This window comes from Nicotiana sylvestris, chromosome 3 (genome assembly GCF_000393655.2).
Source record: "Nicotiana sylvestris chromosome 3, ASM39365v2, whole genome shotgun sequence".
In the NCBI taxonomy this organism is placed as follows: domain Eukaryota; kingdom Viridiplantae; phylum Streptophyta; class Magnoliopsida; order Solanales; family Solanaceae; genus Nicotiana; species Nicotiana sylvestris.
Genome location: NC_091059.1, coordinates 160,744,453 through 160,805,400, shown reverse-complemented (window position 1 = coordinate 160,805,400; position 60,948 = coordinate 160,744,453). Strand labels below are relative to the sequence as shown.

At 39.3% G+C, this 60,948-nt stretch overlaps 3 protein-coding genes across 3 annotated transcripts; 1 reads left to right on the top strand and 2 right to left on the bottom strand.

Moving 5' to 3' along the window:
• Nucleotides 1-4,050: 4,050 nt before the first annotated feature.
• LOC138888256 (uncharacterized) lies at nucleotides 4,051-5,169 on the bottom strand. The gene is made up of 2 exons (XM_070170084.1): nucleotides 4,853-5,169; nucleotides 4,051-4,777 (listed from the first exon to the last, which is right to left on the bottom strand). Exons 1-2 carry the CDS (start codon nucleotides 5,167-5,169, stop codon nucleotides 4,051-4,053), a joined length of 1,044 nt encoding a protein of 347 aa, XP_070026185.1.
• Nucleotides 5,170-5,172: 3 nt separating this feature from the next.
• LOC138888255 (uncharacterized) lies at nucleotides 5,173-5,616 on the bottom strand. Its single transcript, XM_070170083.1, has 2 exons — nucleotides 5,556-5,616; nucleotides 5,173-5,495 (listed from the first exon to the last, which is right to left on the bottom strand). The coding sequence occupies exons 1-2, from the start codon at nucleotides 5,614-5,616 to the stop codon at nucleotides 5,173-5,175; spliced, it is 384 nt and encodes a 127-aa protein (XP_070026184.1).
• A 10,392-nt stretch (nucleotides 5,617-16,008) lies between these two features.
• On the top strand, nucleotides 16,009-23,127 carry LOC104221340 (sialyltransferase-like protein 2). Its single transcript, XM_009772385.2, has 12 exons — nucleotides 16,009-16,234; nucleotides 16,361-16,434; nucleotides 18,196-18,285; nucleotides 18,558-18,635; nucleotides 18,817-18,917; nucleotides 19,813-20,005; nucleotides 20,084-20,174; nucleotides 20,248-20,312; nucleotides 21,112-21,266; nucleotides 21,383-21,464; nucleotides 22,183-22,292; nucleotides 22,430-23,127. Exons 1-12 carry the CDS (start codon nucleotides 16,147-16,149, stop codon nucleotides 22,641-22,643), a joined length of 1,341 nt encoding a protein of 446 aa, XP_009770687.1. The 5' UTR covers nucleotides 16,009-16,146; the 3' UTR covers nucleotides 22,644-23,127.
• Nucleotides 23,128-60,948: the final 37,821 nt, after the last annotated feature.

Genomic DNA, 60,948 nt, shown 5'->3' with positions numbered 1-60,948 from the left:
TTTTCAGAAGAGATAGAGTTAGGATTGTGCTGGAACTGGAGCATAACAATCAGAGGCTACTGCTTTCTTGCATTTTGTTTCCTTCCCTGCTTTGCCTGTTACTTGTTTTGGTATTGTCGGGTTGCGAACTGGACTTTTCTGCTTGGGTTTTAAAGATCTGTTGCTGGGTTTTGTGGTTGTTGATTGCTGGTTTCTGTTGCTGTTGTTGCTGTGTATGCTACTGCTTCCACTGATCATCCATCTTCTTCTTTTGTTTTTCTCAATACCAGGTACACCACTGATACACTGCCAATGTGAGTTGAAAGTTGAAACATGAATACAAAAGAGAAGAGTTGAAGTTGTTTATTTTTCATACATAGCATGTATATTGAACATTAGGTTGTGTATAATAGTTTACATCTTCTATCAGGATAGTGAAGGTAGCCCTCATGTATAGCTGAACGTTATGTATGGCAACTTAATATCATGTTGTGTATATAGGCTGGTAGATAAAAAGGGTTGACAGTGTAATAAGTCATATCTTGAACTTTAGCTATGTTTGTGGTTAGCATATCTTCTAACGCATGTTAAGTGTTAAACTATCCATTGTTAGTTAATCTCATTTCCTTTAGTAAGTTGCCTCGTTATAACTTGCAACAATACCTTATGAATAGATAGCACAAGTTTACATTTCAGCCTTATGAATGTCGAGCCCAAGTCGAATGAACTAACCAGGCCTTCATCGGAAAAGCAGTGGCCCAGGTCCAGCCAATACTGTGTATGTTGGTCTTGGGCCCATAATATCCAAACGGCTGCCCATATACGCGTTCATGCTTCGGATTTTGCGAAAAATAGGCGGAACCCAACTATAAACAACTTGTAAGCATGTAACTAAGTTGGGCCATTTTTCTGCTTTCATTATTAGAGACAAACGTAACCGGAAATATAGCCACTATAGGACGAACTTTTTAAAAAATAAATAAAAATGAGGCGCCCCTCGCCAAATAAATCACACATTGCTGGGGCCCTCAATAAATATATAACCATTGACTAGACTTTAGATTTGGCCGTTTAATGCACCTTCACGGCCTCTTCCTAAAATAACAATACGTTAGTCTATTTAGGACGCGCCTTAATAAATCTTACCTTCTTAAATTCGGGTGCACATTTATGTGACCCAAATCCAAACCTCTGCGGAGTCGAAATGTGTCTCTAACCACGGGTACATTGATTGTGACGTAGTTCGAGATGCATTTTCACGACGTTGCAAATTCTTTAAAAGAATAATGAATGAGATGAGCCTCGACAAACAAAGTGCACAATCTGCGGGGCCCTCCATACGTGTTGTTAAAAATCACTTAGACTTCGGGATGAGCCGTTTTAGTAAAATTCCACGGCCTTACCCAAAATAATAATACGCTAGTCGCTTTAGGCGCGCCTTTAATAATTTAATTTTCTTAAACTCGGGAGCACATGTATGTGACCCAAATCCAAATCTCAACGGAGTCAAAGTGTGTCGACGACCACGGGTACATTGATTGTGATGCGGTTTGAGATACATTTTCACAACGTTGCAATTCCTGGTAAAAAGTAATAATAATAATTATGAAAGCGGTAAAAAGATAAAATTTGCACATAAGTTCATATTTGTATAAAATCAGATAATCAAGCCGAATATAACAGTTGAGCGACCGAGCTAGAACCACAGAACTCGGGAATGCCTAACACCTTCTCCCGGGTTAACAGAATTCCTAATCCGGATTTCTGGTACGCAGACTGTAATATGGAGTCATTCTTTTCCTCGATTCGGGATCAAATTGGTGATTTGGGATACCCTAAAATCTCCCAAGTGGCGACTCTGAAATAAATAAACAAATCCCATTTCGATTGTCCTTTAATTGGAAAAAACTCCTACGCCCCTCGCGGGAGCGGAAAAAGGAGGTGTGACACACAGTTAACATCATCATACCCAACAGGATTAAAAACTGTCACCTGAGGGGTAACACAGGACCAGGTCCTGAGCTCCCTTAAGGTATCTCAAACTTCTTTGGGTAGCCTTCAAGTAGGATTCCTAGGGACTTGACTTTGGATTCTATTCTGGAGTGGAGAAAAAAGGGAATAAGAAAAACATTTTTTTTGAGTTTTTAAATACTTATCTAACTCTAGAATAAAAGGGAGTGATTAAATTGTCATATAGATGGGAGTTTTTGTGTTTCCAGTTTGGGACTGAGGTTTGATTGGTAGGGAAAATTGGGAGGTTAATTTGATTTCCCCACACTCTTTATTTTGTTGCTTGTGGAGTGCCATAAGCTGCATTTTCACTCTTTCTTCAGCTTCACTAGTAGTAAGTGAGTACCAGGTTCCTTGTGAGAAGTGGAATATGATGTTGCATTGTCTTTCACCGGGCTCCTTCATCTTACTCATTATATCAGCCTCCCTATTTGAAACCTTAGATATTTCTCAGGGACCAGAGTTGGTTCATCATTTTGATCATCACCATTTCTTCCTTGGTTAAAGGAAGGTGTCTTGTTGAATACCTAGTAAGCACTTCCTTCCACTTAGTGTGCCCTTTTGTTGTAGACTTTGTGGCCTTTGCTTTGTGGAGAGTATCCCAAAAGGATTCCTTCATTCGCCTTTTGCATTGAACTTCCCAAGTCGGTCCTTCCCGTTGTCGAGAATATGGCATTTTCAGTCAAGAAAGTTCTCAAATGAGTTATCTTTGGTTTTCTTCCATTTGGAAGCTCATAGTGGGTTTTGATTCAGGAGAGACCTGATCATACACTTGTTCACGAAGTAGAAAGCAGTATTTACTGCTTTTGCCTAGAAATTTTTGGCGATTCCATTGTCGATGAGCATTGTCCATGCCATGTCTTCCAGTTCTATTCTTTCTTTCAGCAATACATTTTGCTGTGGAGTCCTTGGTGTTGAGAAGTTGTGTGTTATTCCATTTTTGTTACAAGATCATCAAATTTTGGCATTGTCACATTCTGTCCCGTGGTCAGATCTGATGCATACTAGCTTCAATTTTACCATCACTTGGATCTTCTTGACAGAGGCCCTTAAACACTTCAAAAGTCTCATCCTTTGTTCTAAGAACTAGTGCCCAGGTGAATCTTGTATTTGGCAGACCACGAACCAGGTCCTTCTCAAGCATCTCATATCACCAACTTGTAAGGATTCAAAATCAGCAACGTAGATGTTCCTGTTTCCTTTTGGCCACTAAGACCACCTTGCCAGTCACCAGATTGGTAGTTGTGCACTTTTTTTTTACAACAACTCTACTTTGTTCCCTTCAACGCAGATTTGAGAGACATTCAGGAGACTGTACTTCAGGCCATCCACATAGTACACGTTCTCAATTGAGTGACAGAGAGATTTTCCAACTTTTCCAGCACTGAGAATGTACCATTTCCTTTATTAATGGATACATTCCTTTCCTGCAGGGCTTTTAGTGAGAAGAAATCAATGATGCTTCCAGTCACGTGCTTTGAGCATCCACTGTCCTTGGTTCATTGCAGTCTGCTTCCTCTCATTGTTCCCTACACATGCAAATTATAGGTTAGATTTAGGAACCCAAACTAGTTTGGGTCCCTTGTTATGATAAAAGGGATGGATAAGGGCTTTTCTAGTCCATGCAGACAATATTCGTTTCTTGCGACTGATACCTGGTCCCTTGTTAGTAGTCACTTTGTCAGTAAACACTTTATTTTTCTGAATAGATTGAACCCTGGCCTGGCAACTCTTTTTGAAGTCCCATTGTTCCCATAGTGGGTACACAACCAGTTATCAGGAACAATGACGTACTTGCTGTGAGGATTGTAGGGAGTTTTCAGAGATTCCCTGCCTGTTTCCACTGCTATTCAAATACATGGCAGTCCCAACATTTGAGGACCATGTCCATTTCAGAGATTTCTCAAGATCAATTTTGACTTTCTCCAATTCAGCTTGAAGTTGTCGATTTTTCTCAAGTTCACCACATAGACTAGTTTTTACATTATTTAATTCATGTTTAAGCTTGATGTGTGTCTCACTAACTACTTCCTTCCCTTTACCAAGACTCCCAGTCTTATGTTATCTATTGAGTCCCTCAATGGTTTCCTCTAGGTCAGTGATTATCACTAAGAAATCATCCCTCTCTTGCTTAGTAGCAGAAATGTTTTCTTCTAGGGTGTGTTTCTCCTTGCTGAGGCCTTCTATTATTTCCTTCAAGTCAACCACCACAACCATCAGGTCATCTCTCTCATTTTCTATACTAGTTGTCTTTTCATTTAGAGCTTCCTTTTCTTTTGCAAGATTAGCTATGGTCTCATTTAGGTCCACTACACAGACCACCAGATCATCGCTAGATTGTTCGGCTTCTCCCAGTTCTATGGTCAGGATCTCTTTATCATTATCAAGGCTATAATAAGCATCAATTAAAACATTGTCTAATGACCTTAACTTCTTAGAAGAGTAGGATTTTATATTTCTCTGAACATCCCTGAAATTTACCTTATCGTCTTCATCTTCTTCATCCTCATCAGACTGAGCCATCAGCGCGAACAGTGAGTCATACTTCGTTGCTTCAGTTTCCACTGCCATCATGGAACTATTTTTTGCATCTGATTCCCTTTCTAATTTACTGGAGGAGTCTCCCCAAGCAGCAAGATCCTGCTTCATAATGTTGTCAGCAACGCTTTTTCGATTGAATCGTTTATCTGGAACCAGGTTCCTTTTTGCTGCTTTGTCAGGATTTTGTTTGTATTGCTCATGTTTCGTGAGTGGGCAATCTTTGATGAAATGCCCTGGCTTTCCGCACCTGTGATAGAGATCATTGTTCTTTGCTTTACTTGAACTACCCCATCTTTGGTATACCACCATTTCTTCGAACTACCTTTTAAAATCTTTTAGTAAGGTAGGCCATGTCACTATCTTCATCACTTGAGTCACTACTTTCAGCTTTGAGTTCTTTTCCTTCTTTGGCTCTCTCCTTTCACTGTCTTTCTTTATTTTCATCTCATATGTCTTCAGATTACCAATCAACTCATCCATGGTTATAGTTTGTAGGTCTTTAGCTTTAGTGATAGCATTTACCTTACTTTCCCATGAACTAGGTAGAACATTGAGGATTTTCCTTACAAACTTGTTTCTGGGAATAACATCTCCAAGTGAATTAAGCTCATTTATGATAGATATGAATCTGGTGTGCATATCTTATATAGACTCATCATCCTTCATCCTGAAGAGCGCATACTTTGTGGTGAGCATGTCAATCTTGGATTGTTTAACCTGAGTAGTTCCTTTGTGTGTAGTTTGCAATGCTTCCCATATTTCTTTGGCAGTGTCATAAGCTGAGACTCTGTTGTACTTATCGGGTCCTATACCACATACCAAGATTTTCTTAGCGTGATAGTTCTTTTCCACAGCTTTTCTGTCAATATCACTGTACTCCTTTCTGTTTTTCGGCACCATTGGTACGGTTTCTTCAAGCTTCTTCATAGGAACATGTGGACCATCACAAATGATGTCCCACAATTCTGAATCTTAGTTCATTATAAGATCATGCATGCGAGTCTTCCACCAGCCGTAGTACTGACCATTGAATCTAGGAGGTCTGTAGGTTGATTGTCCTTCCTCAAAGTTAGGTGGAGCAGCCATTGAGATCCTTTCCAGGTGTTAACCTTTTAGAAAAAACCCGCTCTGATACCAATCGTTAGTTTGTATGAGTCCACCAAACTGTAGAGTACCTGTTCCTCTATGAGATAATGCTGAGAATGCTAATAAAACTGAAAGTAAAGAAGACGCGGGATTTTTACGTGGAAAAATCCCACATAAGGGGATCAAAAAATCACGACCTACACTTGTAGGCTTTTAACTTCACTAACTTGCAATCTCACTATTAAAAGCCATTTTGCAATAACCCTATTACCAAGACTTCAACTAACTTGTAATGCTCTCACCACAAGCTACTTTATAACTCTCCTAGTTACAAAGGCTTTAAACTTATGACTAATCCTAGTCACAACATAAACTCAGAAGTTTATGGATTTTTGGTTTTTCCTAAGACAAAGCTTCTAAGAAAGTAAAATAGGAAATACAATGAAGAACAAATAACAAGATTACAACTCAACTACGAATATACATAAGCTCATTGTGAAACTGATCCTTAGTGGAGTAGTCTTCTTTTTCTTGACACACCAGTGATTTCAATGTCGGATGAACACTGTTATGCTTGAGAGAATATCACTGAATACACACCAATGTTGTGCCTTGCACCAGGTTGTTTTATCACAAAAGACATCACAACAGATAGTGATGTCAATTCTTGGTACATGTTTTTTCCCAATGAGAAGTGACCGTTGCACTATCACTTCTATGCAGTTGCATTCCAGCTGTATGTTGACTTGTATTTCTGTCAGAGAACCCTAAGGGACCAGGTCCTTGTTGTGTTCCTCTTTATAATTATTGCGGACAGTCATTGACTTGTACTTTTGTCGGAGAACCCTAAGGGACTAGATCACCAGGTCCCTGTTGTGTTCCTCCCTGTGGTTGTTCATTCATTTGCTGATTTTCAGACTGGACATTATTCAGTTGAAATGTATCCCATGTGGGTCAGGTTCTCTATCTGGTTCTTCACAATAAGTTTGTTAGATCATCAAAACATAAGAAGCATAAGACAAAGACATTGAAAACCCATCAGGTGGCATCCCGCTTCTATGCTAGGCGGTCTATTTTTCCCCTCAGCTCATCGGCTGAAGCCTTGACCCCGTCCATCTCAGCCTTGAGCTCGTTGATCAAGGTTATCTTCTCTTGGACTTGCGAGGTTGCGGCATTAGCATCGGTGTTTAGCCTCTCATTATCAATCTCTAGCACTCTCACCTTCTCGACCAGAAGAGCATGTTCCTGTTTCACTTCGAGGCCTCCTTTTGGGCCTTCTCCAGCTCGTCCCGAAGGGCAGGGATCTCGGCTATGTCCTTAAGGACTTCATCCAACTACTCATAAAGAGCTTTGTACATATTTGTTTGCTAGACCTGCTCCTTTAGCTCGAATTCGAGGTGACTCACCTCCATCCTCGACCAGCGAAAGCTTTCATTATTGTTACACCCCATACTTTAATATCAGGCGAGACAAAAATGAGCCGTTCGATTAGAATGAGTCAGGGTTCATCAATATTTAGACCTATCAATTTTTACTTATTTTCTTAATATCAAATTATTTAGTTTGGTGTAAATACCATGTGCGAATAAATATATTTTGTAACAGAGTTAAGCCTATTAGCTCCTGTAAAGAGGGTATTTTTGAGCGCTTTCTTCTTTTTCTTTGTGTGTGTGTGGGGGGGGGGGGAGGTGGCATGTCCTACCAATAAAGTTGAAGAATCTTAACCAATATGTGTCTAGCTTGTTTTATTTCATGGGAGACTTCTCAGCTAATAAATTTATCAAACTAGTAACAATATAGTACTTTAAAAGAATGATTATCGAACTTTACACGTCTCTCTTAAAAAAATCCACAGAATAGCACTCTAGTACTTCCACTCTAATATAGTATAAAAATAAAAAGATTATCGTTTTTAAGTCATAGAAAGAGAGTCTACACTTGTAACCAAATTTAAAAAAAATTCCAGCATCATCTTCACTTAATTTTCCTTTCTTAATATGCGACATTAGGTTTGCTTCTCTATTCAAGACCCCGAAAGTTTAACAACCGTGATACCGCTAGATATTATGTTAGTGTGGTATTTTCTTTTAAGTGAAGTATTTTAGTAAAAGTTTTATAAGTATAATTTTGGATAGTTAACATTTTAATATTTTCGGATATGATAATTATACACATAATATGATAAAGTTTATGAGATTTTCTTTATTGTTATTTTCTCACAAGAAAAGAAGGTTATCTTTTTACCATTTTAAGAATTAAGCGTACGAAAATTTGTACTCTTTATACGAGATTAGAAAAATTATAAGTAAAAAAAATATATGTATTTTTACATGGATGTAATAGTGTATGTATTTATTTTGTATGGTACCACATGACCATGATAGTAAAGTATATTATAGTATGATATATAAAGTGAATTAAAAGTAAATAGTATTTTTAGTAATTTGAGATAATTTTTAATTACGTGGGTAATTGGTTAATTATCGGGTAACAGGTCGTTACCTAATTAATTAATTCAATGTTTAGATAAGCTTGCCCACCCTAAAACGTGGCAGTCCCCTTTCAACTTAAGATGACTCTTAAGCCACATGTATACTTATACTATTAACTACTCATCAATCTTTCATATTGGGAAGTGTAATTTAATTAGTCTTGGAGTAAAGAGGACAACAACAATCCAAAGAGGAAGTACTGTATCAACAAATCATTGAAGGAAACATTAAAGCTATTCACAAAGATGATGGTTTTGAGATCTAGATTTGGGTAATTTTTGGTTTTATCTAAATTAATCCTTATTGCCTAATAATGAATGCATTGACACCCCTAGAAGGTATGATGTGCTCGTCTTGTCCATGTCTAGAGCCCATGGTTGTTCATTTGGAATGAATTTGAGGCTTGCTTTTCCACACACTTCAATGTGTGTTTTTTGTAAAGAAAGAAACAATTTGAAGCTTGAATTTTAGAATCTCAAAATGGGATGACAGTTTGCAAGACTTGCAACAATATTGAGTATGTGTGGTCTTGTTGTCTTCTCACTTTCATATAGAAACCAATCTTGCTCTCTGTTATTTTACCTTATAAAAACCTCCAAATTGATAATACAGCTCCTTAGAGTTTTTTTTGGGAAAGTGATGTAGGTGAACAACTGGAGTGCAAAAGAGAATCAGTTCAGGCATAGATAATTAGTTCGACGAGCCCTCATAGTAAACGAGATTGACATTCAATGAATGATTAGTAAGAATCCACCTTATTCGGAGCACAGCCAAGTCTATGAGTCATCGTATCAGAGTTTTGTTACAGACTTATGGGTAGGTTGGTACCCTATCCTATTTACTGTTAAACAATCTTAGAGTCTTTGTAAACATATGTTTATTTTGTACAGTATGTCAGAGGCCTTGACGTCCCATATGTATTCATATTTTAAGAAAAAAGGTTTACTGATACAATGTTGTCTACTTAAAATTATACATTACGAGTTGTGGCCATGTTGGCTCATGATAGTTACAAAAGGAATGAATGAGTTTCAGAGTGGTTCGCTCGGGCCAGTGCAGCACCGAGTGTCAGCCACATCTCCCAAGGTTGGGGCGTGACAAAGTGGTATCAGAGCGGGTAGTGTCCTAGGGAGTCTACAAAAACGTGCCTAGTTGAGTCTCACTTATGGGTGTGTTGCACGCCACATTTATAATTGAGAGGCTATAGGGCATATAGGAAATGTTGCCCTTCTTTTGTTTCCAGATCGTGCCATAGAGCTAAGTAGTAAGAAGTCAGTATAAAGTTTCCACCGAATTTTGTATGCATCAGAGGTGCTATTATAATAGAGCTTTAAGGTATAGATCCAATTTCAACCTATGTGGAAGAAAAATTATGAAAGAAACAGAAGTTATGATGCGATATTGAAAGGTAAGTACGGTAAAAGTGAAGAAAAATATGAGATACTCAAGTGCAGAAGGTTGTAAATAATCGAGACTTCAGATAGAGGTTAGGTTTAGTTTAGTTTACAGAGGAGACCTTAGCGAAAATTTTGTAAATCTCTAAGAGTTACCATTCGAGGACGAATGTTTCTAAAGGGGGGAAAGATGTTACACCCCGTACTTTAATATCAGGCGAGACAAAAATGAGCCGTTCGATTAGAATGAGTCACTGTTCATCATTATTTAGACCTATCAATTTTTACTTGTTTTCTTAATATCAAATTATTTAGTTTGGTGTAAATATCATGTGCAAATAAATATATTTTGTAATGGAGTTAAGCCTATTAGCTCCTGTAAAGATGGTATTTTTGAGCGCTTTCTTCCTTTTCTTTGTGGGGGAGGAGGAGGCATGTCCTACCAATAAAGTTGAAGAATCTTAACCAATATGTGTCTAGCTTGTTTTATTTCATGAGAGACTTCTCAGCTAATAAATTTATCAAACTAGTAACAATAGTACTTTAAAAGAATGATTATCGAACTTTACACGTCTCTCTTAAAAAAAATCCAAAGTATAGCACTCTAGTACTTCCACTCTAATATAGTATAAAAATAAAAAAGATTATCGTTTTTAAGTCATAGAAAGAGAGTCTACACTTGTAACCAAATTAAAAAAAATTCCAGCATCATCTTCACCTAATCTTCCTTTCTTAATATGCGACATTAGGTTTTCTTCTCTATTCAAGACCCCGAAAGTTTAGCAACCTTGATACCGCTAGATATTATGTTAGTGTGATATTTTCTTTTAAGTGAAGTATTTTAGTAAAAGTTTTATAAGTATAATTTTGGATAGTTAACATTTTAATATTTTTGGATATGGTAAATTATACACATAATATGAGAAAGTTTATGAGATTTTCTTTATTGTAAAGATAAAAATTATTTTCTCACAAGAAAAGAAGGTTATCTTTTTACCATTTTAAGAATTAAGCGTACGAAAACTTGTACTCTTTATATGAGATTAGAAAAATTATAAGTTAAGAAAATATATGTATTTTTACATGGATATTTTAATAAAATAATAGTGTAAGTATTTATTTTATATGGTACCACATGACCATGATAGTAAAGTATATTATAGTATGATATATAAAGTGAACTAAAAGTAAGTAATATTTTAAGTAATTTGAGATAATTTTTAATTACGTGGGTAATTAGTTAATTATCGGATAACGGGTCGTTAATTAATTAATTAATTCAATATTTAGATAAGCTTGCCCACCCTAAAACGGCAGCCCCTTCTCAACTTAAGATGATTCTTAAGCCACATAGATACTTATACTATTAACTATTCATCAATCTTTCATATTGGGAGGTGTAATTTAATTAGCCTTGGAGTAAAGAGGGCAACAACAATCCAAAGAGGAAGTACTGTATCAACAAGTCATTGAAGGAAACATTAAAGCTATTCACAAAGATGATGGTTTTGAGATCTAGATTTAGGTAATTTTTGGTTTTATCTAAATTAATCCTTATTGCCTAATAATGAATGCATTGACACCCCCGAGAGGTATGATGTGCTTGTCTTGGCCATATCTGGAGCCCATGGTTGTTTATTTGGAATGAATTGAAGGCTTGCTTTTCCATACACTTCAATGTGTTTTTTTTAAAGAAAGAAACAATTTGAAGCTTGAATTTTAGAATCTCAAAATGGGATGACAGTTTGCAAGACTCACATCAATTTTGAGTATATGTGGTCTTGTTGTCTCCTCACTTTCATATAGAAATCAATCTTGCTCTCTGTTATTTTACCTAAAAAAAACTCCAAATTGATAATACAGCTCCTTGGAGTTTTTTTTTGGGAAAGTGATGTAGGTGAACAACTGGGGTGCAAAAGAGAATCGGTTTAGGTATAGATAATCAATTTGATGAGCCCTCATAGTAAACGAGATTGCCATTCAACGAATGATCGGTAAAACTCCACCTCATTCGGAGTACAGCCAAGTCTATGAGTCATCGTATAAGAGTTTTGCTACAGACTTATGGGTAGGCCAATACCCTGTCCCATTTAATGTCAAATAATCTTAGAGGCTTTGTAGACAAAGGTTTATTTTATACAGTATGTCAGAGGTCTTGACGGCCCATATGTATTCATATTTTAAGAAAAATGGTTCAGTGATACAATATTGTCTACTTACAATTGTACATTACGAGTTATGGCCATGTTGGCCCATGATAGTTACAAAAGGAATGAATAAGTTTCAGAGTGGTTCGCCCAGGCCAGTGCGGTACCAGGTGCCAACCACGCCTCCCAAGGTTGGGGCGTGACAATTATGAAGCACCGAGGCCTGAGATAAAGAAAGAAAATTGTGAGGAAACCGTTAAGGCAACCTGAACTCATTAAGATGAAAATGGAAGAAGGTATACCCGATTCTGCGCCTGCTGAGCCTCGTTGAAAAGACTTGGACCATTTACCTCGTTCATCTTCACTTGGTCTTCCTCAATTACCAAGGAATGGAGATAGCTTGCCACTCCAATAAGCCCAGAAAACATGCCGGTATCCGCTAGCATCATGGACATGACCATCTTCTTTTGTCAGGGTCCACATTTGGGGTCAAAAACTGCTTTTGGAGCTTCGAGCTTGAACTCAGCCCACATTCTCCCGGTTGCATGACCCTTTTTGAGATACCCAGGTGGCCAAAGCTAGAGTAATCCTCTAGCATGTCGACGTCCACACCCTCGAAAAATGAGTTAATGGCTTCATCTACAGCCTGGGACGCTTTGGTCGGCTTCTCTTCGGTGACCCGAGCTTTATCTAAAATGGCATCCATACGAGGATGTGACTCTTGAATGTGGATGATGGCCTCGCTTTCAGAGATGCCCCTCCTCAGGCCCGGAGGGGCTTCTTGCGAAGCAGCATCCACACTTTCTTCTTCGGGACTTCGAGCTAAGGAGGATTCAGCCCTACGAGCATTCCCCTTTGGAGACACCGGCTCTTGGTCAACATCGATCAGCTCATGAGTGACAACTCCATATCCTCGTCATCCTCGAGAAAATCCTTGAGCCGATGGAGAGCTTCAAAATCCAGGACTCGGGCACCCGAAGTCCTTTTGGTGCTCTTTCTGACCCTGAGCACGATCCTTTTTCTCTTCTTGGCCTCGGGAGGAGCATCCGAGGAGTCAGGGGATATTTTCTTCTTCTTATTCTTCTTCTTCTTCTTCGTTTTCTCCTCCTCCTTCTTCGCAGCAGTTTCAGCAACGATCTGTAGAGAAGCAGAGGGTTGAGGTTACGACATCGATGATTTCTCGAAGTTTGGTAGTTTTGGGCAAGCCTGTGAAAAAAGGACTTAGCCATGGCAATAACAGAATAAAAAATTCAACCGAAGAAAGATACTTACCATGAGAACGAGACTCTCATTTGCCCTTGGAGAGCTTACGCCACTCACGCTCGGAATAGGTGAGCTGCTTGCATATACCCTCGATCCACTCCCTAAAGTGCGAGACCGTATTGGGGACTTGGGGGACAGCTGCATGTCAAATTAAAATCGTCATGAGAATGAAAAATAGACACAAAAAAATACTTTGATGACTTAAGGGGAAGTAAACTTATAGTTTGAGTTCCACTTCTCGGTGAACGACATGAACTCGGAAGGAATGATGTGCTCGGTCTTTATCCGACCAAACCTACCCAGCCAACCTCGGTCCCTATTTACGTCTATACATGAGAATGGAGTTTTCTTTGCCCGACGGGCAAGTTTGATTAACCCTCATCGGAAGATTCGAGGGCTGTAAACTTGGAGCAGGTGATCAACTGTGAACCGAGAATCCTCCGTATTGTTTGTAAAGTGACAGAGAAGGGTCACGATCCTCCAAAAAGAAGGGTAAACTTGGAGAGGCAAATTTTTTACCTCTTGCAAAGTTGTAAGACCACCGTATCAATAGAACCAAACGTGAAAGGATACGTGTAAACATTTAAGTATCCTCCACGTGCGTCGTGATGTCCTCTTCAGGATTGGGAAAGACTATGTCCTTGCCTTCCCATTTACAGTCCTCTCGGACAGCTTCGTGCACTTCCTCCGTAATGGAGCAAACGTACCTCCATGCCTCTTCACCTTTATCCCCTTGTGTGGAGGCTTTTTCAACTTTTAAAGTCATTATCTATAGAGCAGTCGTCGGGGATAAAATCGAAAAGAGGAGGTCTTGGGGCTACTATCGGAGTCGCTGCCTCGATGCTAGTGGCTGAGGAAGAAGTCGTTGGAGCAGTGTTTCGGGGAACCGACTTTGAAGTTTTAGCCATCTTTGTGGAATATGAAGATTTGAAGGTTTGAAGATTTGATATGAGGATTTGAAGGTTTGGAGATGAGCTATGGAGGTATATAGATGTGAAGAATAAGTTATGAAGATTTGAAGGATTGGCAAACAGATGAGGGTATAAAAAACCCGAGGGTAACTCAAAGAAATTCGAAATCAAAAAGTAAAAAAGTGAAAATAGGAAACCGGAGCTTCTATGGGGAAAGAATAATGAATGCATGAAATTTCAAATTCGGTAACTACCGAGGATGATCAACCGACGACTGACATGTGTCCAAAATTAGAGCGTCGTGACTGATGGGACGTTTCAGTTCGTCAACTTACTTATGGTGTGCGAGGGAAGGAACCGGGGTCAACTAGTCATTTCTCATCGCTCCTATAATCTACTTTTTGAGAAGTGAGGGGACTATTTGTGTACTGGTAAAATTAGGAATAGATTTACCCTCGATTTTTCGATGAAGAAGCGAAGAACAACGTTATTCGTTACTAGCTCGAATGAGTCTAAAGGTACCCACAGATTGGAATCGGGGGCAGACGAATGACACGTCGAGAATCGAGCATGGTCGAACCCGGAAAAAATAAGCTTGAGCGAAATGAAGAATTAAGGGTAAAGGACGGCTAAAGAGGACAAAATTGGGAGCTGAAATATCCGCCATCAGCCGGATATTGCGTTACGAATAACTTTTGTTATCAATTGCGGATCATGTTTTCTTAGGAGAAAAGGAAAGGAAGGACTTTTACCTTATTTAGACTTGTATTAGGGTTAAAACTCCTCTACTATATAAAGAGGGGAACCTTTTTATTTTTGGTCATTGTTGGCACGCATATCAAAGCATTAAAAGTTTATTATAGCTCTTATCGTTTGTTTAAGTATTCTTCAGTTGTTCATTGACTTAGCTGTATCCTAACTCCATCTTGAGGGCTCATTTGTGGTTGATTATTAGCGTTTAAGCCTAACACGGGGCTTAATTACTTCAACGTATTAGTTTGATTGTTTATTCTCATTTCAATTATTTACTATTCTTTAATCATTTGTGTTAAATTAAACCACATATCCTTTAAATCGGGTATAACTTTAATTGTTATATATTTTAAGGGTAAACAAAGGTGAACATATGTTCATGGATTACTATTTTTATTGATTTGTTCAAATAATAATAATTCCATTTATTCTCTGTTCTTATTTATTATTTTTATAAGAAAATTATTCCAAAATACTTGTTATTTTACAAAATCAAGAAAGAACTAACGAACAGAAAAAGGTGAGCATTTATTAGAAAAAAGTTAATAAGGTAAAAAATCGAAAAATAACCATAAAAGGGCAAAAAATGTGATGCCCTTGACGGAGGACGGGCTGACGAGGGCGGGTCAAACAGGACTGACAGGCTTCTAGGTTGGCAAGCTTATGAAGAAGGACAACATATGTCACCTTAGGCGAATCCCACATCGGAATAGAAGAGCAAAATAAAGAGATTCATAAGTCATGACACAAGTTCACATGGTACACACTTTTGGGGCTCGAGGTAGTGCCCGAAAGATAAATCCGTATGGACCTAGACCAAAAGCGAACAATATGTGCCATGGGCTTGGGTCCTGATAAAAAAAATACTCATAACATATCAAATCTATTCTATGATTGTCCTCTATTAATCTATTAACCATAGATTTTGGGTATATTTTTTCAAAAAATATTTTGAAAATACTGTTTGTTCATGAAACATGATCAGTTTTTGAAAAAAAGTTGTTTTTTTTTCAAGTTCTCAAAACTGGTTTAGGGCAGTTTTTGGGTTTTTTTTCCACTCATAAAACTTTTAAGTTTTTTTTCTCCAAATAAAGTGCATATCCAAACACAACTTCAACTTTCAAAAATTATTTTTCGACATAATTTTAATTTTTTTTTTCAAGTTTCAACCAAATCTATGTCCAAACGCTAGCTATATGTTGACAATTACCTTAGGGTCTAAAATGGAATAGTAGTATTTCAATGGGCAGTAGAAGGAATATTGTAAGTTTAGGAGCCTAAACTGAAGTACAAACAAGTTGGTGTGTCTGAAAGACACGCTTTTAAACTTCATTGGTAATAACTAAACAACGAAAAAAAGTAAAGGGAAGCTTCCGGTGCATCAATGTGTTCGCTGATTTGAGAGCGAAAATTTAAGACAGTTTCAATTTCCTCTTCCAGATCTAACGCTTGCCATTCACACACACACACACACACACACACACACACACACGGGGAAAAGAGAGCAATAGATTCATTAATTGATCGATTGAAGTTCAGAAGATTGGCGAAGTAGTAATATAGATTTTAGATGAAGCTATTGAAGCTGGCATTTTTAGTTGCTTTGGCATCTGGACTTGGAGCTATTCTCATCTACATCACTGGTTTCTCCACTCCACGTGCGTAGATAATTCATTTACCAGTTCTTTTATTCGCACTAAAATATAGAAAAAAATTCACAATTTGGGTGTGCACCGACTTGTGAATGTGAATGAATTGATAAAATTTGTTCGTTATATGTGTAGATGGATCATATCATGTCTCGGATGAGGATTTGGAGGCATTACGAACTCTACAGAGTGGTTTCCAGAAGTGCGTGGTGAGTTGGACTTGTGTTGGCTTTTGGTTATGCGTTTTCAGTTTTGATATGGAAGTTTCTTCTCATTGCTTAATTAAGCTTTAAAGTATCTGAATTGTCAAATACAAAGGTGAATCTCTATTTGTGCACTTCTTTTAGTTACGGCATTGGCGAGAAGCTAGAAAATGAAGGAATCTTAGGCTTCATTGGTATATTACTGTTCAATTATTGCTAACTTAGATCGCGGGACACTAAACCTTAGTCTGTAATCTAGCATATCTAGACTTGTCTGATTGAACGTCTTTTACCTAATATTTCATGTTAAATTGCGGTGCAAAGATCAGAATCAGTAACTTGCTCTTTTAGGCAGTAGGCTAATATTGGTTAAGCTTAGGTCAGTGTTTGTTACCTCTCTCTGTGTGTTTTCTGATATCATTAGTTTAATATCTGCAGCATTTTCGTTTTGCTAAGTATATGGAATGACATTCTTCATAAGTTTAAGATGAAAGCTGAAGAATAATTTTTTTCTAAGTAAGCAAAAGGTTTCATTAATGCCCAAAAGGCAAGCACTAAGATAGTGCTGGTTTTCACAAAAGAGAACCAACTCTTCACGATCAGCTTTCTCGTAATGCATCTACCAAACTATTCTCATAATACATAATGTAATTTACACCAGAGAGCTAAAATACTAAAACACTTTAACTTAAAAATATGTCTGAGGTCTTTCATTCGCAAAACCCAAGCAATGCAGCTGGTATTTTGTTCTACATCCCCTTCAATTTTATCTGAACTTACATCCATCTCACCAACAAAATAAATTGGCATCACTCATTCAACTCTATAAATTTGAGAAACAGTACCCAAAATTGCGCTGCCACAGGGAAATGCAAATAGGTGTTCATTTATATGCTCCACACTTGTTGCATTTGCTGCATGATTGCAGTCTTCTCCTCTGCAAATTCCTCTGTGTCAAGCGGGTATGATGCACCGTTAACCAACTAAAGCAAGTGTATTTATAAGGGGCATTGCCATTGGTCTTCCATATCATTTTCCACATCCACTGTAAATCTGAGTCCAATGGTGGTGAGGCTTTGGTAGCAAGACTTACAGTGAACCTTCCACTACTGATAGCAGTCCAGATCTGTGAGTAAGATTTGTCTGAAAAAGCACTAACCTGCCCCAAATCTTGGAGCTATTTTATCCGTGCTCCAATTAAAGCATTCCTTCTAAAACCAGTGCAGTCGTTCCTAGTTCTGCACTGAGCAATAGTTGCTTCTGTCTCTGCTGCAAAGCTAAATAGATATGCGTACTTTGGCTTCATGAGGGGTTGAAAAAACTGAAGAATACTACTCTTTGCAATATTTTTGAGAGTTCTGCTTTTTCCCCCTTGGCAACTTCAGTTGTAGTGAGAATATACTGTGTTTTGGTTATTGTGTTTGTGGTTTATACGTGAATGACCCGAGATTGCTATGCTTCAGCTGTCAGATTTTTAAGATTGGTTGACATATATCTGCATACATTGTTTTCTGGAGGGGTTGAAAAAGCTGAAGAGCGCTGTTCTTTGCAATATTTTTAGAGTTCTGCTTTTTCTCCCCTTTGGTAACTTCAGTTGCAAAACTAGTGAGGATATACTTTGCTTTGGTTATAGTGTTTGTTGTTTATACATAAGGCATGAGAAATGACTGGGGATTAATGTACATCAGCTATTAGATCTTTATGATCGGTTGACAACATATTTCTTCAGACTTGTTTGTTATATTTGCTAACTTTAAAGTGATGCAGAGTGCAAATGGATTAGGTTTACAAGCTGTGAGTGGCAGGGACTATTGCGAGGTTATAATGAGGTTTCCCAGTGAAACAGTTCCAAAATGGGTAAGTTTTTCTTTCGTGCACTGCAACCCCCCAAACCAAAAAAAAAACAAACAAAAAAAAGCTCTCCATGTTTCTCTGTCCTAGCTACCATGCTAGTTTGATCTTCTTCATCATTATAATTCTGACACATCAAAAGCCTAATTCTCTTTCTTGCACAAGAACTTGATTGTCCCTTTCTCACTGATACTTATTTCATAAAATGCAACTTGCAAATAGTTGTTGAATATCCTAAGCTAGTAACTAACCACCTTTTTTTGTTCCACATCCAATAGAAAGATCCAAAAACGGGAGAGCTTGAGGGCTTGTCATATGAGCTGAATTTATGTGAAGCTGTGGCTATTTGGGAACAGGTCACTAAGTTTTTCACTTGACTACAGGATTTAATTTGTACTATTTGTGTTATTATTGAAATTAAAGTGTTCTGCTTCTCCAGCTAGAGCATTTGCTTGAAGCTGGCTTACCTAATATTTACAGCTTGTGTATTGTTTTACATACAACAATTGATTTAAATACAGTGGGATGATTGCTCAGGTGAGGAACAGTACCACAGTACTCACTAAAGAGTACATTGATGCTCTACCAAATGGATGGGAGGACTATGCATGGCGGAGGATTAACAAGGGAGTACTCCTGTAAGCGTTATCTCTCACTCGACCATATGGTTCTTGACATTGTTGGTACTATCACGTAGAATTCCTTAAATATATAAGTGCATAACTAGCTGCATAAACATGAACGGAATGATTGAATTTTTCTTCAAACAGGCAAATACACTATAGATACTTGTCCTTCTAATGTAATACGTTATGTTGCTAACTTTTTGGATCAGTAAAGAAATTTCATTAATAGCAAAAACAGCGCTAAGAAAGTGCTAGAATATTTACATCAGAAATTCAGAATCATTCAGCAGGCCGCAAAAGGCAAAAAGGCCAGTCTAGCTCTAAGCCATAAACATCACCTGCCCATGTAATGATCCTATAACTTCTAGCATAGATTCAGCAACATCTGTATACTCCATTTTGCACAAAAAAAAGACAGTTAAGTTTTGTCTCTACACTGGATTATACTGACCCTCGACGCACCTCTAGTTCCTCTCTTCTCGTAAAACCCACCAAATACATGCTGGAATTGTATTCCATTTCTTCAAAATTTCTTTTTGCCTGTCTTTTCTGAACCAGCAATATAGTAGCTCATAAGTAGTCTTTGGCATTACAACTGTAGCCCCTATATACCAAAACATAGCTGCCAAAATTGGTGGGATACAGAACACTGTAGGAATAAGTGATCAACACTTTCACTCTCTTTATGTTGCTAACTTCTTGATCTAATATAACTGAAATCTTCTATGTGATCTTACAGCAGTGTGCAATGTGTATTTCTATATCATAGGATTGTTAACTCTTAATGTAAGGCAAAGTTCTTCAATCTTTGATTAGAACTTGAAGATTACATGAACTTCAACTTCCTGTAACTAAAGAATCTGGGTGGTGTGCTGATTATAGTGGATGCATCACTTTTCTGGTGCAGGAACCGATGTGAAAATAGAACTCTTTGCATGGAGAAGCTCTCTCTAGTACTTCCAGAAAGACCACCTTTATACCCAAGGCAGTATGGTCGATGTGCTGTTATTGGAAACTCGGGGGATCTTCTGAAAACAAAATTTGGCGATGAGATCGATAGCTATGAAGCTGTTTTCAGGGAAAATGGAGCACCGATACAGGTTTTGCAATCTTATCAACTTCTTCGTTTCACTTGCTTTTGTGTACCCTTAACACCTCCCTCTTTATTGTTTTGACAGAACTACACGGAATTTGTGGGCTCCAAAAGTACATTTCGCCTTCTTAATAGGGGTTCCGCTAAAGCTCTTGACAAAGTAGCGGAGTTGTATGGTATTGGCACCATTCCACTTGTTGTAGGGTTTGATCTTTATTACAATCATGTTAAAAATCTTAAATTCTACAGACAAAGGAAAGGAGGTGCTGATAGTCAAAACAACTATACATGACATCATGAACAAGATGATTCGGGTGAGTATGTTCTTCTGTAATTGATAAGCATGGAAGTTTAAATTATCTTATTGTTTTGCATGATGTGCAATGACTTAGACTATCTTAAAGAACCATCTACCATTGGAGGAAGTAAGAGAATATGTTCCATGGAATTTTAATATTTGATCTGGATCCTGGTGCACTTAACAAACCCATACCCAATGTTCACCTGCGAGATGATCCATGTTGATATGATGATGGTTAACTATTATCCCCAAGCTTACTTGTTAGAAGACTGAATGTGTATTTCTTCGTAGCAAGACAGAGAAGAACAAAATTATTCGTCTGGATGGTTTGGAGGAAATAGATATGTCATATGGTTAGAGAAAAGAAGATATGAAACAAATGGGGTGTTTAGTATTGCATCCCAGAGAACTGAGAGTATCAGTCATGTTGTGTAACTACACTAGAATTCTGCAATGTAGAATGTAAGCACAACTATAATCATTACACTGACTGCACATCCCAAGCTGACTTCTGTGCTGTTGTTTGGGAACTTCTATCTACTAAGCCAAATCTATGGTGTGTTATTTCTTATATCTAGTTTGGGAAGACGTTTTCCCTTTTGAAACGAAATAAAAACCAGAATTTTGGTTTTGTTGTCTGTGTGTAAAATACTTCTTTGTTATGTGCTGCTTGTTATTGTATAGCTAATGTATCCACTCCAAAGTGTTTTGCCTTAAACTAGATATTTCGCCATACAATACAATATAGTTGTTTCTCAGGCAGAGTGGAAATTATTTATTTACACCTTCCTGTGTGGTATGTCTTTCTGTAGGAAGTTCCAATTCTCAACCCAGTATATCTCATGTTGGGTGCATCCTTTGGTTCTGCAGCAAAAGGAACTGGACTAAAGGCTCTAGAATTTGCCCTTTCCATGTGTGATACTGTTGATATGTATGGTTTTACAGTTGATCCAGGCTATAAAGAATGGTAAGATGAAGCTAAAACAGCTTATAGCAGATTCGTTTTATCTAAATATTGTAGAACATAGTGACCAGATCTTCATGTCCAGCATACCTGATCAGAAAGTGTTTGTATCATCTCAGGACCAGATATTTCTCAGAGTCTCGGCAAGGTCATACACCTCTGCAGGGAAGGGCATACTATCAAATGATGGAATGCCTAGGGGTTAGTGATAACTGCTTTTACAAAGATGCTAATCTGTTTACTTTTCCCCAAATAGTGTCTTTCATCACTTCAGTTATAATGATAAATCTAAGGGGTGGTAAGTTGTCCATATTATGAAGAAAAATATAGTTAACTGCTTAACGTTAATTATCAAAGAAGAAAGTAAGCACACTTATCACAGAAGAGACAGAGAATGGAGATCACAGATTTTCCTGTAACACACTTTCACATACATGGACCTTGTAGACAGAGGCGGATCCAGGAATTAAATCCTATGGGTTTCACTTTCAAGGTTTTTAGCATTGAACCCATTACATTTTTAAAGTAATGGGTTTACATCTACTATTTTTACAATTTTAATGAATTTTTACATATAAATTTTTATTTCGCGTTGAAAGTTATGGGTTCAATTGAATCCGTTGGTTGAACACTACATATGCCTCTGCTTGTAGATACATCCTGGAGGCAGCCTAGTGCACTAAGCTCCCGCTAAGTGCGGGGTCTGGGGAAGGGACGGGCCACAAGGGTCTGGATACACCCTGGAGGAACACTAAAATTTTACCCTAAAATAGAAAATTGAGAAACAGTCATAAGAGAACTAGTAACAAAGCACTCGGGCGCTTCCATTTCCAGCTGATGTTACTTTTTTTTCTTTCACAGTTTTATGAATTTCCTTCATTGATAAATTGCCAATCTAACTTTTATCAAATTTTTAAAGCTTATTAAAATCCATTCCCCAATGCGAGCGGATCCAAATCGTGTTGTGAAGTGGTTATCCAGCCGCAGCTCAATCACTGCTGCCCGAATTGCATCAGAGAAATTGCTGAGGTAAATGATCATATTTCCTGCTGCCGCAATAACCTTTAATTCAATTGTCAAGAAATCCACATCCCAATGTAGTCTCAAGTTTCTTTGTTCAAATTGTTTGACAATTTCATTTAAGCTCGGTCTGCATGTCTCTACAGGAGGGTAGGAGCTGGATCGACCAATCTTTTGGCTACATGCTCCATCATTAAGAAACAAAAAGGAAAGAATGTGGACATATCAAACCTTAGAAAAGCAGCCGTTGAACATCACAAATATGTAAAAGGCACTACAATGTATCCTTTGGAGCACAATCCAGGACATGGCCAACTCTGCACAGTTACCAACAAATTGATAATCAGAAAACTGAACTAACAATAAGATCATTAGACCAGATTTCAGGGTTATTCTCTGAAAAGGGTCTTGCGTGCCGTGGGAAGATAGCCTGCCAATCTTCTTTTATGTGCATTTTTTGACCACTCAACTGTCTTCAGAATCTGCAGCGCTTGAGACCTGTGAATGTTACACACAACGTTGGTTTAAGCCTTATTGACGAGGCACGTGGAAGGTTAAGGTGGCTCTTACCAAATTATACGACATGAGTTTTCCATTTATTTTTGTATTCTTTTGGCGGCTTGTATGGGACAGATTATTTTCTTTTTCAAGTTTAACCCTCTTAGATGTATATCAGCTAGCACCTCTCTTCTACGGGTAGTTGGTTTTAGTATGAAATGAAGAAGTCAAGCAGTAACTGACATTATTTTATGGATTAGAAAATTTAGGCTTTTTATCCATTTAATTGATGGCGTCATTAAGCAACAAAATTTCATCTTGAGATATAAAATTCATATTTTTGTTCTTTTTCGGTTTTTTTCTTTCCTCTTTCCTGTTTTTCAAAACACACATCATTGGAGTTCTTGAATTCTTTTTTCAATGAGCAGCAGCCAGCAAGGGCAATGGATATCCGATATTCTGTTCTGAATGAGAAGCCAGAACTGAACAAGGTTGCCATTTTTATTTTTCAGAACCGCCGCATTGCTATAATCTGGCAATTGAGCAGTGTGGAAGCTAACCCCTGTAGACATGTGATTTTGACCTTTCCCAAGATTTTTCATATTTTAACACGTAAATATTTAATTTAGGCATAATATAAATATTTTAAGTAATTTTAACTCTTTTACTTTATTTTAATACAAGAAAATGAAAATTACAAAAAATAGTTTCATTAATGTGTTGTAGTCATTTTTAATTTTGAAAAATACAAAAAAAAAATAGTTTATTTTAACGGTCAGTCTTATTTTAATAGTTATTTTACTTAAGTAGGACTAATTAATAAATGAGATTGTATTTTAATCTCGTTCGCGGGGAAAGAATAAAATTTAGGCTCGGACAACCTATTTTTAGGCCTAATTTTGGACCTAGCCCATAATTCCTAGGCCCATATCCCTAACCTAATCCCTACTCCTAAATAGTGACCTAGACCCTAAATATTGAATCCGCCGTCTTCTGAAAGTTAAAGAAAGCTTGAATGAAAAAGATACAAAAGAAAGGAAACAAATCTAGAACCTAAGAAAAAGGCTAAAGATCAGCTAAAAAGAATAAAGGAGACAATTGGAAAAGCTGCGCCGCAATCGACGACCCCTTCCCCTTTGAAATCCCGTCTTCTTCGACTCCTCTCCCCACCGGTTCTGCTTCATCACCAACCAAAACTCCAGTTGAAAATCAGTCCAAATTCACCGGTTAAACAGCCGCAAAAAGCATCCCAGAACGCAGCAGAAACCAGCTGTGAAAATAGCTTCAAAATCAGTCCAAAATCAGCTACGTGACAATCGTTAAAGTGAGGTGATGCTCGAGTTCGCCGATTCGAGGTTCTGGTGATATCGCCTTTAGAAGTCACCAATCTTGGTTCAGATCTCAAGCAGAATTATTAAATCGAAACTCTCTATTGTACTTGGATTTTGATAGCTCCCATTGCAAATGAATTTACGGCTGATTGAGGTCCGTTCTTGCTTCTTTCGGTTTATATTTTTGGTTGATTTTGTTTATATTATGTTTGCTCGTGAATCTCTGTTCATGTGTCATTGAGTTCATACCTCGATTTGCATCGATCGGCAATGGCATTTGCGACGAATCAGAACAGTGAAATTAAGCCTTTTATGAAACGGTGTTACTTTTTTGAGGTTGATTCATAAGCATCACGACAATGCTGAAGATGAGATTATTTTTCCAGCACTTGATTTTTTCCTTCTTGCTGATATGTTTGTGCTGTTTAACTTTGTGGTAGCATGTTTAAATAACAATCTGATGCAAGTCATTGAATTAGCTAATTTAGCTCAAGAAATTTGGAGAGTTGTTCTAATTTCGTTTCTTAGTTATGTGTCGTGATCTTTTGCTCTGTTTTATGGAAGGTTCAGTATCTAGCTCACTTAATTCTGTAAATATTTTATTTATGGGTTATAAGGCTTGGTATGTAAAATGGGCCATGATCACGTTCCATTAATATGGTGAATAGTTGGTTTTTGGGATGCTTTTAATAATTCATGGGCCAAAAGATCTACTTTGTTAAACTAATTTAACTGGTATAGTTATCAATTGTTCATACGATGGACAACTTTATACATTAATTTAGTCAAATGATTTCATATAGAATTCGTTTTATTTTAAATAGCTGGTCCATACCCTTCCATAATAATCTTCATAAATGGTCTCAACAAGCCCAAATGTAGCGAAGAAATAATTCAAAAGTACGTAGTTGCTTTATGCGCGCTATTTTAAAAATTACCTTCCTAAACTAGGGGGGGCATTTATGTGACCCAAATACAAATCTCAACAACGTTAGATAAAATGTGTCGTGGATCGCGGGTGCATTTATGTGACATGGTTCAAGATGTGTTTTAGATGACGTTGAATCTTTCTCCTAAAAAATAGTTAAATAAAAGCGGTTATAAAGTTAAAATTGTACTATAGATTAAAACATGTATTAAAATAAGATAATAGGCCAATTATAACAGTTGAGCGACCGTGCTAAAACCACGGAACCCGGGAATGCCTAACACCTTTTCCTAGATTAACAGATTTTCTTACCCGGATTTCTATGTTCGCGGACAGTAAAACAGAGTCATTCTTTTCCTCGATTCGAAATTTGAATCGGTGACTTGGGACACCATAAAATTATCCCAAGTGGCGACTCTGAATTTAATAAAAATTATCCCGTTTCGATTGTCACTTAAATTGGAAAAACACCCCTATACCCTTACAGGGGTGTAGTAAAAAGGAGGTGTGACAGCTCTGGCGACTCTGCTGGGGAAAAGAACCTAAAACTTCTGGTTCAGGGTTCAGAATTCGAGCTTTAGAATAATTGTTATAGTTGGCTTTGTTTATTATCTGATTTTACGTGTTTGGGCATAATGTGCTAAATGTCGCTTGTTACCGCTTTGATATTATTTGAACTGTATATAAACTAATGTAAAACCCCTCTCTTCTAATCTTCGGGGATGTGCACGCTGGCGTGACTCCTCTTCTGTTAGTGTCATACCTTAAATTAGAAAGAGGCTCAGACAAGTTACAAAACCGGATGGCCTTTTGGTTCCCGGTACGTAGCCCCCTCCTCGGCTCGAGTTGTCCGCTTGGGTAAGCCAGGTCTAGAACAATAAACCCAGGTTTTAAACCTAGAATAACATAGCCTCATGCCGGATCCCTAGTAGGAACGCTTGTTTCCATCACGTGCATTTGACTTTGGGGACTCAACAAAGGGGTTGGGTCCGTCTAGGACAGGTGTACCCAAATTAAAAGACCATCTTGATGCATCTTACGTGCTACTTGCGTATCTGTTTGTTTTGGCTTGCATGTTGACTGACTTCTAGAATAGGGAAAGAAAATGAAAAAAAAGAGAAAATAAAAAGAAAATAAAAAAAAGGAGAAAAAAAGAAAGAAAAGAGAGTCAGAAGCAAGTATTTGAATTATCCTGAAACTCTGCCGAAATTTTGAAAAAAGAAAAGAAAAAGTCATTTCAAAATAAGTCATATTTTCCTGTTCCGTCAAAACGGGCGAACCATGCGGGTCTGATTCTCACCGGATGTGAGATACGTAGGCAAACCTCTTCGGTTCCGGCCCATCATATTAAAAAAAAATCCAAAAATACTTTCCATTACTCACTTCTTTAGAAAGTCTTTCTTTTAGACCTCAATTTTAAAAAAAATACAAAAATATTTTCTTTTAATCTCTCTCAAAATCCAAAAATATTTGTTTAAAAATTCAAAAGAAAATTCAAGATTCAAAAAATATTTTCTCTTTTCTTTTGTAGTATTTCTTTCATAAATTCAAAGTAAAAGTCCAAAAATATTTCCTTTTTTCTTTAGAAGTTTTTCTTTCGAAATTTTCAAAAAAGAAAACAAAAAAGAAAAAGAAGTTAAAATTCAAAAAATATTTCTTTAGACGTCTTTCTTTTTAAAAATTCTTTTCTTTTTAAAAAAACAAACAAATCGAAATTCAAAAATATTTTCTTTCTTCTTTGTAAGTATTTCATTCGAAAAAAAGAGTTAGTTTATTTCCTTTATTCCTGATCTTCCCGAACTACACAAGATCTGATTCATGCGGCGTCATGATACGTAGGCAACCCATATCAGGTTCGATCGACCATTTTTAAAAAAAAATGAAAAATGAAAAAAAAGAAAAGAAAAGGATGATAATAATAAGGACTGGTTGAGTCCATTCTAACATGTTTTGTTTTGAATTGTGAAGAAAGTTGAGGTGGTCAGTTTGTGGTAAGCGGACAACACAAAATCCAAGGAAAAATGATAACTGACACTGAAGCTGTTACAAGTGCTCAAGAGACTCAAGGTTAGAGGGTTCGACAAGAGTCTACTGTGTTTGAGGAAAATAGAATAATGAAACAACAAATGATCAAAATGTGTCAAGCATGGGCCAATGGCCAAGGACAGCCAAGTCATGAGTCATAATTTGCTACCCAACAAGAGCAGTACCACTCTCCTGAGTACCACTCGTACTGGTTTGATCTTCCTGCAAACATTGAGAAGCCTGCCCGAAAGATGGTACAGGAAGAAATGACCCAAAGAGTGAAAAACTTAGAACAACGGTTGGAAAACATGCAAGGGTTGGCAGGTCAAAAAAGTGTTGCCTTCAAAGATCTATGTATGTTCCCCGATGTCCACTTGCCGCCTGGTTTCAAGACTCTCAAATTTGAAAAGTATGATGGACATGGAGATCCCATAGCCCACCTGAAAAAGTATTGCAATCAACTGAGAGGTGCAGGAAGAAATGAAGAATTGTTGATGGCTTATTTTGGGAAAAGCCTTACGGGAGTAGCCTCCGAATGGTTTATGGATCAAGACACGTCTCGCTGGTATGTCTGGGATCACATGGAACATGCCTTTGTCAAATAGTTCCAATACAACATTGACATTGCCCCAGACCGCAATTCCCTTTCAAACTTGAAGAAGAAACCAACTGAAAGTTTCAGGGAATTTGCCATTAAATGGAGAGAGCAAGCGGCCAGAGTTAAGCCACCCATGGATGAGCACAAGTTAATCACTGTCTTCCTTCAGGCTCAAGAGCCAGATTATTTTCAAAACATGATGTCTGCAGTGGGTAAATCCTTCTCGAAAGCAATCAAAATGGGGGAAATGATTGAGAATGGTCTTAAGATAGACAACATTATAAGTCAAGCAATTCTCAAAGCCGCAACTTAGGCTGTCCTGATTGAATCCGATAATTTTAGTGACACGAATGAGAAGCACGAAGAAATCATGATGACATCAGGGTCGAGAAGAGGTCCTAGGAGAGCATCTCGAAGGTATGAGCAACCTCACCAGGTTTCCCATGATTCCCCTGAATATTATTGTCCACTTCAGAACCCTCAATACTCTGTTGCTGCACCTCAGTATGTTGCCCGGCCACCAAGACACCCTACAAGGCGAGCACCAGCACCGCAAAATCTCCACCAGCCTCCACAAAATTTTCAAATGTCCTATAACCCACATCCAAGCCAGGGGTATAGAAGGGAACAAAGGCTGAAAGATAATTTTACACCAATAGGAGAGTCCTATGCAAACTTGATTGAGAAATTAAAACAGTATGACATGATTGCACCTATTCCTCCAAATCATGTGGACCCCCGTGCAAGAAGCTTTGACCCTTCTAAAAGGCGTGAATACCATTCCAATTCCCAGGGGCACAATGTTGAAAGTTGTCGGGATTTGAAAAGAGAAATAGAAAGGATGATCCAGAAAAACCTAATTGTGATCCAAGACAGTGACACCCAGAATATCGCGCAGAATCCTTTACCTGCACATCATGATGCACACTTTGTGAGAATGATGCCTGGTGACATGGAGTATGAGAATCCTCTTAGGAACTTGCCAACTGAAGTTAATGATGTTGAAATTGGAGAAGGCTCTGCTGATTCTGATGAGCAAATTTGTGGCTAAATGTCAAGCCTAGCAATTGAAAAGTCATTCCCTCCTCACTAGGAAGGAATCTTGGTAGTTTGTTTTGATGTTTTTTCTATTATCTGGGTTATTTCAGGGTTGTGATCCATATTTTATTTGTTTTATTGAGTCAAACCCTTCTATCCCTCCATTCTGTTTGTGTGAGTCTTGTCTATCTAATCTGTTGCTATTTTCATTATTCGGGTTATTTTAGAGTTGTAACTCGTATTTTGGGTTGCTTGTTTAGTTGTAAAACCCTTTCATCCTTTACTCAATAAAATATAGTTTGTCTTTTTATGTCATTCTGTTCCTAGTTCTTTTGTCGCTAGTTCTAGTGACATGACATGTATGCAGAAAATTTGGCCAGATCTTAGGAACTGATTTAATCTAGAATTGGATAACCAAAAAAATATAAAAAAAATACATTTGAGGATGAATAAAGAGTTGGAATACTTTGGAACTAAGGTCGAGTAAAATTCACCTTCAAATCATTGTAAAGATCGGGCTTGAGGATGTTTAATCAATTGAAGTTTGTTGGAAAGTTTGTCACTAAGGGATGAAAAAATATCTTGTGACCACGGCACACCAAGAAGACAGATATGTTCGTCAATGCTGTGATTGCGAAAAGATACCATGTTTTGACGTTCTCGAGATTGGGAGGCCCTTTTTTCTGCTACCCAAACGCTTTATATCCTTCGCTACCCCTTTTGAGCTTGTGTTATTTTCTTTGACTACCCTCTTTTGGAATCAAGTTTAGAGTCAAAAAAAAAAATCCATGTCCCAAGAGTACAAACTAGGGCAATTCTTAGAAAGTTAAAAAAAAAAGATTTGTTAAAGGTCCATGCCCTAAAAAATAGGAGCTGGGGCAATTTGTTTTGAAAACAAAAGAAAAAGAAAAAAAAAGAGAAAAGAAAATAAAATAAAAGAAAAAACAACAGAAAGAAAAATGAAAAAATTAGTTAGGTCAGATGTTTGAACTACGTTCGACCTGATTCCTTAAAAAAAAAATACGTAGGAAGCCTCACGGTTCGGTCCAACCAAATAAGAATTTAAAAGAAAAAAACAAATTCAAAACAAAATCCCCAATAGCTGAAACTGAGGCAAAGATTTTATTTCATTTTTAAAAGAGTCGATTCCAAAAGTTGTAAGTATACAACCCCGTCATCTTTAGTCTGTTTTGAGCCTCATGTTGGCCTTTCGTCCAACCCTATCCAAAAACCTTCCAAATAAAGACCTCTCGATATGCCTTCAAGAATGCCAAGAGAAGCATGAAATGAGCAACAGTTGTCACACGACATATAACACTGTCCAGTTACTCACAAAAAGTAAGAAAAAGAAAAAGAAAAATGAGAGAGTCTTACTAGTGAAAACCCTCATGGGCACAGTAAGGCGACGGTAAGTAGAGATAAATAAATGATAGAGGCTTGTTGGTGAAAATTCCTCGGGGCACCATTAGTCGAAAGTGAGTTGTGAAGCTGATGCAAAGGATTGACACGGATAGGCCCGACTTCAAATATCATAAGAATGGTAAAAGGGAAGATTGGATTAGTTGATAGATCAGACCGTTGAGTCCAAAATGCATGTCATGATCATTAAGGCTAGTTATTGAAAAAAAGAAGAAAAAATTCTTCCTTCTGTCCTTCCGACAGGGGCATTTCTTGTTAATATTTGCTTTTTTACGTCATTGTGTCCTTCACCGTGAGTCAGTCCTTCTCAAAACAAGCAAGAAAAGATTTCAAAATCTGCTACCAGCTTTTCAGTTGTACAAAGTAAATTTGGCCAGCAAACTCAGTTGTCAATGCCAACATGCCTTGAGAATTCATACAAAGGCTCCCCCAAAAGACTCTTGTCAGCCTGCTTGGCGCAAACAAAGATAACTTGTGATTCTCTCTGACAGACAAATTGCTCAAAGCAGGAAGTCATTCAAGATATCAGAAAAGATCATCTAAGAAAAGATTTTCAGTTGGGATAATGTTGATTCAGCCAGAAATACAAATGGTACCGGGTGTGAAATAGTTAGAGTTGGTGCATAACAAAAGTTTCTTGAGACCGACTCAAGATGATCGAGAAAAAGCCAAGCTGCTCAAGACTCAAGGCCACAAACCGACCACCATTTTCAAAATTGAACAATTTTTCTTTGTGTGAAACAGGAACAAAGCAGCGCAAGAAAAGTGGTTAAAAAAAACAAAAAAAAAAGAAAAAAAAACAAAAAAAAAAGAAGAAAAAGAAAAGAAGAGAAGAGCCGACAAAGGGAAGTTTCTCAAATCTTTGCCTTTATTTGTCTTGCTAATTGTGCATAAAATCTTGCCATTGATCTTCACATTTCTTCCTCCTAGGATAAAAAGTCCTAGTCTGATGAATTTTCTCCCAATAAAGTCTTAGTCTGATGAATCTTTCTCCTAAGATAGAAAATCTTAGTCTGATGAACTTTCTCCTAGGATAGATGTCTTAGTCTGATGAATCTTTCTCCTAAGATAGAAAACCTAGTATGATGGATTTTCTCCTAGGATAGAAATCTTAGTCTGATGAATCTTTCTCCTAAGATAGAAGACCTAGTCTGATGAACTTTCTCCTAGGATAGAAAACCTAGTCTGATGAATTTTCTCCTAGGACAGAAATCTTAGTTCTGATAAATCTTTCTCCTAAGATACCAAAAAAAGTGATCTAGTCTGATGAATTTTCTCCTAGGATCAAAATCATAATCTGATGAATCTTTCTCCTAAGATAATAAATTAGAAGACCTAGTCTGATGACTTTTCTCCTAGGATCAAAATCTTAGTCTGATGAATTTTTCTCCTAAGATAGAAGACCTAGTCTGATGAACTTTCTCCTAGGACAGAAATCTTAGTCTGATAAATCTTTCTCCTAAGATACCAAAAAAAGTGATCTAGTCTGATGAATTTTCTCCTAGGATCAAAATCTTAATCTAATGAATCTTTCTCCTAACATAATAAATTAGAAAACCTAGTCTGATGAACTTTCTCCTAGGATAGATGTCTTAGTCTGATGAATTTTTCTCCTAAGATGGAAAACCTAGTCTGATGAATTTTCTCCTAGGATCAAAATCTTAGTCTGCTGAATCTTTCTCCTAGGATGGAAAACCTAGTCTGATGAATTTTCTCATAGGATAAACGTCTTAGTTGGAAGAATCTTTCTACTAAGATACCAAAAAAAGCAAAAACAGAAAAAGAGAAAAAAACCTAGTCTGATAAATTTTCTCCTAGGATTAACGTCTTAGTCTGATGAATCTTTCTCCTAAGATAGAAAACCTAGTCTGACGAATTTTCTCCTAGGATATTTTGAAAAAAAAGGAAGTCTGGATTTGAAAAAAAGGAGTCATTTTTTTTAGTTTTCTTAAGATTATCAATGTTTAATTTTCCTGAAATCAGGGGGCCCCGCCTGGAGAATAGGGCAGTTTTTACTTTAGTCAAGCTTAGTTTATAGTTTTTCGCAAGCTCAATCACGTTTAGGAGACGCACATCCTAGTCGAGTCATTAATTTTACTCTCATCATTGCATCCTTCATCAGCAACGCAGGTGATTTATAGTTTGGTTAACACTCACTGATGTTCCCAATATCAAACTGGGGCAGGAAAATTTCTTTTGTTTTGTTTGTTTTGTTGTAATCAGACACCCACCTGGAGAACAAGGGAAGACAACTCAAGTTTCAAGGGAAAGCAGTTTCGAAGGAAGACAACTCAAGTTTCAAGGGAAAACAGTTTCGAGGGAAGACAACTCAAGTTTCAAGGGAAAGCAGTTTCGAAGGAAGACAGTTCAAGTTTCAAGGGAAAATGGTTCAAGATGCAAGGGAAAATAGTGTCAAGTAACAAGAGAAGACGGTTAAAGTTCAACAATCAGGCGCCCACCTGAAAAAAAAGGGAATTCAATTCAGAATGCAATTCAGGTCAGCAACAAAAGAAGCTCGCATCAAGATTGCGAGTCAGCAGTCCAAGATGATCAACAGAAGTTAGTCACAATCCAGAATAAAAAGAAGAAAAAAAACAAAAAGAAAGACAAGAAGTGAATCCAAATGAAGAAGTTAATGAAAGATGTGAGTTGTTCAAGACATGACTGAGGTCACAAGCTCTGCATGTCCCGTCTTGGTTTGAAAAGTGGAAGAAGATTGAACCAACACCTGTGGCTAACAAGCATCAAGGTTGAAACCTAAAGTCTGCATGAAGAACCACTCAAGACTCAAGATCAAGCTTCAGAAGACTTATAGATAGGAATCTTGTAACTCGTAGTTGATAGGCTTAGCTAGTCTTTTTCATGTTTTGATTTTTGATGTAACATCAGGACCGCTGACCGGAACCTCGACAGAACGGCACCTCGATTGACTCTCCACCTCGGTATACTCCATCATCTCACTTACTTCTGAACTACACGTGGCCTGATTCCTTTTATAGCCAATGATATGTAGGAAGCTCAGAACCAGGGCTCGGTCACATTCTCTTTCCTCTTAGTTTTGGTCTCCTAAATAAGAGTCGGGTCAAAAAACTTGTCTAGTCATTCTTTGTCAGAAAATACTTCGTATTTCCAATCAAAGAGGGGCAGCTGTAGACATGTGATTTTTGACCCTCCCCAAGATTTTTCATATTTTAGCACGTAAATATTTAATTTAGGCATAATATAGATATTTTAAGTAATTTTGACTCTTTTACTTTATTTTAATACAAGAAAATAAAAATTACAAAAAATAGTTTTATTAATGTATTTTAGTCATTTTTAATCTTGAAAAATACCAAAAAAATAGTTTATTTTAACGGTCAGTCTTATTTTAATCGTTATTTTACTTAAGTAGGACTAATTAATAAATGAGATTGTATTTTAATCTCGTTCGCGGGGAAAGAATAAAATTTAGGCTCGGACAACCTATTTTTAGGCCTAATTTTGGACCTAGCCCATAATTCCTAGGCACATATCCCTAACATAATCCCTACTCCTATATAATAGTACTTAATGCCTAAATAGTGACCTAGACCCTAAATATTGAATTCGCCGTCTTCTGAAAGTTAAAGAAAGCTTGAATGAAAAAGATACAAAGGAAAGGAAACAAATCTAGAACCTAAGAAAAAGGCTAAAGATCAGCTAAAAAGAATAAAGGGGACAATTGGAAAAGCTGCGCCGCAATCGACAACCCCTTCCCCTTTGAAATTCCGTCTTCTTCGACTCCTCTCCCCACCGGTTCTACTTCATCACCAACCAAAACTCCAGTTGAAAATCAGTCCAAATTTACCGGTTAAACAGCCGCAAAAAGCATCCCAGAAGCAGCAGAAACCAGCTGCGAAAATAGCTCAAAAATAGCTTCAAATCAGTCCAAAATCAGCTCCGTGACAATCGTTAAAGTGAGGTGATGCTCGAGTTTGCCGATTTGAGGTTCCGGTGATATCACCTTTAGAAGTCACCGATCTTGGTTCAGATCTCAAGTAGAATTATTAAATCGAAACTCTCTCTTGTACTTGGATTTTGATAGCTCCCATTGCAAATGAATTTACGGCTGATTGAGGTCCGTTCTTGCTTCTTTCGGTTTATATTTTTGATTGATTTTGTTTATATTGTGTTTGCTCGTGAATCTCTGTTCATGTGTCATTGAGTTCATACCCCGATTTGCCTCGATCGACGATGGCATTTGTGACGAATCGGAACAATGAAATTAAGCCTTTTATGAAACGGTCTTACTTTTTTGAGGTCGATTCATAAGCATCACGACAATGCTGAAGATGGGATTATTTTTCCAGCACTTGATTTTTTCCTTCTTGTTGATATGTTTGTGCTGTTTAACTTTGTGGTAGCATGTTAAATAACAATCTGATGCAAGTCATTGAATTAGCTAATTTAGCTCAAGAAATTTGGAGAGTTGTTCTAATTTCGTTTCTTAGTTATGTGTCGTGATCTTTTGCACTGTTTTATGGAAGGTTCAGTATCTAGCTCACTTAATTCTGTAAATATTTTATTTATGGGTTATAAGGCTTGGTATGTAAAATGGGCCATGATCACGTTCCATTAATATGGTGAATAGTTGGTTTTGGGATGCTTTTAATAATTCATGGGCCAAAAGATCTACTTTGTTAAACTAATTTAACTGGTATAGTTATCAATTGTTCATACGATGGACAACTTTATACATTAATTTAGTCAAATGATTTCATATAGAATTCGTTTTATTTTAAATAGCTGGTCCATACCCTTCCATAATAATCTTCATAAATGGTCTCAACAAGCCCAAATGTAGCGAAGAAATAATTCAAAAGTACGTAGTTGCTTTAGGCGCGCTATTTTAAAAATTACCTTCCTAAACTAGGGTGTGCATTTATGTGACCCAAATCCAAATCTCAATAACGTTAGATAAAATGTGTCGTGGATCGCGGGTGCATTTATGTGACGTGGTTCAAGATGTGTTTTAGATGACGTTGAATCTTTCTCCTAAAAAATAGTTAAATAAAAGCGGTTATATAGTTAAAATTGTACCATAGATTAAAACATGGATTAAAATTAGATAATAGGCCAATTATAATAGTTGAGCGACCGTACTAAAACCACGGAACCCGGGAATGCCTAACACCTTCTCCCGGATTAACAGAATTCCTTACCCGGATTTCTGTGTTCGCGGACTGTAAAACAGAGTCATTCTTTTCCTCGATTCGGGATTTGAACCGGTGACTTGGGACACCATAAAATTATCCCAAGTGGCGACTCTGAATTTAATAAAAATAATCTCGTTTCGATTGTCACTTAAATTGAAAAAACTCCCCTATACCCTTACGAGGTAGGAAAAAGGAGGTGTGATAATCCCGATATCCAGTTTAGAATGAGAAGCCACAAATAACCATGGTGATAAAAAGCCACTTATATTTCTTAACTACCACATTGCCGTAATCCAAGTATTTACATCACATATCTTTGCAGAAAAAGAAGAATTTAACTAACTTTAGTAAAAGGAATGTTATATAACTGATCATAATGCTAGCTCCCCCATGCTATAGGCCCTCTACTATTTTTACAAGGGAACTTTACAGAAATGTATCAAAAAAATAATAGGCATAATTCGCCCAATCAATCAGGAGAACTGGTGTCCTCCTATATCAAGCTATCAGGAACATCAAGTCTGTAAACGCGTGGAAAGTGAAAGCTAGAGTAGAGAATATTTATGATATAGGAGAACCATTATTTGTCCAGGATCATCTTTCTTACCACCTGACTACTTCCGTCAGATTCAGAAGAAAAGTCGAGAAACCATCTGTCCATACAAAAGGACTCAAAATTTAAATTTCTTGCTAGAATAGAAATTGCAGTTTGTTGGCTCTAGAAGAAATATAGGGTTCTGCACGAATCTGGTGGTCTTGATGGCTCAGAACTCCAAGAAGCAAATTAAAGGTGAGGTGAAGCACATAGGGTACAACAACAAAAAAAAACCTTAGTATAATTCCACAAGCGAAGTCTGAGAAGGGTAGTGTGTATGCGAACCTTACCCCTAACTTGAGGGTAGAGAGGTTGTCTCTGATAGACCCCCGGCTCAAGGAAAGAAAAAAAAGCAGTAATAACAAGATAATAACAAAACAAACAGTAACAATAACAAGAAAATAAGAGAACAAGCAGTATCAACATCAATATAGTAAGACAAGTAATCAAGACTGCCAATAATCGAATACAAGGCTGACTACTACTACTACCGGTACGGGAAAGACACACGCTCGACTACCTACTAACCTTCTACCCTAATCCTATGTGAAACACATAGTGTAACTGTAGACATATAAAATTTATTGGGTCTAATCCATACAAAATTTGGATTAAATTCAATTGGGTTAAATAATTAATACAAGGGTAGTGTGTATGCGAACTAGACTCATACCATGTGTCAAGTGACATGGCATGTCCGGTCAAATCCAAAGCCAACAAGATGATGCCACATGTTAAATGATGTGGCAATCCAAGTCAGAAAGCAAGAACCAACCACAGGTCGCCAAATGGCTAAAATGACATGAGCCAATCAGAATCAAGTAAGAGATTCATATGTAGCTGGACTGGACTGTTCATCCTCTACAACTATAAATAGAGGGGTTACATAACTCTCAAGGGACATTCAGAGTGGAGAATAATACTCTGCAATTGGTGAAGGCATCCACAAACAGAGAGATCAATCATCAAGTGCTTAGTTCTTCAACAAAGGAGTGATCAACGAAGTTCTTCCCGGAGATCAACCCGTAACAACAAAGTGATACTCGACGTTCTTGACGATTAAATACATCACAAGGAGGTCTGCATGATCCTACATTCGATAAAGACGCTTCTCAAGCCCTCGAATCACGGAGAATTTTAGAGAGGAGAATCAAGGGATACATAGAATTGTACTCACAAATATTTATCAATAAAATCTCTTTTTCTTTATATTATTTTTGTTGCAGTTTATTTTTCGTCTTACGAAAATTTATTGCAAACAAATTTTGGCATGCCCAGTGAGACCAATTCTGCGCTTCATCTCTCCTTTTTGCAAGTTGAAAATCACAAACTTCAGATCTACTACTACAATGTCCTTCCGCAAGTGTGATGTTTCATGCAAAGATGCTACAGTTGCCACATCCGCTGAGCTTAGTCATGTTGGCCCAATCACTCGAAGCAAGTTCAGGACTAGTGGCTTGGATGGATCCGAATACTTCGCCTCCTTGGAGATGGAAAAGAAAAGCAGATCTCATATGACGTTCGCAACCGCAATCTCTGGGGGCAACATCCCATTCTCGATGTTTGACAAACTTTCTCAAACAGCCTCAAACCTTGGCGGATTTGAGGATTTGGTGGATTCTTTAGTTTCAACGAAAGTCAATGCCTTGATGACTGACTCAACTAACGTGGACGAAAAGTTTGCCATGATGGAACAAACTATAGAGGTCTTGAAGAAATCTGTTGAAGACAAAGACCTTCAAATCGCTCCACTCATGAACAAATTGGAGGCCTATACACCTGGAGAGTCAAGCCATGTCCCTCCTCGTTCACCTGTCTTCCCCTCCCAGAAAATAGTTGTTGAGGAATCATTTTCAAAGTTAAACATTCAAAAGGAAAAGCAATCTACTTTAGTTGCAGCATTATCTATCCAACAATTGTAAGACATGATAACAAACACCATCAGAGCTCAATATGGAGGACCATCGCAAAGTTCGTTGTACTACTCTAAGCCTTATACTAAGAGGATTGATTGTTTAACCATGCCAACCAATTATCAACCGCCAAAGCTGCATCAATTTGATGGCAAAGGGAACCCAAGGCAATATATTGCCCACTTTGTCGAGACTTGTAGCAATGCCGGAACGCATGGTGACCTTTTGGTAAAACAATTTGTTTGTTCTTTGAAAGGGAACGCATTTGACTGGTATATTGACTTGGAGCCCGAGTCCATTGATAGTTGGGAGCAACTTGAGAAGGAATTCCTCAATCGTTTCTACAGTACCCGAAGAACTGTAAGCATGATAGAGTTGACAGGCACCAAGCAAAGGAAGGACGAGCCCGTGGTGGATTACATTAATCGTTAGAGGGAATTAAGTTTGGACTGCAAAGATTGCCTTTCAGAAATATCTGTAGTGGAGATGTGCATTCAAGGAATGCACTGGGGCCTTTTGTACATCCTACAAGGGATCAAACCGCAAACTTTTGAAGAACTTGCAACACGAGCGCACGATATGGAGTTAAACATCACAAGTTATGGAAAGGCATCTCCATTTGCTGATCAAAAGGAGTTCAAGAAAAATGTTGCATCAAAGAACCAAACCAAAGAATCAAACCAAAGAATCAATGGTGGTGAAAGCAACTTCTGCGAATGTCACTATTAAGCAAATAGTGAAGGAGGATAAGACCCCGAGTCAATATCCCAAAGAGGAGAAGCGTCGTCCCACCTTGAAGGAATTAGAGGCGAAGGTTTATCCATTTCCAGATTCAGACGTACCCATAATCCTTGATGAACTGTTGGACAAGAAAGTCATCGATCTCCCTGAATCAAAAAGGCAAGAGGAAATTGGCAAAGTTGGCGATCCGAAATACTGCACGTTTTATCGCGTCATTAGCCACCCTACAGAGAAATGCTTCATCTTAAAGGAGAAAATTATGGCTCTTGTAAGTGAAGGAAAATTCATCATAGACGTGGATGAAACAGCAGAAGGAAATCATACAAGTATCGCGCTCAAGGAAAAGAAGCATTCAAAGTTGCATAACGTGTCAAGCACTGCCTTCTTACAATTGGAAGTTTCGAGCCCGTTGAAGTTGATATTCCAAGGAAAACTCTTGAAGGTTCACTAGAGCTAGACAATCACTCCAAAGACAAAGACGATGAGGGTTGTATTCTAGTCACTCACAAGAAGCGAAAACATGAGGCAGTTTTGAGGCTACGAATTCCTAATTCAAGAGTGATGATGAGCAATGCAGATAGGCTATAATTACCAAGAAATATCAAATCTTCTACTAGCAAGAAGATTAACAGTGCCTTATCGCCGAAGTTCCGAAAGCCCATCACATTGCATGAATTCTTTCCGGGAAAATTCCTTCATGGAGGTCACGTTAGTGCAACCCATGTAGTTTCTAGTACTGACGAAACAAAGGAAAGCAACGATGAGCTTGCTCCAATGAAAACACATGAACATCAGGATAACCGAAAATTTGTCACATGTTGTGCAACAATTTCATTCACAGATGATGACTTACTGCTGGGGCCTAAGCCACATAACAGACCTTTATTTGTTGTAGGGTCCATTCGGGAACAACAACTCAATCGCATACTTGTTGATGATGGTTTGGCTGTCAACATCATGCCAAAGATGGTGCTAAAAATGCTTGGGATCTCTATCGATGAGCTAACCAAAAGTAACCTAACAATCCAAGGTTTTAACCAAGGAGGATAATGAGCCACAGGTATGATCCATGTAGGATTATCCATTGGTGAGATGAATTCAAACACCCTGATTCATGTCATAGATGCAAAAACATCATACAACTTGTTGCTTGGACATCCTTGGATTCATGAGAATGAGGTGGTATCATCTACTTTGCATTAGTGTCTGAAGTACAGAAGAGATGGTGAGATAGTCAAAATTGATGCAGACATCAAGCCTTTCATTCAGACGGAGTCATACTTTGCAGACGCAAAATTCTACCTAGATTCTTGTGAACCAAAAGTGGAGAAACCATCATCAAATGACGAAGCTGGGGTTAAGTCAAAAGAGGAAAATGAGGCTCAATGGACTACCACCAAGCTGCCTAAGAAGGGAACGGAAGAAGTCTCCATTAAGATATCATCATCTGAAGGTGACATACAGACAAAGACTGAGGAGCATCTGGTTTTTCGCTATGTTCCACGTGAGCGTCGAAAGAAAAGGGCAACCTTTGCTACATGAATGTACCCCAAAGAAGCAAATGAGTCACAAAGATATCCAACATTTTAAGGAGCATATGACTGTCCCAGTTGCACAAATCCCATCCGTGACAGGTGAGTCTTCTAAAGGCAATCTTCAAGCTGATAAAATAAAAGGGCACTATGATCCTAAGGCCTTCATACTACTTGAAAAGTCTGGTTATGACCTCTCCAATCCATCACAACTAGGAGAACACAAAGATGAAGTCACTGGTGAAAAGATACATGGGATTAATGAGTCCCAAATGAAGTTGAGAAAGCAAGGGCACTACGTCGCCACTCCAAAGTTTGGGTTGGGGTCAGTTTGGCAGAGCCTCTTCGAATTTCATCAAAGAGAAGCAAAGAGATAGCTTCATCACAATATTCCTCGGTAGAAGAGATGAAGGAAGTTAAGGGCAAGAAAATAAAACAACGGGCTTCAGTATTTGATTGCATTGGAGGCTCAACCCCTCCGGTCTCGATGTTTGAAAGGCTAAGTCACGAAGGCGAATGTGTATCTTCCAAACATCTAAAAGAAGTTTCCACTACCTCAAAGACCTCTGTCTTTTGTCGCCTAGGGACCATAAGGAAGTCTCCATCTAGAAAAATACTGTCAAATACAAGGAGCAAGTCCATGAGGAGCGGGATCATTTTGAAGTTGTTGCTGACAAAGAAATCTGTAGTGCCTTCCCATCACGTATGAAGGGGAAGTCTATTTTGTCGATATCCACAGATGGTCCACTGAAGGTGCAAAGGAGAACCATTGTTTACACTTGCCAGCCCCATAAAAAAGCAAAGAAAGAGAAAGAAGCCATGCCGACCATCCAAGGAAGTCAAAGAGAAAAGTCAGACTTTGTGGAAACATCCTATCACATAACTGTGGAAGATAGCCCATTCGTTAATGTCGATGATGAAGTAAATGAGGCCCCCCTCAACTAGAAGATGGCGGGCAATCAACTGTGGATGAGCTTAAGGAACTCAATTTGGGTACTCCGAAAAATCCATGCCTCACCTTCATTAGTGCACTGCTTAGCCTCAAGAGAAGAAGGAATACTCCAAGTTGTTGATCGAGTACAAGGATGTCTTCGCTTGGTCATATAGAGAAATGCATGGTCTTAGTCTTAGGTAGATGTTCATCATTTAGGGATCAAAAGTGGAGCACGCCCTGTGAAGCAGTTAGACCCGAGCTTGTATCATAAATTGAAGTCGAAGTCAACAAGCTCATCGAGGCGGGATTTATTCGAGAGGTGAAGTACCTATCATGGATATCGAATATTGTACCTGTCAAGAAGAAGAATGGTCAAATATGCGTTTGTGTTGACTTTCGAGACCTAAACAAGGCATGTCCAAAAGATGACTTCCCGCTACCAATTATTGAACTCATGGTTGATGCTACAATAGGGCATGAAGCTATGTCATTCATGGATGGGTCCTCTGGATACAATAAATCAGAATGTCTCCAAAAGATGAAGAGTGTACTGCTTTCCGAACTCCAAAAGGAATATATTGCTACAAAGTGATGCCCTTCGGTCTGAAGAATGTTGGTGCAACCTACCAACGCGCGATGCAAAACATCTTTGATGACATGCTTCATAAGAGGGTTGACTACTATGTTGATGACTTAGTGGTGAAGACGAAGAGTATGCGTTACCACCTTGAAGACCTTCAGATTGTTTTTGAAAGGTTAAGAAAATTCGGCCTGAAGATGAATCCACTCAAGTGTGCATTTGGACTTACCTCAGGAAAGTTTCTTGGCTTCATTGTGCGTCATCGTGGAATTGAAGTTGATCCTGCAAAGATTGACGCCATTCAGAAAATGCCTAAGCCAAAGAACTTGTGGGAGCTTCGAAGTCTCCCGAAAACTTAGCATTCATCCGGAGTTTCATCTCTAATCTAGCCAGACGGTGTCAACCCGTCAATAATCTATTGAGGAAGGATATCCCTTTTCATTGGGATCAGTCATGTCAAAATGTTTTTGAAAGCATCAAAACATACTTGCTGAATCCACCTGTGTTAGGGGCGCCAATGCTTGGGAAGCCATTGAGTACATCGCGGCACAGGAATGTTCACTTGGAGCACTACTTGCTCAAGAGAATGAGGAAGGAAAGGAACAAGCCTTGTACTACCTTAGTCGAACTCTGATAGGAGCTGACTTGAACTATACGCCTGTTGAGAAAATATGCTTAGCGTTACTTTATGCAATATAGAAGCTAAGGCATTATTTTGAAGCATACATCATCAAACTCATCTCTCGAGCAGATCCCGTGAAGTTTGTGATGACTCGACCTATTCTTTCTGGACACCTAGCAAGATGGTCCATATTGTTTAACCAATATGAGATCACATACACACCGCAAAAGGCTGTGAAAGGACAAGCACTACCTAATTTTCTGGCTGATCAAACTCTTCCGGCAGAATGGGAGCTTTCAGATGAGTTTCCAGATAAAGACATTTTGTTCATCGAAGAATTGCCACCATGGACAATGTTCTTTGATGGATCTACACGTCGTAATAGTGTGGGGTAGGTGTTGTGTTGATCTCTCCAAAAAAGACAAGTCTTGTCATTCTCCTTTGTTTTAGGTGAAACATGCTCCAACAATGCTGCAGAGTACCAATCATTGATCATAGGTCTCGAAATGGCATTAGAAATGAAGATTCTACAATTGGAGATCTACGATGACTCTAAGCTGATCATCAACCAACTTTTAGGGAGTTACGAGGTAAAGAAGGAAGATATATTGTCATACCATGAATACGCTTCTGGTTTACTGGAAAAATTCGACCGAGTGTTCTTAAACCACGTCCCAAGAGAAGAAAATCGCAAGGCTGATGCTTTGGCTAACGTGGCCACAACGATGACACTTGGAGAGAATGAGTCAATAAAGGTATATGTGTGCCATCGATAGGTTATTCCTAGACTTCTGGATCTTCAAGTCAATGAAAGCCATCATACGTCTATTCGAGTGATTGAAGAAGAAGATTGGAGGCAACCACTGATAGAGTACCTTGAACATGGAAAGTTACATGAAGATCCGCGACAAAGAACAGACATCAAATGAAGAGCACTACGATTCATCTTCTATAAGGGGACATTGTTTCGCGGCTCTTTTGAAAGACTATTCTTGCGATGTCTTGACAAAGAAGAAGTCCGCCAAGCGATGGAGGAAGCACATTCTGGCTCATGTAGAGCACACCAATCTGGTCCCAAGCTCCATTTTTGCATCAAGAGGATGAGCTACTATTGGGCGACAATAGTGAAGGATTGCATGGATCATGCCAAAAGATGTCAAGCGTGTCAATTTCATGCCAACTACATCCACCAACCTCCAGAGCCTCTTCACCCAACTATAGCTTCATGGCCTTTTGATGCATGGGGACTTGATGTCATTGGACCACTTCCAAAGTCATCAAAGGGACAAATGTACATATTGGCCGCTACGGACTACTTCTCTAGATGGGCGGAAGATGTTCCACTCAAGGAGGTGAAAAAGAAAACCGTTGTCGATTTTATAAAGTCATATATAATTTTTAGGTATGACATACCACGATACATAATCACTGATAATGGAACGCCATTTGACAACAAGCTCGTGAAGAGTCTATGCGAGAAGTTTAGTTTCAAACAACATAAGTCTTTAATGTATAATGCACCTGCCAACGACCTTGCTGAAGCTTTTAACAAGACGCTTGGTAACTTTTTGAAGAAAGTTGTTGCAAAGAACAAGAGAGACTGGCATGAGAGAATTGGTGAAGCTTTGTGGGCATACTGGACAACTTTCAGATCTGCTACACAAACAACTCCTTACTCTTTGGTGTATGGTGTAGAAGCAGTCCTGCCATTGGAGCAACAAATTCCATCATTACGGATAGCAATACAAGGACTCACATCCGAAGAGAATGCTCAACTTCGCATAGCAGAGTTAGAGGCACTGGATGAGAAAATATCAGAAGTGCAATAAAAATTGGAATGCTATCAAGCTCGACTAGCTAGAGCCTTCAACAAGAAAGTGCGGCCATGATCATTCCAAGTGGGAGACTTAGTCCTAGCTGTTCGACGACCCATAATACTCAACAAACGCATAGGCGACAAGTTTACCTCAAAATGGGAAGGGCAATATGTTGTGAAAGAAACCTATTCAAGTCCTGACACTCCTTGATGCATGAGCTTAAACTGCACGTTGCTATACTCCTGGCCCGCATGAGTCTAAACTGTGTACGGCCAAAAAAAAATAAGAGTCTGCTAGGTTGAAAACCTCGAAAGAGGTGGCCTAGGCAAAAGTCAAGACAAAAAAACTCATCCCTTTGAACTACGTTATGACTTGATCCTCTTCACCGAGGTACGTAGGCAGGTTAGAGTTTCATTCTAAGTTCAGTCGCATGAGTTTTAAAAAAATTAAAAGTTTGGCGTCATCGGATCATTACATTAATTCTTCCAAGTGTAGAGGCACATATCTATGAGGAAAAGACACGATTTTCTTTGAAGTATAAAAGATGTTTATTGCTTCAATAGTATAAAAGTTGATACCTCAAAAAATATAGAGACAAAAGGAATTAGACGTTTTCCTATACAAAAGCTTAAGTCATGAAAATGATTGTAAACTAGGCTTTGTTGCTGACACGTCTTAAATGCTTTTCCGTATGACGTCTCCACATTTGATGCCATTCCCGATGTATGTCTCTCGCGTTCAGTAGTAGTGATGATCTCTTGACCACATAGCTTGTTGTTAGGCCTCGAGCATGATAGTTTGCTTCTCTTGGGCAAGTGTTGTTCGAAGGTCCCATATAAGAGAAGTCGTCTCTCTTGGAAAAACTTTTAATCAGCATGGCAGCCGACATTGATGAACTTCAAGACTATCAACAAATCAAGTGCAACATTTGTTGAAGGGTTGACTCCGCATCTTGTATGACACCTCAGTCTGACATCTGTGATCGCAGCGAACTCAACCTTACACAACGGTAGGAGGAACGAGCGCTAATACTTTTACCCGAATAGTGGTATCGGGGTCAATTTCCACAGGGAGCTTGGAATGGAGTTGCGTATTTGTTTAGACTAGGAATGCGTGTTTGCTCCTAATTGTACTTCTACCATTTTTTGGATTTTTGTTTAATCACTACTATTATCAACTACAAGTTTAAGCTAATTTATGCTAAAAAGGTATGTTCTAAGTTGTGATTAATATAGAGAAAGACACTAGGGTCGTGGCATCACCTAGGTGGTTAACTAACGAGTAGAGGTTACTAATAATAGATTGACATATTTGGGATCAATGTTATACGCGTGCACATTTGTACTCACTCTCAGACCTCTCGGTAGAGAGCAATTTTGCCCAATTGACTCTTTCTCGATCAATTGGGTAGGCCAATTAGACCAAACAACTAGGGTTCAAGTAGGATGATTACTCTCTCGAGGTTTAACCCATTAATTGGAACTACCATTTCTCATGAATCCACCCCAATCCCTTGTTGGGTCAATTCTGGGGTCATAGACTCTCTTTCTCAAGAAAGGTCAAGACCCACTAAGCTAGAATCAATGTTTGCAACCATCAATCCTTAATTAAACCATAAAATTAACCCAAATAACAAACACCCAATATCAATCTATCAGTAAGAAGCAACACCCATTAATTACCCACACTAGGGTTGAGCCACAACCCTAGCTAATGGGTTTAGCTAGACATAATTAAAGCAGAAAATGAAGAAATAGAAGATGAAACAACCATATTAATTAATTGCTAATGCTAAACTACAATAATCTATGATGAAACTAAGCTAAAAATGCCCAAGATAGGCCAAAACATAAGTCTCATGAGTGCAGCAGCTGTCAGTTGTACAAAACTTGACATAAAATGGTAAAATGTTCTATTTATAGTGGTCTGGAAAAACTGGACAAAAATGCCCCTGTGGGGTTAGTGCGGACCTCACAAAGATGGCACGCGGCCACACTGGGTTGCTTGACCTCTGAATCTTTCTCTCTAAAAATGGTGATGCGGACCGCACAAAGTTGGGGTGCGGCCGCATGAAAACTGGCGCGGACCGCACAAAGTTGTTGTGTGGCCGCATGAAAGGTTATTCTCTGAACTTCACTGATGTGGGCCGCGTGACCATAGAGTGCGGCCGCATGGGGGGGAGCGTGGTGGAATTGCGTGCCGCATGAAGTTGGACGCGGCCGCGTGGTTTGCTTCTAGAATATAATACTCTCTGAACTTATTGGACGCGATCGCATAGCAAAATTGTGCGGCCGCATGAGTGAGACGCAGACCGCACAAAGTTGTTGTGTGGCCGCATGAAAGGTTTTGCAACTTCTCTGAACTTCACTGATGCGGGCCGCGTGACCATAGAGTGCGGCCGTATGGGGGGGGGGGAATTGCGTGCCGCATGAAGTTGGACGCGGCCGCGTGGTTTGCTTCTTGAATATAATACTCTCTGAACTTATTGGACACGATCGCATAGCAAAATTGTGCGGCCGCATGAGTGAGACGCGGACCGCATGAATTGGGCCGCCGCCGCATGGGGCATGGCTTGTAAGTTCACAGTCTCTGAACTTCTATGGTGTGGCCGCATGACATGATGGTGCGGTCCGCACCAAGTTCTGAATGTCTTCACTCTACTGATCTTTGGCACTTGAGCAGGTTTCACTCCAATTTGAGCCGATCTTTGACGATTTGTCACTTTGTAGCTCAAACCTGCAATCAAGCACAATCTGTAAGCTTTTTGGGACTATTTTGTAGCAATTTACACTCAAAACGCAGGCAAGTATGGATATAAAACATGTTAAAATCCTACTTATCAACTCCCCCAAACTTAAACCTTTGCTTGTCCTCAAGCGAACAAAACAAAACCCACCCCTCAAAGGCAACATCCAAGCAATTTCAGCTTATCCTAAAGTAACCTCAACAAGCATCAATTGGGACTAACAATTGCCCTCAATGCGAATGCATCATTAACACATTTAAACTTTGAAAACTTGTGGATCAAGTGTGACACAAGAGCATCAAGAGTTGACACATTTCATCAAAGAACTTTTCTCAATTACTTTGGTCCATTATGGAACCCAAACTCAAACACCCTCAACTCTCCCTAAGTGAACCTCACTTTTTTGAGTATTATCACACAAACCGAGGTTGATGGATTTCCACTCATCTCTCTCAAGGAAGAGGCCACAAGTCCGGCTCTAAGTACCATATGCTTGCCCCTTATGTAAGTATCCACTAATGTAGGTTCCCTTCAACTCAAAATCATGTAGGGCTTTTATGGAGTCATTGTGAAGGCTTTTGGGTAAGGGTAGGACATAGTTTTGTTCAAGTGGGTTCAATCTTCCCTTAAGCACTTCTTTTGATTCATTTCGGCACACTTTCTTGACTCATTTGAGTATTCACTTCTTTTTCAAGGGGTTAGAGAGACACAATGTCACCCGTTTTCATGCAATTCAACACATTTCTCCTTTTTTACTTTTTCCACACCCTTTTTCACTTTTGTTTTCTTTGAATTCCCTTTTTGACCTTATTCAATTGGGTCTTTCTTTTTGTCTTATCTTTTCTTTTTCTTTTTGCTTTTGTACCTTTTTACCACATTGTTTTCTTTCTTGTCTCCCCCCCCAAACTTAGACGTTTGCCATCTACTCAAGGGAAGATTTGGGTTCCACGAGAGGGTATCGTTAAGAACGGGTATAGGCTTGTAGCTTCGGGTCTTGAAAGAAGAAGGTTCAAGGCTCAAAAGGGTTAACTAGGGATCATTTCATTGGTAGGTCATGGAAATTTTCAATCTTAGCATTTTGGATCAAGGAGAGCCTACAATCACTTCTCAAGCCAAATTTCACCTAAGATTTCACCTCAACAAACATTCGAGGCAAGTTCTAGACCATCGACTCGGGACCTGGACTCGAAAATCGAATTCTCACCACATACACTCAAGGATTGCTAAAGATGTCGAGTCGAGGGCCCACAATGACCTTAGTTACGATTCAAACGCACAATGGTTCAATACGACCACATGATGACTGTTTGGTCAACACAAGAGTCTCAAGGCCACGACTTTCACCATCCTAAGCACAACATTATGTCTTTGACCATGGGATCAAAGGCAAATGTGTTAGGCCCAAGTGAAGCTTTGCCTAAGGTATCCTTGACTGCAAAACCTGAAAATCAAAAAAACGAAAAATCAAAAACGGACTCAAACCCTTAAGAAGGTTGTCACGCCATCTATCATTGGGAAGAGCCACCCGGTTCACACAACACTCTACCCTTGGAAAGAACCGTGGCATTAAGAAAACCAAGGGCTTATTGCAAATGCCAAAACAAAACAAAAAGGCTACATGCTTACTATGAAGCTACAAACGAAAATTTTTAACGAAAATAAAAAAAAACCCGAATAAATATGTACAATAGGGGAGTAGAATATACAACGGGGGAAATGAGTATGTACATAAAGTAAAAAAGTAACTAGAATGAAAAGTTATATACAGGCCAACTATCAACTAGCAACATAAGCTAAGAATCAAATAAATATGTACAGTCATCCCAAATGTATCAACCATCAAAATACAAAATAGTAGGGCACACACCCACGAATAAAAGCTGGCATTGTCCCCAATGCCAACTACCAAAATAAGCATATAAACAGAGAAAGGATATAGAGTGTCTCCTCAAGACTGATCCGTTGTCATGGGCTGATCAGTGGTCCCCTGGTCCTCTGTACTGGCGTGAACCTCAAACTGGTTTCTGGCCTGCTGCTGCTCTGTTGCTAGGACAGGGGCCGGGTCATGGACAGGCTGAACATCTGGTGGAGCACTAGAAGTATCCTTCTGAACCTGTGCTACCTCTATCACAACACCCTTAGTGCTAGGAAGCTTCCTCTTCTTCCTTGGGTGCCTAGGCTCCTCCTCCTGCTGTGGCTCCGGTACAACTACTGATGGTGGAGGTGCTGACTCATCAAAGAACAAGTCTAAAGGCAGCTGGTCTGCCTTTAGCTTGTCAACCTCAGCTCGGATCTCCTTCACCTCATCCTTGGATGCCCGAGATTTTCTCATCTTTTTATGTTCTCGGGCAAGCTCATTTAGAGCTTTGCCCTGTGCATTAACTGCCTATGTTAAGGCAGCCTGAGTAGCCAAAATCTTCTCCTGGTTGGCCAGGAGTGTCTTCAATGTCTCCTCAATAGACTGAGGAATCTCAATTGTGGCTGGAAAAGACTGGGCCGCAACTGTGGTAGCCAAAGTGGACAACTTGGATGTCGAGACTGACATCCAGTTGTTCAAACTGGCCAATGTCTTTGCTAATTGCTGGGCCGTGAGGGGGTTGGATTTGGAGGTGGGAACCACTGGGCCAGTTGAAGAACTGGGACCCGCATAGGAGGATGGGATGTCCAGAACAGTAGTGGCAGCGGGAGTGGGTGGCTCAACAGAGGCTTCTACCGCAACTGGCTCCTCAGACTGGCCAGTCGGGGCAGAGGTGGATGTTTTTCCCTTCTTATCCCCCTTCGGGTTGTCCGGCCCCTGAATATTAAACCACGAGAACGGGGACACCGGCCGAACTTCAACATCGACGGGGTATTTTTTTACCTTTGCATCTTCAAAGTACATTGTGAGGGTGTTCGGGTAGGGGTAGTTTCTGTCCGTATCAATGCCAATGGATGTGATCACACTGTACATAACATTCCCCACATTGATGGGGAAACCTGCCATGATGGACGCAATGAGAACCGCTCGGGCGATTGGAATGGTTTGGTCATGGGAAGAAGGGTCCACCCTGTTGCATACAAAAGTTAACCATCCTCTTGCCTCAAAATTAAGGTCCTTTCGCGGTATTTTCTTCCCCACCTGAATCCATTCCGGAATGGTACCCGGCTGAGCTAAGAACTGTGCCACCCAAGGACGAGCTTCCTCTTTCAACGCTAATTTCTCTTTGTACAAAGCGTCATCCTCCTCGTTGAAACCCAAATATTCGTTCAACGCCTCTGCCGAAAACACTATCGTCTTATCCCGCACTTTGGTTGCAATTGACCCTTCTTTGATGTGGGCTACATTACAGTAGAATTCCTTCACCATATGTTCATTTGCATCGATCAGCTCATCTTTACAGAAATCCCACCCCACTCTAGTAAGAAATTGATCATAGACTCTGGGAAGGTAGGGTAACAAATCCCGGGTGACTATTCTTCTTTCTGGAATCAGCTTCTTCTTTGGCCACACTTCCCGAAATTTATGAAAGGCTACCTCGCTGACAAATCTGTCCTGCCATACAGCTGGGTTTCTACTTCTTTCAATTCCCCCAACTCTAGGTACCCCACTGTCCGGGACCTCCTCATCATTCTTGTTTTTGTCTTCTGCACTTTTCCCGGATTCTGAAGCTGTGGGGGAGGTGGAGTATTTGGTACTGCCTGCTTCTGAGCCCTCAGACGACTCAGGTTGTATAACAATGGAGCTTTAGCAGGGCCTGCAGGGGATTTCCACGAACCCGTTGAGAAATCCTGGGAAGGGAGGTCCTCACTCCCCGACTACTCTTCATCACTCACCACCTGCTTTCTTGTTTTTAGCTTTGATTTGGGGAGTGAGTTTCTTCAATTTAGCTTTACCTCCCTAGGAGGGGTCACCTCCTCGTCCGGGCTGTTTACCTCCACGACCTCATTGTTTAACCATTTTCTGCACACAAATAATTCTAACATTGTTAGTTCAGGCAGTTGCAGAGTTTAAGTACAGAACAGAAACACAGATAGAGAATAGCTGATAGTAGTGCGGACCGCACAAACTAGGCATGCAGACCGCACTGACCAACTTTGGAATTCAACACCTCTCTGATTAGGGATCATGCGGACCGCATGAACAGGGTGCGCGGCCGCATGGGAGCCAACGCGGTCCGCACAAATTGGTCATGCGGCCGCATTGGCCATAATATTGAAAAGTGGTGCCCTCTGAACCTCACCCATGCGGACCGCGCAAACATGGCATGCGGCCGCATGGAGCATGGCGCGGACCGCACAAACCCGGCATGTGGCCGCGCTAAGAGAATCAACCTTTGGGTTCAAGGTTTACGCGGACCGCACAAACAGGGTGCGCGGCCGCGCTGAGCTGAAAATACAGGGGCAACTAGGGCTTTAATTACTAGGCTCAAATCTTTCATGTTTTAGCATCCTACTTTGTCCCTACTCATTTACAACATGCCCATCATTTCAAAGAGCAACAAGAACACTATAGAACTATTCTAATCATGAAAAAATGAAAATCAAAAAGAAAAATTGAAGAAGTTATGACTAGGGGAACATGTATAAAGTTTAAATTAATGCTATGTAAAGAGTAATATGAGAGATATGTTACCAGGAAAACGAAGAAATTCCGTTGATATTAACACTAAGAAGGATCTCTGAAGGTGAACAATAACTTTTAGGGCTCAGGAGTGAATTTTGGCGAAAAGTTCTACTGAAGACCCTAATGGTCTATTTATAGGAAACAAGGGGGGGCCCATCACTTACCATCCAGTGCGGCCGCGTGAACACGACCGCAGGCCACACTGGGGTTTAACCTTTTTACCTGAAGCTGCAGCGAAAGCACGCGGACCACATGAAATGGGATGCGGTCGCATGAGTACTACGCGGGCCGCACAAAGTGGGACACGACCGCATGAACACAGTTCAGAGACTTGGAAATAATTTCTTTGGCCGGTGCGGACCGCGTAAAGTGGGATTGCGGCCGCGTCGGTCACTGTTCAGAGACTGTTGTTTTACACAGTTGTTTTTGCACTGGTTCAATCTCAATTCCTGCAACATCTCACAAACCATTAGCTCAAAAATCCTAATCTACCACAGAAATCAAAAAGAAAGAAAAGGACATAGGTTTCCTCCCAAGAAGCGCCTGATTTAACGTCGCGACATGACGCATGTTACCATCAAAGTCACTTCAAATGAATGAGTACTACCACGGTACTGTCATCAAACTTTCCCAAGTAATGCTTGACACGATGCCCATTGACCCGGAAAACTTCACCATTTTTGTTTTTGAGATCAATAGCACCAAATGGGGTTACACCGACAACTTCAAATGGACCACTCCACTTACACTTAAGCTTTCCCGGAAATAACCTCAACCGGGAGTTGAAAAGAAAAACCATGTCACCAACTTTGAATTCCTTCCCCCGGGCATACTTATCGTGAAGATACTTCATCTTGTCCTTGTACAAGGACGAGCTGGAGTAGGCATGAAATCTAAACTCGTCTAGCTCATTGAGTTGCTCAACCCGGAGATTCGCAGCGACATCCCATTCTAAGTTCAATTTTCTCAAGGCCCACATAGCCTTATGCTCCAATTCCACCGGAAGATGACAAGCTTTCCCAAACACCAACCGGTACGGAGACATACCAATCGGGGTCTTGTAAGCTGTCCGATAGGCCCAAAGAGCGTCATCTAGTTTCTTCGACCAATCGGTCCTATTGGCATTGACAGTTTTGGGCAGTATATTCTTGATCTCTCGGTTGGAAACCTCAACTTGGCCACTCGCTTGAGGATGATAAGGAGTGGTCACCTTGTGATTTACACCCTACTTGGCAAGCAATGAATCAAAAGCCCGGTTGTAAAAATGAGAGCCACCATCACTAATGATAGCACGTAGAGTACCAAACCTTGTGAAGATACTCTTTTTCAAGAATGCCACCACACTTCGAGCTTCGTTGTTGGGCAAAGCGACGACTTCGACCCATTTTGACACATAATCAACCGCTACCAAGATATAGGTGTTCCCACAAGAACTCACGAACGGCCCCATAAAGTCGATACCCCACACATAAAAAATATCTACCTCTAGAATTGTGTTGAGAGGCATCTCATCCTTTTTAGAAATCCCACCGGTTCGTTGGCATTCATCACATCTCTTGACAAAATCACCGGCATCTTTAAACAAGGAGGGCCAATAGAAACCGCAACTAAGCACCTTAGAAGCCGTCCTCACCCCGCCATGATGGCCACCATAGGGAGAGGAATGACAAGCCTCCAAAATACTCAATTGTTCTTCTTCCGGGACACACCGGCGAATCACACCATCGGTGCAAATCTTGAAAAAATATGGCTCATCCCAATAATAATCCAAACTATCCGGCTTGAGCTTCTTCCTTTGGTTAGAAGAGAGCTCATACGGGATTATACCGGTCATAAGATAATTTGCCATATCAGCAAACTACGACATATCATGCATAGATACCGCAAGGAGTTGTTCATCCGGGAACACATCATTGATTTCAAGGCCGTCAGAAGGCCTCCCCTCTTCTTCCAAGCGGGACAAGTGGTTCTCCACTTTATTTTCACTTCTTTTGCGGTCCACAATTTCGAGATCAAACTCTTGAAGAAGAATCACCCATCTCACCAACCTTGCTTTTGAATCTTTCTTGGTCATCAAATACCTAAGGGCGGCATGATCGGTATGGATAATTACTTTGGCCCCCATAAGGTACGGTCGGAACTTTTCCATGGCAAACACAATAGCTAGCAATTCCTTCTCGGTGACTGTATAGTTTCTTTGAGATTCATTCATCGTCTTGCTTGAGTAGTACACCGGATGAAACATCTTGTTGATTCTTTGGCCCAAGACCGCCTCTACCGCAACATCACTAGCGTCACACATGAGCTCAAATGGCAAGCTCCAATTGGGTGCAGTAATGATAGGGGTTGTTGCCAACTTGTGTTTTAGCAGCTCAAAAGCCTCCATTCACTTCTCATCAAAAACAAATTTGGCCTCCTTCTCTAACAACTTGCACAACGGATTAACTACCTTAGAGAAATCTTTGATGAACCTTCGGTAGAAATCCGTGTGCCCCAAAAAGCTCCTCACCCCTTTGACAGAAGTAGGGGGAGGTAACCTTGAAATGACTTCAATCTTGGCTTTGTCAACTTCAATACCTTTCTTCGAAATCTTATGACCCAATACAATACCCTCTTTTATCATAAAATGGCATTTTTCCCAATTGAGGACTAGGTTTGTATCTTCACATCAGGCCAACACTCGGTCCAAATTTGTCAAACATTCCTCAAAGGAGTTTCCCACCACGCTAAAATCATCCATAAAGACCTCCAAGATATCTTCCACCATGTCGATGAAAATTGCCATCATACATCGTTGAAAGGTCGCTGGGGCATTACACAATCCAAACGGCATCCTCAAAAATGCGAATGTGCCGTAGGGACATGTAAAGGTCGTCTTTTCTTGATCTTCCGGGGCAATGAGAATTTGATTGTACCCCAAATACCCATCTAAAAGCAATAGAACGACCGACCCGCAAGACGATCAAGCATTTGGTCGAGGAACGGCAACGGGAAATGATCCTTTCGAGTCACCTTGTTAAGCTTCTATAGTCCATACAAACTCTCCATCCTGTCACCGTCCGAGTAGGAATCAACTCATTGTTGGCATTGGTTACCACAGTCATCCCGCCCTTCTTCGGTACGCATTGCACCGGAGAAGTCCATGAGCTGTCAGAAATAGGATACACCACACCAGCGTCAAGCCACTTGATAACTTCCTTTTTGACCACTTCTTGCATAGCTTCGTTGAGTCTCCTTTGGTGTTCAAGTGAGGGACTCGCATCCTCCTCCAATATGATCTTATGCATGTAAAGGGCGGGGCTTATACCCCGTATATCCGCCAATGTCCATCCAATTGCCCTCTTGCGCTTTTGTAGAACCGCCAAAGTGGCGTCAACCTGCACGTTAGTCAAACAAGACGAAAGAATAACAGACAAAGTGAAATTAGGGCCCAAGTATTCATACCTGAGGTGAGGAGGAAGTGGTTTCAACTCCAACACCGGCGGCTCCTCAATAGATGGCTTGGTTGGGGGAGTTTTGCGATTCTCAAGATCCAAAGATAACTTCCTATGCTCATAAGAATACGAGCCCATACCATGCAAAGCGTTTACACATTCAACTCTCCCAGAATCATCATCAACATCCATGTTCAAGAGAACGGCTTCAAGTGGGTCTTCAACATTCACCATTGCACTTGTGTCATCCACTATCACCGCCGTGACAATGTCAACAAACGAGCACACCTCGGTGCTATTCGGTTGCCTCATAGATTTGCATACATGGAACACCACCTTTTCATCACCAACACGGAAGGTAAACTCTCCCGCCTTGACATCTACCAAAGCCTTCCCAATAGCTAGGAAAGGTCTTCCAAGTATAATTGGAACCTCAAAATCCACCTCACAATTCAAGATAACGAAATCGGCCGACAATATGAACTTATCAACACAAACAAGGACGTCATCAATAATCCCCAAAGGTCGCTTCATTGACCGGTCCACCATTTGAAGCCTCATAGAAGTTGGACGAGGTTGTCCGATTCCCAAGGTCTTGAAGACCGAATATGGAATTAAATTGATACTTGCCCCCAAGTCACAAAGGGCTTTTGCAAAGTCGGCACTTCCAATGATACATGGGATAGTGAATGCACCGGGGTCCTCAAGTTTCGGAGCCATAGAATGTACAATTGCGCTCACTTGATGGGTCATCTTGATTGTCTCACACTCCATTGATCTCCTTTTTGTAACCAAATCTTTCATGAACTTTGCGTATCCCGGCATTTGCTCGAGTGCCTCCAACAAAGGCACGTTGATAGTCAAACTCTTCATCATCTCAATGAATTTCTTAAATTAGTTGTCACCCTTTTGCTTGGCCAACCGTTGAGGATAGGGCGGAGGAGGTCAAGGTAAGGCTGCTCGAGCTTTGGGCACCACCGGCTCGGGCATATCAATCACGTGTTCCCTAGATGGGTTCACGGCCTTTTGTGTTTCTTCCTCAACCTCATGAACATCAATCCGCGTATCATCTCTCACACTTGGTTCAACTACATCTTCAACCACCAAAGGTATTTCATTATCTCGTAACTCATCTTCATCCACCGTAACTTGGTTTTCTCTTGAGGCATGCACATCACCGCCTCTTCCATTTTGCGTTGTCACTGCCATCACATGATTATTGTGCCCACCCTTGGGGTTTACTACCGTATCACTTGGTAGAGCACCCTTTGGGCGAGTATTTAAAGACTGAGAGATTTGGCCTAATTGCACTTCTAAGTTCCGGATAGATGTGTTATGCGAAGATAATTAGGCCTCGGAATCTTGGTTCTTTTTCATCATTTGCTCGAACATGCTTTCAATTCTCCCCATATCGCTTCCGGACGAACTCGGACCTTGAGAAGGAAAGGGGGTGGATTGTTCGGTTGTTGGTACATGGGGGCCTTTGAAAACCTTGCCCCCGGTTGCCTTGGTTCCCGCCATTGTTCCACCCTCCTTGATTGTTGTTGTTGCCCCAATTATTGTTATTAACATGCCAATTTCCTTGGTTGCCTTGATTACCCCAATTGTTGTTTTGGTTGTTGTTATTCCAATTACCTCCGCCTTGTTGTTGATTGCCTCAATTACCTTGAGGACACCATTGTTGGTTTGAAGAGTTACCTCTATTCCCTTGATAGTTGTTGACATATTGGACCTCTTCGCTTTGATCATCATAGCACTCATTTGAATAACCACCACCATCATTGTTGTTGTCATATTGTGCACAATTAGCTTGAGGTTGTTGTCCTCTTTGCCTCCTTTTCAACATAGAAACACCTTCCATTGCGTTGACTTGGAGCGGGTTTTGGACTTGTTGCAATTGCGCCTTTGCCAATTGATTCATAGTTGTTGTAAGCTCGGCGATATCTTGTCCATGATCGTGCAACTCCTTGTGCAAATGGATGACCGTGGGGTCACCTTGGGGCACATTTTCTCGCTTTTCCATGCCGAAGAGCTGTCGGCCATTTCATCAAGTACATCACATGCCTCTTGGTAAGAAAGTTTCATAAAGTTCCCTCCGGCCAATTGGTTCACGATGCATTGATTTGTGGTGTTGATGCCCCGATAAAAGGTTTGTTGAATCATAGCCTCGGTCATATCGTTATTAGGGCACTCTTTCACCATTGTTCTATATCTTTCCCATATCTCATGCAAAGGTTCCGTTGGCTCTTGCTTGAAAGCTAGAATTTCATCCCGAAGAGCTCCCATATGACTTGGTGAGAAGAACTTGGCAATAAATTTGTCCGCCAATTCATCCCATGTTGTAATAGAATGATTGAGGAGCCTTTCTAACCAATCCAATGCTTTACCCCAAAGAGAAAACGGGAAAAGCCTCAATCTCAACGCATCCTCGGACACGTTTGTCTGCTTGCTACCCCAACATGTATCCACGAACCCCTTCAAGTGCTTGTAGGCCTTTTGATCGGAGGCACCCGTGAAATAACCTCTTTGCTCGAGCAAGATCAGCATAACATTTGTGATTTGAAAGTTCCCCGCCCGAATTCGGGGAGGAACAATAGCACTGGCGTATCCTTGATTTGGTAAAACTCTGGGAGCCACTCTCAGCGGTGCCGGAAGAGGGTCTGGAATGTTGTTGTTCTCATTTGCATTTATATTGAAATGTCGGCCTCTCCGTGGAAGTTGAGGTAAGACCTCATCTTGTTCTAGATCCTCTACCTCCTCCCCCACTATCACATTATCGAGAGGGTCATTTGCATTAAGAGCCATTGTACCTGATTGATCGACACAAACAAAATTAGTAAACAAGAAGGAAAGAGAAGCAAAACACAATTCTAGCTACATAAATAGTCAACACCGTAAGCTCCCCGGCAACGGCGCCAAAAGTTGATCGCAGCGAATTCAACCTTACACAACGGTAGGAGGAGCGGGCGCTAATACTTTTACCCGAATAGTGATATCGGGGTCAATTTCCACAAGGAGCTTGGAATGGAGTTGCGTATTTGTTTAGACTAGGAATGTGTGTTTGCTCCTAATTGTACTTCTACCATTTTTTGGGTTTTTGTTTAATCACTACTATTATCAACTCCAAGTTTAAGCTAATTTATGCTAAAAGGGTATGTTCTAAGTTGTGATTAATACAGAGAAAGACACTAGGGTCGTGGCATCACCTAGGTGGTTAACTAACGTGTAGATGTTACTAATAATAGATTGACATATTTGGGATCAATGTTATAACCATGCACATTTGTACTCACTCTCACACCTCTCGGTAGAGAGAGCGATTTTGCCCAATTGACTCTCTCGAGATCAATTGGGTAGGCCAATTAGACCAAGCAACTAGGGTTCAAGTAGGGTGATTACTCTCTCGAGGTTTAACCGTTAATTGGGACTACCATTTCTCATGGATCCACCCCAATCCCTTGTTGGGTCAATTCTGGGGTCATAGACTCTCTTTCTCAAGAAAGGTCAAGACCCACTAAGCTAGAATCAATGTTTGCAACCATCAATCCTTAATTAAACCATAAAATTAACCCAAATAACAAACACTCAATATCAATCTATCAGTAAGAAGCAACACCCATTAATTACCCACACTAGGGTTGAGCCACAACCCTAGCTAATGGGTTTAGCTAGACATAATTAAGGCAGAAAATGAAGAAATAGAAGATGAAACAACCATATTGTCACACCTCCTTTTAACGCGCCCGCCCCGAAGGGTTGAATGCGCGAGGGAGTTTTTCCAATTTAAGTGACAATATTCGAAATGGGATTATTTATTTAATTCAGAGTCGCCACTTGGGAAAGGTTTGGCTTTTGGTGTCCCAAGTCACCGGTTTATCTTGAATCCCAAATCGAGGAAAATATTCGACTTTCCAAATGAAGTCTGCGAACCAGAAATTCTAAGTAAGGAATTCTGTTGACCCGAGGGAAGGTGTTAGGCACCCTCGAATCCCGTGGTTCTAGCACGGTCGCTTAAATTGTTATAATGGCTAGATATCTGATTTATTACATGTTATTACTTATGTGCTTTCATTAAGTTTAAAACCGCTTTTATTATTATTTATTTTTTATGGAATTGCAACATTGTAAAAATGCATTTCGAACCATGTCACAATCAATGCGCCCATGGTTGTTAATACATTCCGACTCCGTTGAGATTTGGATTTGGGTCACATAAATGCGCACCCGAATTTAAGAAGGTAAGATTATTAAAATGCACGCCTGAAGCAATTATCGTATTATTATTTCTGGGTAAGGCCGTGGAATTTTGCTAAACGGCTCATCCCGAAGTCTAAGTAATTTTAATTAAACATTTATCGAGGGCCCCGCAATTTGTGCGTTTTATTTTTAACTTGGCAATCTAATTTTAATCCTAAAACAATTACATGCTGGAATTAACCAATATTATTTAACTAAACAATTTTCTTACAAGTTCCGAAATGGTCTATTCGTTTGATTTTTAACTTAGACGGAGTTACTACACCATTTATTTATTTACTTGGCAATCTAATTTTAATCCTAAAACAATTACATGCTGGAATTAACCAATATTATTTAACTAAACAATTTTCTTACAAGTTCCGAAATGGTCTATTCGTTTGATTTTTAACTTAGACAGAGTTACTACACCATTTATTTATTTACTTGGCAATCTAATTTTAATCCTAAAACAATTACATGCTGGAATTAACCAATATTATTTAACTAAACAATTTTCTTACAAGTTCCGAAATGGTCTATTCGTTTGATTTTTAACTTAGACGGAGTTACTACACCATTTATTTATTTTTAAGCAATATATAGATAGTTCATCCGTTAAGCTATCGTTGGATGTTCCACTATATATACATTAAATAGCTACATGATTCCGATTTTTGTAAGCTAAATAATTTATATATACAAATAAAATTAAGAATATAATTCAAAATAAATTTAGAACTTCAATTCTTCATTTTTTGTATTCATGCTTCCTGTTTCAGTTTACAATAATCAGCGTGTCAGTTGTGTACCTGATATTGGAAGCAAAAGAAAAGTGAGAGATCAGCAGAAATTCAGTAGCATACAACAACAGCAATCCCAGCAACTAGTAACAACCAGCGACGAGAAACTTAGTGACAGATTTTAAAATCAAGACAAAATCCGGAAAACAACAACAACCAACGGACAGAAGCAAAGGGAAACTTTTTCAGATTTTTGAAAGACTAGTTAGTGTTTAACCCTTAATTTCTCAATCCGTATCTCAGAATATTTGGACTATATATCAGGTGTATATTCTTCTTCTTTTGAATTTCCAGAATGTTTTTCTTTTTGTTTTTCTAAAGTCTTAGTATTTTTTTTTCGGAATTTTTTCTCTTAAATTTTTTCTCTCCTCCTAAATCTGATTCAAGACCTCTCTATATATCCCCCAACCCATAAATCTTTTAATCAATTAAAATCAACCCATTTTCTCTACCAAACCCATTATCTTCCCACTCATCCCCATTACATTAAATAAACATATCACACCACCCCATTATATTTTGTCCCCCATGCCTAACATAAATAAATGCAAGATTCCCCCCACTAAATTTTTTCTTGTCCCTCCCTTTATATTAAACAACTATATCACAACCTACCCCATTTCATTTTGTCCCCCATGCTTCATATAAACAATTACAAAATGTATAATTCCTAAACTACCCCTCCGACCCTATTACAAATTACTATTTTACCCCCGAAAGTACTATGAATTACCAAACTACCCATCAGCTATAACACATCAATTAATCAAACTTAACCAAAATATAGACAATATGATTAATTTCTAACAATGTTCAAACAACAAATTTCATGAACATGATTTCTTCAACATTTCAACAACAAATCACATGAACATGATTTCAACCACAAATCATATGAACACAAATTGAACAACCAAGAACAACTAAAATTTGATTGAACAATATTTTTAGCAACAACAAACCTATTTTCGGATTTAAACAACAACAACAATCAAACAAGTATATTTAGATTTCTAAATTCAATAATATTGAACTCAAAATCAACCATAACAAAATTACAACCAACAATTCCTATATCAAACTTAAACAAGATTA

Excerpts from the sequence above, each read along its gene's own strand:
- LOC138888256 (XM_070170084.1), bottom strand. The coding sequence starts at position 5,169 with ATGCACACCAGATTCATATCTATCATAAATGAGCTTAATTCACTTGGA. Across the intron at positions 4,778-4,852 it reads TTACTAAAAGATTTTAAAAG|GTGCGGAAAGCCAGGGCATT; the intron begins GTAGTTCGAAGA and ends TCTCTATCACAG.
- LOC138888255 (XM_070170083.1), bottom strand. The coding sequence starts at position 5,616 with ATGGCTGCTCCACCTAACTTTGAGGAAGGACAATCAACCTACAGACCT. Across the intron at positions 5,496-5,555 it reads CAGACCTCCTAGATTCAATG|AATTGTGGGACATCATTTGT; the intron begins GTCAGTACTACG and ends ACTAAGATTCAG.
- LOC104221340 (XM_009772385.2), top strand. The coding sequence starts at position 16,147 with ATGAAGCTATTGAAGCTGGCATTTTTAGTTGCTTTGGCATCTGGACTT. Across the intron at positions 18,286-18,557 it reads GTGAAACAGTTCCAAAATGG|AAAGATCCAAAAACGGGAGA; the intron begins GTAAGTTTTTCT and ends CACATCCAATAG. Across the intron at positions 21,465-22,182 it reads AAATGATGGAATGCCTAGGG|CTTATTAAAATCCATTCCCC; the intron begins GTTAGTGATAAC and ends AAATTTTTAAAG.